We start from the raw sequence: 51,337 nt of genomic DNA on the forward strand, positions 1-51,337 counted from the left end.
GCTCTAAATTATGGAGCTCTAAAATATATAATTTTTACAGATATTACCAAAAAAATTAAAAATACACAATTGAAATAAATAGTCATTGCATCAAAAAAAAGAAATAAAAAAAGTGTACAATTGCAAGTTCATTATTTTGGCTATACCTTTTTATTTTGGTAAAAACTAATGGAGTTGTAGCCATTTTGTTTTACTGATTTGACTCGAAAATAAAAACACACAATTAAAATAAATAGACATTATATCTAAAGAAACAAATAACAGAAAATACACAAGTAGTACTCCATTCTTTTGGCTAAAAAATTTCTATTTGGCTAAAATAATGGAGTTTCAACCAAACTTTTACAAATGTGGCCTAAAACAAAAAAGAAGAAATATGCAGTTGGAATAAATATACATTATATCTATAGAAGAAATTAAAAAGAATAAAAGTTAGAGTAAAGTCCACATTATATGTTAAGATGAAGCAAGAAGAAAAATATAGTTGTAACAAATAAATCATTATATATGACTATATGACAATTAAAAGTTAAAAAATAACTTACTTGGAAGCTGATTTTTCAATTTTTCTTTACTCTCACGCGCTTAAAAGAGAGTGTACCCATACTCCTCACCACATCAGCGTCCAGGGAGGTAATTTCTCTTAAAAGGCCAAGTTCAAGAGGTAATTAAGATCACAAATAATTTAGGGGTATAACTAATAATCCATATAAGTTTAGGGTGATTTTTATTTATTCCGCCTATAATCATTGCAAGTCAACTCTATTTTATATCACGTACTTTGATGCAATTTCAATCTCACTAATGTGGAACTCAAGACATTATTATCCGTACCCGATATTTTTATACTAAACATACGAGCGCAGTGTTTTGCGTATAAATTTTGATCACTTAACGAATGTTTAAATGATCTAATGTACATTCCTATCAATTTAACCTAGTGACTCAAGATTAAATTGCTTGATTTTTTTATTTATTTTGACAACGGGTATAGTTAAATATTTTTCCTCAAAAGTACGTGTACCTCTAGAACGAAAAAAAAAAAAAAAAAGTACCTCTATCATTAAATTAGAACACAATTCACTACGTGGATGATGATTAGGTTTCCTTTAGTTGGTGGTCAATATTTTGGACAATTATTTTACATGATATATTGATTTTATCTGGAGGGCATAATCTGATAATATTATTCACTTTTTGGTTCTTGATTCTTCCACAAATGAATTTGATTCCTCTTTACAAAATAGTATTGGAAAAAGTTTGTGTTCCTTTGCTCGTTGCTAGTCCTTATCCAAGAAAGAATCTCTGTAACTGCTGATGGTAAATCTTTTCCACATATATTGTTGTTATTACTTTTTTTTCCGAAAGAGATAGATTTAAAAGGAATTCCCCATTAAAGCTGTCTTTATCCTAGCTTTTAACTTTTTCCAACAGTTAATTAGTTTAGGCACCATTTATCAACCTTCTTTTAGGCTAGACATTATCTTCTAGTTTTGTAAACTAGTTATGGCCATCTTCTTTGAAAAGATTAGACCACTTTTTTTTGGCATAGTATAATTCAATGAGGCAGATGATTATGCTCATTCCTAGTGAGCAAATATGGCCATAACATCTCATTTGAATAGAAGCTACTGAAATCTTTATTTGAAGACACTGATTTATTATTAATGATTTAAAGGATAAAATTCAAGTAAATCCACCTTTTAGCTCCTATAATTAAAAAATAGCTATTATAATGAGTTTCAAATTTAGCCAATGAAATTTCAGAATATTGTCATGTAATTGAGACTACGGCCCTGTTTGTCCATAAAAAAATTTCTTTTTTCAAAAAAAAAATTAAAAATATGTTTATCCATGAAATTTTATATATTTTTTGAAATTTTTTGAAAATGAGTTTTTCAAAAATCAAATTCAAAATTTTCTAAAAAACTTTTTTCCCCACTCACAAAACTGTAATATTTTTTTAAGTAAAATATATGTCCAAACTTAATTTCAAACTCCAAATATTATTTTTCAACGTAACTCCAAATACTATTTTTTTCATAAACTACAATGTTTACGTCCAAACGCCTACTACGTGTAAGTACCTCTCTCACATAAGTGTCTAAGCTACGTGTCCTTTCTTTAGCAAACTTCTTTAAGTTGTTGGATAGCACAAGCAAAAGAGGGTAGAGTTGAATAAGCAACTCCCATACACCAATAAGACTTGCTGTAGAATGGTAAGTATTTCATCTTTAATTAAAAAATTTGGGTTCGAATCTTCAATATAAATTTGTTACTTTTATTAGGAAGTATTTTATCTTTAATGTAAAAAATTTCGATGCAAATCTGAATTCAATCGGATCTCAATACAAATTTCTAATATCGGATGAGAAACTAAAAAATAAAACTACTATGTGAGTCTTTGAGGCCGTAAGAGAAAAATGATACTCTCCTCAATCCATTTTAATTAATTTTTTGATATTTTATTTGGTCCATAATATTTGATTTTTTTCCATATATCAAGAAGGAATTAACTTCATTTTTTCAAAGTTGACCTTAGATTAAAGAGCCTATGAGTATTTATTATATTTTTAATGAACAAATTAATGTTAATATGGTTAATTTTATCGTTAATTAATGCTAAAAGATGAATTTTTTAATATATGTAAAACAACCAAAAAATCAATTAAAATAGACGAGAGGGAGTATTGCTAAGAGCCAATTGACCCCTTTATTTGTTTATCGGGAAGAGATTTTTCAGCAAGGGATTATTCATCAATCTCCGGTACTAGATAAAAAATTAAATTAGCAACATAGAGCATCATTATTAGCATAATCTCTCGTATTAGACCTCATTTATTTACACTTAATAAATATCTGAATCTTAATCATTTAGTCACGAGGTCTGTTTGTTTTTATGAGTCAAAATTTTAGTCATTTAAATATTAATCATTAACTGTACTTTTTTTTTTTTACAACTACTTAATATATAAGTCTGAATAAATTTGAACGAATAAAATCGATAACAAAATCTTAATATCATTACATTGTTATCTATTCAAGAATATATGGGTAAGTTGTGGCCAAAGGGTCAAAGCATTTATTTCCGCTTAATTGTGAAATGTATTTTGATCTTTAAACTTCAATTGTGTAATTATTTTGGATAATTATCATTAGATAGTTCGCTCGATGTGAGTTGAAGCTTCGTAGTTAAAGTGTCATACATTGTGCACAGTAAGTATGGGACTTTTTTGATTAGATAACAGTAGGGGTATTCATAAAACCCCGAAAAATCAAACCAAATCGAAAATCGAACCAAATCGACCAAAAAAATCGATATTTTTAGGTTTGGTTTGATTTTGGTTTTAAATTTTAAAAACCTATCAAATTTGGTTTGGTTTTGGTTTTAATCAAAATATAACCGAAAAAACTGAATCAAACCGACTATAAAAGTAGCTATATATATATATATATATATATATAAAGTTTCTAAAATTTTATGGTACATATTAGTCATTTGTATTTTTAGTCTAGGTCTTTGCTATTATAATAATCTAATTCTTTGCCTTCTAGTTTGATTGATAGTTTTCTTTTACTAAGTACAAGAATTTATTTCATGTTAAAAATAATCAATTTTTAATTGAGTAATTAAGTTATTCATCACTATTTGAGTCAATTATCATCAATATATCTTGGTAAATGATAGATTTCTCAAAGAGCAATTAGTTTGATAGCGTTACGTTAAAAATGTAGTCGCCGAAATATGCGTTTGGTAGTGTATGTCTTATATTTAAAAAAAATACAAATAACTGAAAAATCGACAAATACCGAATCAATAAACAACCGACTTAATTGATTTGTTTTAGTCCAATATTTGAAAAATCCCTGAGAATACTTTTCGGTTTTGGACTACATGGGGACTCAATTGATTTCGCACACCAACACGTCAGAGACGTTCCAATGAATTAGACTAGTGTCCATACAGTCACTACCACGTGTTGCTAATATGGTTATTATTTGCAGCGGCTAATATATGATGTATTCATTTATATATTTAAGTTTGATTAGGTATATAGTTTAACAAAAGCTAACCTAAGTGATTTGCTAACAGACCACAACAAAGTTTTTCCTCATCTTAATTTTTATGTTGATTTATTCAAGTGATGAATAACGTGTACAGATTTATGTGGCATTTACAAAATAATCCTTTCATAAGAAATAACTATAACTAGAAATAATGACATGTTTATTTACCTTAACGAATGTATTATACTACTGAACTGACTTAATTAAAGTTTGGATTGAATTGGGTTTTTATTTGTTTATTAAGTAAATATCATCTATGTAAGGAAGACTTTTGAAATTTGTAGGTCTAAAATGAGCCAAAGATATTAGTGTGGCTATAAATTCTCACTAAGAATAACATAAGAATATTAAAATTAAATTGTTAGTAAATATGGACCTAAAAGAGAGGGTGTAACAGAAATTGGAGTAGATGAAGTATACACAAAATTTCAACAAAACAAACATGTAATATTTTACTTTTCATGAAATAAAAGTATTTGTGTTCATCAATATTATATTCATGTAACGATCCGGCCGATCGTTTTGAGTATTACAATCCTGTTTCCCCATTTACTGCTCAATTTATGCTTTACAGTCGTTTTAAGACTTACCGGGTTAGTTGGTTCGGGTCCGGAGGGAATTCGGAGTGAAATGAGATACTTAGTCTCATAACTAAAATTTTAAGTTAGAAAACTTGACCGGATGTTAACTTATGTGTAAACAACCTCAGAATAGAGTTTTAATGATTCCAATAGCTCTATATGATGATTTTGGACTTAGGAGCGTGTTCGAAAATTTTTTTGGAAGCCCGTAGCTAAATTAGGCTTGAAATGGCTAAAATAGAAATTTAAGTTTGGAAGTTTGACAGAGGAGTTGACTTTTTGATATCAGGGTCAGAATCCGATTATGGAAATTGGAATAGCTTCGTTATGTCAATTATGACTTGTGTGCAAAATTTAAGGTCAATCGGACGTGATTTGATAGATTCAGGCATCGTTTGTAGAAATTGGAAGTTTCAAAGTTCATTACGCTTGAATCTATGTGTGATTCATATTTTTAGTGTTGTTTGATGTGATTTGACGCCTCGAGCATGTTCGTGTTATGTATTGGGACTGGTTAGTACGATTGGACGGGGTCCCGGAAGCCTCAGGTTTGATTCGAGGTGGTTTCGAACCAAGTTTGGGTGTTTTGATGCTACTGGTTGCTGGTTCTGGTATTGTTCTTTGCGTTCGCGAGGAGCCTCTCGCGTTCGCGCAGAAGGATTTTGCTGTTGGGACTTTGTTCTTCGCGTTCGTGAAGAGGTTCTCGCGTTCGCGAATAAGGAACATTTGATGTTCGTTGTCTGTCTTTGGATGCTCATATCTCGCAATATATAAGGAATGTCAAGATGATCCAAAAATAAAAATTGTATCCCTTTGTGTCTAGTTTTCAGAAAGGTATACCATTTGTTATTTGGAGTTTTGTACAAAATATTATGGTGGATACACTGCAGGCTATCCGGGAAGAGTTTGAAAATCTCTATTACACAGGGCTGACTTTGGAAGCGTATATCTCGCAATCTATAAGGAACTGGGATATGAGCAACAAATGAAAGTTATAGCCCTTGGTGTCCAGTTTTCATAAAGTTAAACCATTCAGCATTTAGAGGTTTGTACAAAACGTTATTGGACTAGAGGATATCTATGAGGGGTTTGAAAATGGTTGTTGGAAAATTTGTTCATCGCGAATGCGAGGGGAGGGTCGCGAACGCGAAGAACAAACCCCTGGGCAGCAGAATAAAGTCCAAATTCATCTCATTTTTCCACTTTTGGACCAAGGAAGTGATAAGTAGGGATTTGGCCTATTATTTGCTCTCTTTTACTTGTGTCTAGGGCCAAAAATGTGTGAAGGTATTCCCGGAAACTAATGTAATATGCTTGCTTGCAGGGATTGTTCAAAATGAGCCAAAGTACCCATAATCAACTCATAAAGGAGTCAAAACTTGAATAAAAACTAAGGGTGGGCCAAAAGATGAGAAATGCGGACCGCACAAATATTGTGTGGCCGCGAAAGCTACAACGCGGTCGTGAGCACTATTTCGAGGTCCGCGAAAGGAAGATTCAGAGAGATGGATTTTTGGGCTAAAACATGAACGCGGACCGCGTCAAAAAAGGTGCGGCCGCGAAAGCCCTGCGCGGTCGCGATTGGAATTATGCGGACTGCGGTTGCTGAAGTTCAGAAAACTTACATTTTAAGCAAAAACAAGAAGTGCGGTCTGCGTCAAGATTTTGCGGCCGCGGAAGTCTCCTATGCGGCCGCGATGGAAATTGTGCAGTCCGCGTCAAGATTATGCGACCGCGGAAGTCTCCTACGCAGCCGCGATGGAAATTATGCGGTCCGCGAAACCCAGATCTAGAAGTGAAGAACGCAGACCGCGATCAGAATTATGCGCCGCTAAAGCAGGAGTGCGGCCGCGGTCAGAATTACGCGGCCGCATAACCTCCGCAGGGGTATTTTTGTCCAAAAATTTCAGCTTAGTAAAAATAGAACTTTTTATCATTTTTAGGTTATGTTGTGTATTTGCTGAGCAAGTGAGACGGCTGGAACTTCCCTTTTGGGAAATTTTGTATTAGATTCATCTTATAACATTAGGTTTTCATCTTTTAATCTAGTATTATGAATTTTATCTTCTTTTCATCTTTGATTTCTGCTATTGCTATGAGTAGCTAGACCCATAGCTATGGTTGTGACCCAACCCTAGTGTGGGTATTTAATGGGTACTGGATTTTAGGGCTTGAATGTTTATGGGTTAGTGATATTTAGCCTAGTTCTTGCTAGAATTGTAGAATTAGTTGTTGTAAACACTGATTCATGCCTTTATGACTTGATCTCTTTTTGAGAAAGAGGGATTAAGTCTAGGAAAACAAGGCTAACAAGGAATTGGGGTGAACTCAAAAAATTGGCATCCCTAATTAAATGGTTAAACCTAGAGATAGTAATACCCGACTTGAGCTAATATCACATGACTTGCATGAATACCCATTTAGACTTGAGAAAGCCAAATTAGGCAAAATCACTCAAACTATCGAGAGATATAGAGTGAGTACTTGGGTGTGATAACTATCTTACGACCCCAAATTAATCAAGTTTGCCCTAGATTCTTGCTACCCGTTAGATGTCCATCCATGCGGAAGTCACTACCTTAGTCATTTTAAACACTTGAAAATCAACATAAAAAATATTACTTAGCTTTAATAATTGCATACAATAGGATAGAATTAGAAGTAGAATCAAAACCAAAATGTGTGGAGGCGTAATTAGGAACAAAACACACATCTAGACTTAGATATAAACCTAATTCCAAATCTATTAACTCCCTGTAGATTCAATCCCGACCTTGTTAGGTAAAACTGCATCGACCATCCTCGCTACTCAATAGTAGTGCAGGCTTAGACCCGATCAGGAAGCTCGGGTGAGGCGATCTTTCGAGAGTTTTTTAAGAAAAATATTGGAGTAAGAATTCCTAACCTGATTTTGGTTAAATTATATGAATCTATTGTTGTTTTTATCACTAAATTAGTGAATTGAGTTACAATTTTAGAAAAACCCCTTGGTTTAATTTGAAGATTTGGAGGTCGAGTTGATGTCGGATTATGATAAAATTGGTATGGTTAGACTCGTGGTTGAATGAGCTTCCTGATTTTGTAACTTTTATCGGGTTCCGAGACGTGGGCCTCACATGCGATTTTTGAGCTAAATTTCGGATTTCGATGGAAACTTAATATTTTATTATGAAATTAATTTCAATAAATTTTATTGACTGAATCAAATTATTTGTGGCTAGATTCGAGGCGTTTGGAGGCCAATTCACGAGAAAAATATATTACAGAATAAAGAATTACACGGCTTGAAGTAAGTAACAGTTATAAATCTTGTCGTGAGGGTATGAAACCCCGAACTTTGTATCATGTGATTATTTTGGATGTAACGCACATGCTTGGTGACGGGCGTGTGGGCGTGCAACGAGGGGATTGTGACTTGGTCCGTCCTGTGAAAACTGTAAAGTTGAATAATTTGTTGTTAGCTATGTGCTCTCTATGTGTTGTGGAAATTTGATTGTAAGTCATGTTAGAAACTATGTTTAGGCTATATGTTAGTACTGTTAGGACCCACATAGGTCGTGTACATGTTGAACTATCTGCTTAATTGTTGTTTTGTACTCAATCACAGTTTACTTGATTATTTTATCCCAGTCTCTTTTGTTCATTATTGATGCATCATATCATTGTAGTTTGGGCTGATTTTATAATTGTTGAGAGCCCAAGAGACTGGAGAAATTTATGACTGAGCGAGGCCGAGGGCTTGATTGTGAGATATCAGACTATAGCACGTGAGTTGTCCATGCAGCACGTGAGTTGTGCGTGTGGATCCAGCTATTATACTATAGTACGTGAGATGTTCGTGCAGCACGTGAGATGTCCGTGTGGATCCAGATATTATACTATAGTACGTGAGTTGTCTATGCGGATCCAGATATTATACTATAGCACATGAGTTGTTCGTGCAGCACGTGAGTTATCCGTGCAGCACGTGAGTTGTCCATGCGGATCCAGATATTATACTATAGAATGTGAGTTGTCCGTGCAGCACGTAAGTTGTCTGTGCGGATTATAGAGCTTGGGCTATAGGAGCCCCTCCGGAGTCTGTACACTCTAGTGAGCGTGGGTACCCATTGAGTGTGAGTGCTGAGGGCTAAGAGTCGAGTAGTTGAGTTGTTGTGACGAGTTGAGTGACTGTTGCCCTGAGAGGTTGTACTTGTTTTTCATTTGTTATTGCACTTAGTTGATATCTGTCATTGTTTTTATATCCGAATTACATGAACTTGAACTGTATAAAACTGATTTGACTTAAACTGATGGATTTGAAAACATGTCTATTCTTTGCTGGAATTACTAAAAGTGAACTATAACTGTGTAGCTCATCACTATCTTCAGTTCCTTATTTATTATTATTATTTGATGAGTTGGTTGTACTCATACTACACCCTGCACTTCGTGTGCAGATCCATGTATTCCCGGACATAGCGGGTGTTGATTCTATCACACAATTGATTTTCCGGAGATTCAGAGGTAGTTGTCGTGTTTCGCAGACATTGCCTCTCCTTCCATATCTCTTTATTTACAGTATTTGGTCTCAAACTGTTATGGACAGTATTTTCCAGACTTCTATTCATATTAGATGCTCATGTACTCAGTGACACCAGGTTTTGGGAGTGCTTGTATCGGTATTTACGATATTTGTAAGTTGTGTTTAAATATCATATTTTCAAACTTAAAAGAAATTGTGGGTTATTGAGATTGTCGGCTTGCCTAGTATCGAGATAGGCGTCATCACGACAGGTTTGAATTTTGGGTCATGACAAGTTGATATCAGAGCTTTAGGTGACATAGGTCTCACAAGTCATGAGTGGGTTTAGTAGAGTCTTGCGGATCGGTACGGAGACGGCTGTACTTATCTTCGAGAGGCTGCCGAACCCTTAGGAAAATTTCACTTTCTTGTATTCTATCGTGCAGAATTGATTCTACTTGAAACATAACTCTTTGAATTCCTTCCACGCATTCGTATGCACACATGAGCGCTCAGTATCAGTTGTGAATGATGTTTGAGATGTGTATTATGTGTTCTGGTGATGGTCCAGTGTGGAGGACTTGAGGTCAGGTTTAGACGCAGCTTAGGCTCGGTGGCTTCAGTTGTAACCTGTACATTTGGACTCATATGTACGGTAACATCTTTATGAGTGGAATTTGTGGCTCGATGAATGGTGGAATGACTTTGTGATGAGTATGATGTAACTGCGGGATGTTTTAAGACGATATGAATGTGACGAGAAGTGTTTCCTTGAAATGTAAAAGAAGGACATTGGGTGCTTAATTTTCATTTTGATGTGACGTACAATCTCGAGTGTGAGTGTTTTGAAAGATCTTTCACGTTGTTAAATTTTGGTGCAAATTAAATTCTCGTGTCTAGTTAATGAGTTTAGACTCAGAAAGATTAAGTGATTTTATAGTAATTGTGGTTGCGAAAGGGTATAACAAGATGCCAATTTGAGACTTAGCAGGTGGGTTATCGCCTGCGGAGTAATTTATGTAGGTGTGTTCCTTATGATGTGAATAGAGAGTTTCTTTTCTGCCAGCGGGGTGTATGCGTTGAGACTTGAATTTGAATCTGGTTGAGAAAGTTGACATGAGTGTTAAGAGAATGAATGCGAGATTAGCGGATGATTGAGGTATTTTATGGTTGGTGTGTCTTGAGCTTGAGAATAATTTTCGTTGAACTGACTGTGGTATTAAGGCAGTAATAAAGTATGGGTATTGTGAGTTATCAAGTATTTTAATCTATGGCTTTGAGCCAAGTTGGGGAGCCTGTTATTAATAATTCAATTCATGGTTATGTGTCAAATATATTTTGTTTGGTTTAAAGTATACTTGGGAATCAGTGATGACTTGTAGAGGTGGTGTTCGAGAATGACTCGAGTAAGGAAATTTCTGGATACGGGTTATATTGCGCTTTATGAGTATATGAAAATTGCGGGATGAGTGAGTTGTTATTTATGAATGATGTAGTGCACACAGAGTATGAATTTGATAGGTGGTATTAAAGTAGAGTTACTTCTTTGAGTGTTGTTGTGCTAATGGGGCATGCGTCTTTTGGCCCATTTGGGCAGTGTAATGTGAATTTGAATAAAGGAGGTGACTCTCGAGAAAGTTCTAATGGATTCGAGATTAATATGTAACAATTTAGAATTTTTGGCGGATTTGTTTATGGTAAAAATCTGAGATTTAAGTTGGATGGTATCGAGACTTGTGGCATTTTTGTATATCATTATGGATTTTATATTTTGGTATCAGAAAGGTGAATGAAACGGCCTTAGACTAAAATAAGGAATTTTCAGAGTGGGAATTTCGGTTGTGGTATTTATAGGGGTAATTATGATATGGTGAGACTCTACAGATGTTTTGGTAGCAATATTCTTGGGTTTTGGTGACCTACGTGGTTTGGTCGAGTTTGAGGAATTTACTACTAATAGCTTGGTTATGTGCATATGGATTTCAAAGTGTTCTTGATAGTTTCTACCATGGTTTGAACCGGATATTTTCTACTGGTGTGAAAAATGTGTTGTGTATTGTGATTTTCTCCTGGAAGGAAGCAAGAGGAAAGTTTCTAACTAACCGAGTATGTAATTTGTTGGTGACTCAGAGTTGATAATGGGATTCGTGTGCTTGTCACATGATGGCATAATAGATGTGGTGTGGTGTACGGGATTAGGATTTACATGTACAAGGTGACCGTTCAGTCTTGAAGAAAAGGTAACGAATGTTGGACAGCATGGTCAGTTTCAAATATTTCGAGAATGGTACGCATTTCAGAAGGCGCGTTGTTTTTTGACTTACGGATGTTCATCAGTATTGCAGTACTCACCTGGTTGATTGACTGTTGAGATTCAAATTAATGTTATGTGGCACGGAAGAATTATGAAAGTATTCCTCGTGGGATGATCGTGCAAGAAAAATGTGTTAGTCATTCGAGTGTTGGAGTTTGGATCAGTTACTGTAGATTCATGTGTTCGATGAATTTGGAGACTGGGAGTTCTCAGAAGTAAAATGTTTCGGGGTTCCGACCTATTTAAGGTGACTATTTTATTTAAAATTCGGTGGATACACTAGTTGCGCTAATTATATGTGATAGCTATGCGCATATATGTGAGATTTGAGCCCATGTGCGGGCATTAGAGCAAGTATTCATACTCGGAAGAATGCTTAGGCTATTATATGCCTAGAGTTGACGGTTAAGTGTAAAGTTATAACGTTTCCTATATTCGTATCTTTGTTGAGAAAATCTGGGCTATACTTGAGGTTACAAAGAAGATGATTCCCTAAATAAATGGGGTAATTACTAATTATGCGTTAAAACAAATTGCCGATTTGAAATGTGATAGCAGACTTTGCACATGCTTACACTATGGCGTACTATTTATACCAGTCGAGGAGCATGAGAATCTTATTTCATTATCATATACAAGTGTACTTGTTTAATTGCTCATGTATGATATGCTGGCACTGGAGGCCTGTGACCATGCCGGGCGATTCATATTATTGGCACATGAGTTGTACGTGCCGTGTGTGAGAATTGTATTTCTATGATAATTTATCTGATTCATTAATTTCCCTCATCTACAATTGTGCACATGCGCATACGGTTATCCTCTTCACGAAATTTGAGGAGTTGGTTGTAACATTGTGGTTGTGGTGGTGTTTGTTGAACTTGCAATATGGTTCTCTTCCTTGAGACATCTCCCATATTTGGGTACACGGATTGTGCAGTGGTGGCTGGAGTTATATTAATGTGGCGTGTCTGTGGGATAGTTGTGTTTAATAATATAAGGTCATTGGACCTAGAATGGGTACTATAAAGCTTGATTATGGTATATTCGAGAGGATTATGGTTCCGGTTGGGGCGAGAGAGCTCCATGGTTAGTTGATCTGATGAGTGGTTATTAGGTTTTGAATGTTTCTTTCATCATTCGTAGTGTACGAAGGTTTTGGAATGAAGTTCTGTTGAATGCGAGGTTTTATACTAGTACTTGGTTGGTTTTGAGTAGTTATTGTGATCAGGAATGGTGTTACAAGTATGTGAGTTGTGTAGTATGTTATGCAACTGTATCTGGGATTATGGTTATTGCTGGGTACAACTTGTTCAGGCTTATACAGTGGGTAGATGTGAGATTCGGGTCTTGAAAAGAATTCTAGATGCTAGAAATTTGGCTCCAAGGTTTTTGGGCTAAGGTTAAATTAAAATTTTTTAGTTATGTTGTACGGTCATGCCTATATAGAATAGGGTGACGTGAGATCACCCCGGATATGTGCGTGGTAAGGTGGAATAGAGATTTGAAGGTTAAGAACAACTCTTGGCACATTCGAGGCCGAAAGTATGTTAAAGTGGGGGAGAATGTAACGACCCGACCGGTCGTTTTGAGTATTACAGCCCCGTTCCCCCATTTGCTTCTCAATTTATGCTTTACAGTCGTTTTAAGACTTACCAGGTTAGTTGGTTCGGGTCCATAGGGAATTCAGAGTGAAATGAGACAGTCTCATAATTGAAAATTTTAAGTTAGAAAAGTTGACCGGATATGGACTTATGTGTAAACGACCTCGGAATAGAGTTTTAATGATTCCAATAACTCCGTATGGTAATTTTGGACTTAGGAGCGTGTTCAAAATTATTTTTGGAAGCCCGTAGCTAAATTAGGCTTGAAATGGCTAAAATAGAAATTTAAGTTTGACCGGGGAGTTGACTTTTTGATATGAGGGTCAGAATCCGATCCTGAAAATTGGAATAGCTTCGTTATGTCAATTATGACTTGTGTGCAAACTTTGAGGTCAATCAGATGTGCTTTGATAGGTTCCGACGTTGTTTGTAGAAATTGGAAGTTTCAAAGTTCATTAGGCTTGAATCTATGTGTGATTCGTATTTTTTGTGTTGTTTGATGTGATTTGAAGCCTCGAGCAGGTTCGTGTTATATATTGGGACTGGTTAGTATGATTGGACGAGGTCCCGGGGGCCTCGGGTTTGATTCGGGGTAGTTCCGGACCAAGTTTGGGTTTTTTGATGTTGTTGGTTGTTGGTTCTAGTATTGTTTTTCACGTTCGCAAGGAGCCTCTCGCATTCGCGCGGAAGGATTTTGACGATGGGACTCTGTTCTTCGCGTTTGCGAAGAAGGAATTTTTGTTGTCTGTCATCTAACTTTGGAGGCTCATATCTCGCTATCTATAATGAATTTGGAGATGATCCAAAAATAAAAGTTGTAACCATTTGTGTATAGTTTTCATAAAGGTAAACGATTTATTATTTGTAGTTGTGTGCAAAGAGTTATGGTAGATACACTACAGGCTGTCTAAGAAGAGTTTGAAAGTCTTTGTTGCAGAGGGCTAACTTTAGAGGCGTATATTTCGCAATCTATAAGGAATTGGGAGATGAGGAACAAATAAAAGTTATAGCCCTTGATGGCTAGTTTTCAGAAAGTTAAACCATTCATCGTTTGGAGGTTTGTACAAAGAGTTATGACCATTATACTATAGGCTATCTGAGAAGGGTTTGAAAATGGCTGTTGGAGAATTTGTTCATCGTGAACGCGAAGAACAAACCCCTGGGCAGCAGAATAAAGTCCAAATTTGTCTCATTCTTCCATTTTTGGACCAAGAAAGCTCGGATGAGGCGATGTTTCGAGAGTTTTTTAAGGAAAACATTGGGGTAAGAATTCCTAATTTGATTTTGGTTAAATTACATGAATCTATTATTGTTTTTATCATTAAATTAGTGAATTGAGTTGAAAATTTTAGAAAATCCTCTTGGTGTAATTTGAAGATTTGGAGGTCGAGTTGATGTCGGATTTTGGTAAAATTGGTATAGTTAGACTCGTGGTTGAATGGGCTTCCGTATTTTATAACTTTTGACAGGTTTCGAGATGTGGGCCTTACAGGCGAGTTTTGAGATAAATTTTATTGACTGAATCGAATTATTTGTGGCTAGATTCGAGTCATTTGGAGTTCAATTCACGAGAAAAAGATATTGCAGAATAAAGAATTACACGGCTTGAAGTAAGTAACAGTTATAAATCTGGTCCTCAGGGTATGAAATCCCGGACTTTGTATAATGTGATTATTTTGGAGGTGACGCACATGCTTGGTGACGGGCGTGTGGGCATGCACCGAGGGGATTGTGACTTGGTCCGTCCCGTGGAAACTGTAATGTTGAATAACTTGTTGTTAGCTATGTGCTCTCTATGTGTTGTGGAAATTGCATTGTAAGTCATGTTAGAAACCATGTTTAGGCTATATGTTGGTACTGTTGGAACCCACATAGGTCGTGTACATGTTGAACTATCTTCTTAATTGTTGTTTTGTACTCAGTCACAGTTTACTTGATTATGTTATCCCAGTCTCTATTATTCATTATTGATGCATCATATGATTGTTGTTTGGGATGATTTCATGATTGTTGAGAGTCCGAGAGACTGGAGAGATTTATGACTGAGCGAGGCCGAGAGCCTGATTGTGAGATAATATACTATAGCACGTGAGTTGTCCGTGGAGCACGCAAGTTGTCCATGCGGATCCAGATATTATACTATAGTACATGAGTTGTCCATGTAGCACGTGATTTATCCATGCGGATCCAGATATTATACTATAGAACGTGAGTTGTCCATGCAGCACGTGAGTTGTCCGTGCAGCACGTGAGTTGTACGTGCGGATCCAGATATTGATACTATAACACGTGAATTGTCTGTGCAACATGTGAGTTGTCCGTGCAGATTATAGCGCTTGGACTATAGGAGCCCCTCCGGAGTCTGTACACCCTCAGTAGCGTGGGTACCCATTGAGTGTGAGTGCTGAGGGCTGAGAGCCGAGTAGTTGAGCTGTTGTGATGAGTTGAGTGATTATTGCCCTGAGAGGCTGTACTTGCTTTTCATTTGTTGTTGCTCTTAGTTACTATCTGTCATTTTTGTGAAACACTCTGAAAAATTTTATATCCGGATTACATGAACTTGAACTGTATAAAATTGATTTGACTTAAACTGGTGGATTTGAAAGCATGTCTATTCTTTGTTGGAATTACTAAAAGTGAACTATAACTGTGTAGCTCGTCACTATCTTCAGTTCCTTATTTATTATTGTTACTTGCTGAGTTGGTTGTACTTATAATACACTTTGTAGTTCTTGTACAGATCCAAGTGTTCCCGGACATAGCGTGTGTTGATTCTTTCGCATAGTTGATTTTCCGAAGATTCAGAGGTAGTTGTCGTGTTTCGCAGACCTTACCTCTCCTTCCTTATCTCCTTATTTATAGTATTTGGTCTCACACTATTATGGACCGTATTTTCCAGACTTGTATTCATATTAGATGCTTATGTACTTAGTGACACTAGGTTTTGGGATTGCTTGAATCGGTATTTGCGAGATTTGTGAGTTGTGTTTAAATATCATATTTTCAAACTTAAAAAAATTGTGAGTTATTGAGATTGTCGGCTTGCCTAGTATCGAGATAGGCTCTATCACGACAGGTTAGAATTTTGGATCGTGACAATTCAGTTAGCCAAAAACAATTCAGTTGATCACTAACCTCTATCTAAGGCTTATAATTTATCATAATATACATTCTTAATCTAAGAAAAAAGGATGTTACATATCTAAAGAAGATAAAAATTTTAAGTGAGATAAACAACTTATCCACTATATTTATGTTAAGTTGCTAAATGGGAGGGTACATGAAAAAGGAAATGGACAGGTTAATAAGAAAAAGAGAAAAGGTACACGGTATTACTATTCAAACCGTAATATCATTACCATTTGAATCTTTATGATTATTTTGAATGTAAAATAAATATTTCAAAGTGCAACTGCTCAACAACTGCCTTTAATTCTATCACTTAACGAAGAAGGTCTATAAAAAGAAAGAATAGAATTGGTACTCCTTTAGAAATATTTGTTTCTACATTTCCAGATCCATTTCTAATAACATATATTTTTCTTTGTGTTAAAGGAAGACATCACATCTTATTTAATACTATTAAGTAATGAATTGTCAATGAAGAAAAATGCAAACTCTTTGGTTATGCACAAGTTGATGAGGTTTAATAAATTAGGGACTGTTTTCTCTTAAATTTAATACGCAAAGAAATTACTAAAATGTGTTGTCTATAAATTTTGTGCTACAAATAATCCTACTTATTATTATGCTAAAAAGATTTATTGTAAATTTTAAATTAGAATGTGAGAAACAAATAACACACAAACACAAAGAAAAAGCAAATTGATGAAATATTGGTAATCTTTTTACTCCTTTTTCCTTGATGTTTAATTCCAACCAATTAAGTTTAAAATTATATGGTTAATTTAGAAATGCGATAATTTTTATTGAATAAAGATGCATATGAAGTTTTTATTTTTAAATATATTATTTAGATTGACATGAATGGTCTTGCAAAATAGTGAAGTAATACAATTAAGGAAATACTTTTGTAATTAAGAGTTGGGCTCATGCTCATTCGCCTTTTTTACCCTCTGAAAATAAAGTTCACACTAGACAAAACTGTCATTTAATATCATGCCCCATAGAATGTAGTATATTATTAATGTGATTCAAGACAGCAAGATGGATATCTTTTGCCGCTATATTCGCTAAGCTCTTAAAGTCTTCAAACATTGAATTTTCAAATTGTTTCCACAGTTCTCTTGGATTGCTAGGGCTGCAATATACTAATATTGTAGCAAATAAACGTCTTAAATTATAAGGTATTTGATAGCAGGCAGCCTCATACATACATTCAACTAAGTTGTTGTCATAATGCAACAATCCTCTTTTTTCTGCAGATTCTTTAAATGTGTCACAACATATTCCATTTACTGTCAAAAGATCTTTATATGATTTTGGTCCTCTTACATTCATTAGTAATAATCTAAGGTAATATATTTCTCCTTCTGTTGGATGACACGTTACAACACGCCCGATAACATTACCTTGTTGTCGTCGAGTCCACATTTTGTAAGTAGATGACCATACAAAATATTGTGAAAAATCTTTATACAACAACTTAAGCTTTTTAGCATCTTTGTTTGTTTCATTCATCAAGAAGAATTTTGTCAACATCGTTTTCTTAATCATAGGGTTTTTCACGATACTATTTATTGTGTCAGTTTTTCTAAAAGAGACAAATTGTAGCTCATCAAGATATAACAGGAGATGATAAACACTTTGAGTCATTTCACTGATAGGAAAGGCAAATAACCGCCACATAGCTTTTGGAGGTGATACCCATCTAGCAGATTAAAACTCTTTCATATAATCTATTTCTATATTTGTATTATTTTCATGTAAGCCAAATAAAATCTTATCATGTCCTTTACAAATATATTTGTATATATATTTGGCAACTTTAATATCAGAGCAAACCTCAACGTTTATATGACAATTATATTTGCCCAAAAGATAAGGATTGTAAGAAAAAACCCATGAGTTATCAAGAAATTATTTTCTAACTTTCACATATTTACCAGTGCTTCGTATTCTATAAATTGGATATGAGTCCTTACCTTTCGTTGTCTCAGTGGCGAAGCTCTTTGGACACTTAAATTTTTACTATTTCTTCTTCATACATAAATTCGTAGGTTTCAAATGACCACAAGGCCCATGTATCATGTGTTTAATAACAAGCTTATGTAAGTAAGTTTTTATCTGGATCAGGCATCTCAGCAGAAATAAATTTATCGAAAGCTTCGGGTGTTAATAATTTATAGTCATCTGCAAGTATAACAAGAAAATGAGCATGTGGAAGACCACGTTTCTGAAATTTTATAGTGTATATAAAAGCTATAAGTTTTTCAAATATATTTCTTTTTAATATATTTATTTTCATCTCTTCTACCTTTGCTCTGAATACTCGACTAATTAAATCAGACCTATTTTGAGTTTCATCCGTTGGGAGCAAATATTCTTTTATTGCTGGCCAACATGGGTTGCATGTCATAGTTAAAACTATATCAGGCTTTCCAAAATATTGCACTAATGCAATAGCATCCATATAACGCTGCCGCATATCTCTCGGAGCACCCGTAAAACTTGTCGGAAGAAAAATCTTTCCTCCTATCTTGGAAGCTTCTCTTTCGTCAAGTCTTAGGATATCCAAAAGACCTTGCAGTACATCAATTTGAAATAAATCTTGATTAAATGAGGCAAAATCTAACCTTTGAGCTTTTACTTTTATGAATTCATCAACTGAATATTGTTGAAATAATCTACCAGAATGTAAAACTCTGTTTTTTTCGTTATCTCTCATCTGAAGTTTGTAACAATAGTATTCACAATAAGAAACAGTATCCTTTTTTCGTTTACCCTTTTGTAGAACTTCAGCTTCCATCCCAAGTAGTCCATCAATTGAACACATATTCGATACACTTGGAAGTTGTTCATTTTCATAGTAAGTTCTATTTTTATCAGTTTATGTCCAGGTTGTGTAATCTTTTGAATACCACAGTACCATCCATTTTGACCATACGGAAATAAAAGTGGGTATTGCAAAGGATCATAGCAACCATAATAATAATTTACTAACTGGCTCTTGTTACTATGACTGTGAATTCAAATATGCTGTGCAGAACTATTATTGTTTGTGTCACGATCCAAAATCTCACCACAGGCGTCGTGATGGCACTTAGCCTCTAAGACTAGGTAAGCCGATTACAATTACATTTCGAGCCTTTTTCTTTCTTTTTTTAAACATATAATTTAATACAAGTGTCGAAACCAAAAGTGAAAACAAATATAACATCTTCCCAAGACTGGTAATACTGAGTCATGATGTAAGATATTCAATAAATGTCAATCTGGTGGCAGTCACGTAATTAAGGGGAATAATTTAAGCAACAAAAAGTGGAACAAAGGAAACTTCCACCTGACAATGATTGGATGACAGATCCTCAAACAGTCGATGATTCCTTGGATCTGGCAAGAATCTTAATGAAAAGTAAAATCTTGTATTGAGTGAAGAATAGATCTTTTTCAAAGTGTTGTTCTTACAAGAATGGATTTCACGTAACTTTCCTCTCTCTCTCTTCCTTCTTTTTATATGGGATCCTTTCTCGAAAAACCCTAATAGTGCAAATATAAGGAATATTCACTAGAATATTCTCTTCCTGATTCCATTTTGAAAACTAGACGTTACATGCTAGTACAACTCTATCGTCAATATTCGACCACGACCCTCCTCGACTCTTCGACCATGATCATAGTTGATGACTTGACCGTGACTCTCCTCGACTTCTCGACCTTGGTCCTCATCGGTATTTTCACCACGACTTTCTTAGACTCCTTGACCTCGACGAATGTGACTTCATGACCGTCTTTAAATGATGATTTGCGGATCTTTCTCGCAGTGTTATTTTGACATGAATATCCTAAAGGCAGATTTTGACCAATATAGAACCGAAGTGGGACTCTAATACCACATTGCACGCTCAGGACCGGACATCTGAAGCGTCCACAGTATAATAGGGTCCCGACATCCAGTAAACCAAGGCTTGAAATGTGTCTGACTTGAAACCACGATAAGAAAATGAACCTTGGGCGTAACTCAACCGAAAAATAACTTAAGAGGTAAGGATTAACCAAACATAAAATACTTACCATGAAGGAATCCGTCGATAAAACAACGCAGGAATTTGGTGAAACATTAAGATCAATCCACTCTCCAATTTTTAGAACTTGCAATCCAGCTTGATTTCCTTTTATTATAGTCAAGAAATCAACATCTGTGTGTTCAGGCAATCCTATTTCTCTCCCATCTTCACCTGGAGCTGTTTTGTAATATGCAAATCGCAGAAAGAAGACGTTGGAAAAATCCAAGAATTCATCAATGTAATTTTTCAGTCCCAAACTCTCTAAAACCATCCTTTTCACCATTTCATCCAATTTCACTAGCGGCTCATAGTAGGACTTTATCACATTGCTGCCAAGTTAGTTTGTGTATATTTTAAATCAATCATATAACTTGTAGAAATAGTAATACTATGTGATATTCAAATGCATACAAGTTTAACTTATATACATTATTAGTGTAAAGACAAAAATATTTCAAACTATCAGGTCACTCAAAAAGAAATCTACGAATAACTTTACATAAAAAGTGAGATTTGTAATTATGTAAATGACACAAGTTATTAATTTTTCGATCACAATAGTCGGTAAAGTGGTCAAAATATAATTGGAACAGTACTATAAGAACCTGTACTAAACATCTTGCTTGTAATTGTACCTGCTCCTATAGCAATAATATAAGGGAAAAGACATAAATACCCCCTCAACCTATGACCGAAGTTTTAACTACACACTTTTTTTTTACGGGGATTCTATTACCCCCTTAAACTGTTCTAAAGTGGAATAAATATCTCCTTGAAATGTCATAACCAGATTTTTTTTGGGAGGTAAAACACACTCGCCTACAATGTGTATATGTCTTTACTCTTTTTCTCTCTCTCAGTATGTTTCTTATTTTGATCTATTATTCTATTCTTTCATGACTAATAGCAACAACAAGAACAATGAAGTCCAAAATTTTAATTCTCCGATTTCGATTTCGGTTCAAAAAGTAATATTCACGTATGATAATTTTTTGTCATTGTTGCTGACGAATTTTTAAGAAAAGGACTGTATATCTTCGAAAAGAAAGGGAAAAAAATTATCGTTAAGTTAATGTTATAATTAATTAAGTGTAATATCCAATAAAAAGATGACACATTTATATATAATCAAATTTAAATTTACTTTCTTGCTAATGCAAAGATAAGAATAAACCCAAAAAAGATTGAGGAAAAAGTACCAATATAAAGTTAAAAAATAAATTTTCAAAGAAATGGTGCTGTAAATGGAGCACAATGCCTCTCAATGGTGGCTTTGTCATATGGGAAAGGAGAAGAAAAAAAGTAAAAGACAAAACACTAAGAAAAAGAAAAGAAAAAGAAAAAGATTAGTTAGTAAATTTTTGGGCTTTTCACTCTCTCAAAAAGAGTGAAATACATACACTTTGCCACATCATCATTTAGGGTGGCAATAATTTTACTTTATAATAGTCCAAGGGGGTAATAAGATCCCCGAAAAAAAAGGTGTATAGTTGGAACTTTGGTCAAATCAAGTCCAATTGTGTCACGACCCAAAACCTAACCCGTCGTGATGACGCCTATCGTGATACTAGACAAGCCGACCTTTCAAAAATATTTCAAGATTTAACACAAATGAACTAAGACATTTAAATAATCGGAGTTTTTCATAAAAACGGGGGTAAATCCAAAATAAAACATAAGTGCGGAAAACAAATAGCCCGACATCGAAGTGTCACTGAGTCATGAGCATCTAGATATCCAGTCTAATACCAACATTGTCTAAGTATCAGTACAGAAAATAAAAAAAAAATAGAAGGAGAGACAAGGTTTGCGGACGCCGGCAGCTACCTCGTTGTCACGACCCCAAATTCCCTCCGTAGGATGTCGTGATGGCACCTAGTCTCTAAGACTAGGTAAGCTTATCAATGCGGAATAATAATAAATATCTGAAATAAATAAACTACAATTCAAACAATTTCAACTCCCAAAACCCGGTAGAAATAAGTCACAAGCTTCTAAGAATTTATTCTCAATGTCTCTATATGTCAAGGTCTAAATAAAATATAAAGAAGCAACATAAAATGATAGAAGGGGACTCCGGAGTCTGCGGACGCTGGCAGATATACCTCGAAGTCTCCGTGCGCAAGTAACTCACTGACGTCTAGGCTGGTAAAATGTACCTGGATCTGCACAAAAAGATGTGCAGAAGCGTAGTATGAGTACACCACAGTAGTACCCAGTAAGTGCCAAGCCTAACCTCGGTAGAGTAGTGACGAGGTCAGGTGAGGCCCTACTGGAATATAATAATGGCATGGTAAAATGTTTATCAATGTAGTAAAATAAAATGACATTGAAAATGAATCAAATAGTATGTCACATTTAATAACAACAAATAATTGCAAATAATATCTCGTGGAAATCAAAACAGAATTTCCTTCAACTTTATGAAAATCACAATAATAATCAAAGGCAACTACGGCTATAAATCAATATCAACAAGGGCACTCCCGAGGTACCGCCTCGTAGTCCCAAATCATAAATACATTCACAATATCTCATTTCCTTATATCACTGCGGGAGCCTTCACAATTTATTTAAAGAAAATATTTTTCCCGAAATAGCATCCCGCGTTTTAGCCACCCTTATCACACCGCATGACTTCTAGTAGTTCCCCTACTAACCACGCATATCAAGCCACCCTTATCTCACCGCATGCGTATCAATATCACAATAAATCACAATTTGCACCTCAAGTGCTCAAATAATTTAACTTGCCAAAATAATTCAACAACAATATTTTTCCACAATAAAGAGTTCACGGCTCATGCCAAAATAAATCATCAATAATAGTTTGCCACAATAAAGAGCTCACGGCTCATGCCAAAATAAATTATCAATAATAGTTTTTCACAATAAAGAGTTCACAGCTCATGTCAAAATAATTTATCAATAATATTCTTCCACAATAAAGAGCTCACGGCTCCATCACAATGAGTATAAAAATATTCAGGAGTAAATAATTTAGGAAAATAATATTTTAAAATCTTTACTATGTTGCTTCAATATCAAGTTTAGAAATGTCAAATACTTCATATTAATAATATTTAATTTAAAGAAAATCAACCTTCAAATAATGCACAGAATAAAAGAAACCAAGTTTCAACTAAACAGGTAAAACAATTAGTAAGAAAAGATCAAACAAATTTGAAGTATATATCTCACATCAATGATGAAGAATATAACAAGATAAAATAATTTAATAAATGCGTAACAGTGATCTACACAATTTAAAAATATAATCTTTCACAATTTAACCCGTGTACACACCCGTCACCTCATGCACACGACTTTCAACACATTTCAATAATCACATCAATACCAATCCTAGGGAAAATTTCCCCCACACAAGGTTAGACAAGTCACTTACCTCGACTTGTTCCAATTTAACCAAGTATTATGCTTTTTTCTCGATTTTTCGACTCCGATCGACTCGTATCTAGTCATAATTAATTCAATACAGTCAACAAAAATTATAGTAATTAATTTCATAAAAAAATATTACATTTTCATTAAAATTCGAAAGTAGCTCAAAATTTGCCCGTGGGGCCCACATCTCGGAATCCGGCGAAACTTATAAAATCTGACAACCCATTCAATTACGAGTCCACCCATACCAATTTTATCAAAATCCGATAACAACTCGACCTCCAAATCTTAAATTTTCGTTTTTGGAAGATTTTACAAAAATCTTGATTTTTCTTCCATAAATTCAGGGATTCATGATGTAAATGAGTATGGAATCATGAAATATAATCAATATAGGATAAGGAACACTTACCCCAATATTTTCCCGTAAAAATCACCCAAAAATCGCCCAAGAATCGTGCTCCAAAAATCCAAAACGAAATGAATGAAATAACCATTTTTTGGTCCTTAAGTTTCTGTCAATCCGTCACTAAAAGTCCATTTTTCGTCACTAAAAGTCCACCAGAAACAGCTCTGCCAGTCTTACTTCAATTGATCATAACTTTATGTACAAATGTCCAAATGATAAATGGTTTAACTTTCTGGAAACGAGAATCCATCAACTACAACTGTCATGTTTTGCAATTATTCCGATTCCTTATGTATTGGGAGATATAAGCTCCCAAAGTCGGCTGTATGCATCAGAATTTCTGGCGAAATTTCTGGCGAAACTGCTCTACCAGCTTTCATTCAATCCATCATAACTTTCTGTACGAATGTCCAAATAATGCATAGTTTAACTTTCTGGAACCTATAATCCAACGAATAGAACTTTCATGTTTTGCGCATTTTATGATTCCTTATGCATTGCGAGATATAAGCTTCCAAACTTGGCTCCACGTACGGAATTTCTGCAACAGATTTCCAGTACTTTGTCGGAAATCTATTCCGTTTACCTTCCGAAATCCACCCGAGACCCTCGGGACCTTAACCAATTATTCCAACATGTCCCAAAATACCATACGAACTTAGTCGAGCCTTCAAACTATATCAAACAACATCAAAACAATGAATCACACCTCAAATCAAAATCAATGAACTTTGAACTTTTAAATTCTATATCTTGTGTCGAAACACATCAAATCAATTCGGAATGACTTTACATTTTGCACACAAGTCATAAATGATATAACTGAGCTATGAAAATTTTCAGAATCGGATTTCGACCCCGATATCAAAAAGTCAACCCCTCGGTCAAACTTCCCAAAAATTCAACTTTCGGCATTTCAAGCCTAATTCTACTACGGACATCTAAATAAAATTCCGATCACGCTCCTGAGTCTAAAATCACCATACGGAGCTGTTGAAATCATTAAAATTCTATTCTGAGGTCGTTTGCACATAATTTGACATCCGGTCACTATTTGAACTTAAACTTTTAATTTTTCATCAAAATTCCATATCTCTGGCTAGGAACCTCGGAATTTGATTCCGGGCATACGCCTAAGTCTCAAATCACGATACAGACCTACTAAAATTGTCAAAATACTGATCCGAGTCTGTTTGCTCAAACTGTTGACCAAAGTCAACTCAATTGAGTTTTAAAGCTCTAATTCACATTTAAATTCATTTTTCACCTGAAAACTTTCCGAAATTTTTTTACGGACTGCACACGCAAGTCGAGTAATGGTAAATAGTTCTTAGATCACATAATTAATCATTAAATTTAAAGATGACATTTTGGGTCATCACACTCGTAGTCTCCGGCACTCGATCGCGCACGAACTCAACGACCTTCGTGATCAAACACACCTGGATCTTCACATGGAGTGCAGGGTATAGCATGAGTACAACTAACTCAGCAAGTAACATAAATAAATAAGGAACTGAGAAGGTAGTGACGAGCTATACTATACAGTTCATTTTCAATAATTTCTGCAAGGAATAGACATGCTTTCAAATCCGGCAGTTTAAATCAAATCAATTTTATTCAGTCAAAGTGCAGGTAAATCCGGATATAGAATCTTTCAAAAATTTCACGACAATGATAGATAGCAACTAAGTGCATAAACAAATGAATAAGAAAGTACATCCTCTTAGGGCAACACTCAGTCAACTCATTACAACAACTCAATCGCTCGGCTCTCAGCCCTCGGTACTCACACTCAATAGGTATATGTGCTCACTGGGGGTGTGCAAACTCCGGAGGGGCTCCTTCAGCCCAATCGCTATATCGCTGCGGCGTGCAACCCGATCCCATATAAATAGCCATAAGGCTCATTGCAGTGTGCAACCCGATTCATATATATATACATACAGCTCGGAGGCTCGTTGCGGCGTACAACCCGATCCATATATACAGCCCTAAGACTCGTTATGGTGTGCAACCTGACTCATATACATATATATAGCTCACAGCTTGGCACTCAGGCCCTAACTCAGTCACCAACCTCTCTAGTCTCTCTGGCTCTCAGAAATCATAAATATAGACACAAACAAAATAATATAGTGTATCAATAAGAATCAAGAAAAGACTGAGATATGATATGCAAATAAAACCATGACTGAGTACAAGACAATAATTAGAAAATACTTCAACAGGTACACGACCTTTGCGGGCCCCAACAGTACCATCACATAGCCAAAACATGATTTCTAACATGATTTGCAGTCAAATTTCTATAACACAGAGAGAACATGTAATTAACAAGAGGCTATTCGACTTTACAGTCTCACGGGACAGACCATCACAATCCCTCACGGTGCACGCCCACACGCCCGTCACCTAGCATGTGCGTCACCTCCAAAATAGTCACATCATACCAAAAGCCTAGAGTTTCATACCCTCAGGACCAAATTTAAAACTGTTACTTACCTCAAACTATACAAAATCCTACTCTGCGATGCCCTTGCCCCTCGAATCAATCACCAAACGCCCTGAATCTAGCAACAAGCAGTACGAGATAATTAATATAGGCTAAAGGAATAAATTCCACAAGAAAAATATGAAATTACAAGCCAAAATCCGAAATTGGTCAAAAGCCGGCCCCGGGCCTACGTCTCGAAATCCGACAAACATCACAAAACCCGAAATCCCATTCACTCACGAGTTCTCTCGTACCAAAATTACTCAAATCAGATAACAAAATCTTATTCAAAACCTCAAAATTCTAACTCAAGAGTTCATTCTCTTTTTTCCCAATTTCTCAACCCAAATCACAAATTAGATGATAAAATTAAAGATGAAATCATGGGATTTAACCAAAACCAAGTAGGAATCGCTTACCCCAATCAACTCCACAAAAATCCCTTCAAGAATCTCCCAATTCCGTGTTCTCTAGTTCAAAATATGTAAAATGGGTTCAAACCCTCGTTTTTTAAATTAATATTGTCTGCCCAGATTTCCTTCTTCGCGAACGCGACCGTCCTCTCGTGTTAGCGTAGGCCAACTCAGACTGCCTCCCAATTTACTCGTCACGAACGCGATCAATGCTTCACGAACGCGATCAACGCTTCACGAACGCGAAGCTTTACAAGCTCAACTTATCGCGAACGCGGCCCATACCTCGCGAACGTGTAAACCAAAGACCTGGGGTCCCCAGCTGCCTCACTTCTCTTCACGAACGCGACACTACTCAAGCATTCGCGATGCACACGCAAACCATACCTTCGTGTTCGCGTCCTCTTCTTCGCAAACGCGAAGAACAAAATGTTCCCAACTCACATTAACCCTTCGCGAACACGTAAGAGGAAACCAGAAAATATACATCAGTAGATATCAGCCATCAACCAAAGTCGAAAAATGATCTGTTAACCACCCGAAACTCACCCGAGGCCCCGGGACCTCAACCAAACATACCATCAAGTCCGAAAACACTATACAAACTTAGTCGAATCCTCAAACCGCATCAAATAACATCAAAAATACGAATCACTCTCCAATCCAAATTTAATGAACTTCGAAATTTCCAAATTCTACAAACAATGTCGAATCATACCAAACTACGTCCGATTGACCTCAAATTTTACACACAAGTCATATTAAACATTACAGACCTACTCCAACTTGCGGAATCGGAATCCGACCCCGACATCAAATTGTCAACCCTTGGCCAAACTCCGTAAAAGTTCGGCTTTCGTCATTTCATGCCTAAATTAGCTACAGACCTCAAATTCACAGTTCGGATACGCTTCTAAGTCCAAAATCACCCAACGGAGCTAACGAAACTGACAGAACTCCATTCCGGAGTCGTCTTCACATAATATTGACTACGGTCAAAATTTTAAGACTTAAGCTTATGTTTTAGAGACTAAGTATCCCAAATCACTCTGAAACCAAAAACAAGACCTTCCGGCAAGTCACATAAGCAGAAACAAATACGGAGAAAATAGTAAATAGGGGATCGGGGCTAATACACTCAAAACGACCAACCTGATCGTTACATTATGCCTTTGGTTCAAGAATTTGCTCATATAATCTCACTAAAGAGGGAGCCATTTTCATTGATAACTGTTTTGGCAATTAAAATTAGATCCACTTATCTAGGACTCGATCTTGGTACTAGTCCAAAAAGATCAAAGTCGAAGCTTCAGAATTATAGTCGGAAAAACGACAAATCTTTGCTCCGTTGAATTAAAAACAGTGATTTTCTAAGAGTGTGACCTAAATAGTGTAAAAATTATTTATAATGTCGGTAGATATTAGTTAAACTCGAAACAAATACTGTAAAAAAAAAAAAAGAGGTAGTATGGTACACTAAGCTCTAGCAATGCACGGGGTTCGAGAAGGGCCGGACCATAAGGGTCTATTATACGCAGTCTTACTTTTTATTTCTGAAAGAGGTTGTTTTCACTGCTCGAAATAAAAATACCGTAATTCCCTAAAAGGAAAGAGAATTAATAATGAAGCATAGATACCGGGTGCGTGTAAATTTTTGCCTACCAATAATCAGGATTTCCATCAGGCCAAAAAGTATTGGCAAAAGTGTCAAAACTTTCAGGGATAAGCAAATCAGCATTGTGGACACTATCATAAAATGGAAAGCGTGGAATCTCATTTTGGAAACGTTTAAAAGTTTTCTTTGAATAATCTCTCAATTCGGCTTTCAATGGAAGGATTTCTTTTAAAGTATCAAACCTTGCTTCTCGAATTTCATTTTGAACCTTATCATATATTGCTTCAAAGCAACCATATTCTTGAAAAGCTTGAGTTTTTGTGGATTCCCATTGTGCAGTACCTGGTTTTAGTTCTGAATTGCAGAAATCTATGGTGGGAATTTTCACTTTGTTGGATGCCATTATTGATCAATTATTTAACGTTTTTTAATACCAAACTCTTCCCTTCAACTGATTTATATATATATACTTGTATCCTGAGCCCGGGGCGGACCCACGTTCAAGCAACCATGTTGGCTGCGGTGGAACGGTCGAGCGCAGGGGCGGAAAGGGTTCTTTTGGATCCCCTTCACCAAAAAATTACAATGTATATGTAAGATTCTAAATTATATATCGAATTGCTTATTCAAAGTAGGTGCAATTGTTATAGAAGAAAATTTGAATTCTCAATTAGTCAAGATATGCGTAAGCTTACGCAAATGGTTTAAGTGCCTCATTATTATTTTCAAGATTTGAATAATGTCAAAAAGGTTGTCTAAGTTTTCCAGAGTTGCCTGTTCCAAAATATGAATATTATAATAACTATACCTCAATTCCAAACAAATTAAATCGGTTCTATGAAACAAACGTTAAAATCTTGACATCATTACGCGTTTTACATAGACTAATTGCATAGCTAAATAATTCTTATATTCTACAGTCATTTTTGTTAACCCCAAAATGAGATTTTAATGATTGTTGAAAGAATTTCTTGTATTAATTAATGTATATATTGTATAGGCCAAAAATTTGTCCTTGGAGTATTTAGCATAAAATGGCATTAATGAATTTCATCGGCCGAGCTCGCCTAAGACATAGCGTGATTAAAGGCCGAGGTGTCGAAATAAGCCGTGGTCGAGATATCAATAGAGATCGCAGTCAAAATGTCAACAAGGATCGGGGTCGAGATCGATTATTAGTGATAAGACTTGTAACGGCTAATTTGTCAAAATAGAGTATTGAAAAAGGGAATATTCTAGTGAATATTCCTGGTGTTTATACTATTAGGTTTTTTCTAAGAAAATGAGTCCATATATATAGAAAGAAGAGACAATGACAAGGGCATGTAATATTTTTCTAATAAGAATACTTTTGAGAAGAAGACTCCCTTTCGGATAAAAACACAAAGGCTGGCTTTTTATAAAGATTCTCGTTCATATTATTTTCCACTTTTCCACCAGATCCAAGAATTGTTCATGCAAATCTTGGATCTATCTGCCATTCACCATTGTCAGGCAGAATATTCACCTTGCCAATTCATTGTCAGGTGAATCATTCTTTTTATTTACATAAATACCATTTATTGATATTTATTGCTGGATATATCTCATTTAATATTCTTGTTGCAAGAGTATTTCATATTTATTGTCATCAATCATATGCGAACTCAGTCCCATATATCGTGCATCCTTACACTTAATATCTAGAGTCATTATCCTTAACTAGATTTGACCCTTCATTATATAAATTTAATAGTTTAACCGGAGATTATATTTCTCGGTCTAACAATTTGGCGCCGTCTGTGGAGATTTTCAAGCTAAGTTTTTTTAGTTTCTTCTAGATCTACAACCGGCACTGATTGATGACGTAAATAAAAAAAAATTCTCTCCGCTTGCATAGATCTAACATGGCAGGTAACAGAGAAAAAAGAGCAAGAATTATGAGTGACCTCCCAACCAACTTCATAGACATCATCCATGATAGCTCAGAAGCAGTGGGCGAGGACACAACGCCCAATGCTTCTCCCAGGCGAGGTGGATCACCCCTCCCCACTGCAGCATCACGAAATCCCTTGGCAAGACAACCTCCACATCCGTGGGAGAGGAGGCACCGCTAGCGATAAAGAAGCTCCTTGAGTGCTGGTTAACTGATACACTAACCAGCGTCCTCCATAAGCCCATTAGGGCGCGGCCGCAGAAACTGCGAGAACCTGTGCTACGTATCCATAGAACGAGCAACATGATCAACTTTCCTCCTTGCCCGCAACGACAGATATCACTAACAATGTTGTTAATAATGCAGGTAATGACGCCCTCACAACCATTCTGAAAAGGATGGAAGAAATGGAAAATGAGAACAAGGCACTGCGGGACCATATGAGAGAGAACCAGAAAAGGGTCGATAAAATACTGGGCGCTCCTAAGTTATTGTCGAAGAGAGATGTCGGTCGGTTCGTCGAGTAGCCGTACAGCGACAGCGCTGCCCTGCATGCCATACCGAAGAGTTTCAAAATGCCGCCCTACTTGAAAATATACGATGGCACGACCGACCCTGAGGATCATGTGACCCACTACGTCACCGCTGTAAAAGGCAACGACCTCACAAAGGAACAAGTATCCTCCGTTCTGCTAAAGAAATTCAGCGAAACCCTTGCGGGAGGAGCACTGACCTGGTACTCGCAACTACCAGGCCGTTCCATCGAAACCTTCGAAGAAATGGCCGATAAATATGTGAAGGCCCACGCCGGAGACAAAAAGGCAGAGGCGGGAGTGAATGATATCTTTGCTATCAAACAGTCACCGAGAGAAGGACTTAGGGATTTCCTCGCCCGTTTCAACCGAGTGAGAATGGCTTTGCCCAATGTATCAGAAGGAATGGCGGTGGACGCTTTTCAAAACGGACTGAACAGAAATGGTTCGAGAGCGACAAGAAAATTATTGAGATGGCTTATGAAATGCCCCTCAACAACTTGGGACTAAATACATAATGCATATTGTGCCGAAGTTCGAGCAGACGAAGACGACCCCAATGGGCCAACTCATCGACTGACCTCAGTACAAGCAGAATCCAGAAAAGATCGGAGAAGTGATACCAGAAGAGATCCGGCAACCTTACGACCAAACCGTGACCGACATCTCCCATATATCAGAACTACCGCTATACCCTCACCCTACCATAAATAAGGCCCACCCCGGTCAAGAACAGGGACTCACCGGAATGAAAGAGGTATGCCCCCTTTATTATCCGCTCACACATTTTGCGTGTTACCTACAGAGATTGTCTACGCCCTGGAAAAGCTCGGGTCAAAGATGAAGTGGCCGCAAAAGATAAGGTCAGAGCCGAATACCAGAAAATTAAACTCCCTCTGCGAGTTCCATAAAGAGCGAGGACACAAAACCGAACACTGTAGCGCCCTAAGACAAGAGGCCATAAATATGCTGCGACAGGGGCACCTCAAAGAACTGCTGAGCAATCGGGGAAGAACCAACTTTGCCAGGGGGTGCGAATAACATCAAGGACCACCGAAGCCGCCCTCACCAGCCCACACCATCCACATGATCATCAAAAGCGTAAAGTTCACCACGACCCACAAGCTCAAACGGTCGATCACCCACGAACGGTATGACAAACTCGATGAAAGTATCATCTTCGATAAGTCGGATACCAACGGTTTGAAATTCCCTGACTATGACGCTCTTGTTATTACTTTACGAATTTTAGATATCGACGTAAGACGGATTATGGTAGATGACGGAAGTGGCGCGTGTATTATCTATCCCCGAGTACTCACACAAATGAAACTCGAGGTAAAGATAGTACCACGCTGCATCACACTAACGGGTTTTAACAACGAAGTTGAACAAACATCTGGCGAGATCACACTCCCCGTCTTGGCGGGTGGCATCACTCTGGAGACCACATTCCACATCATGGATCAGGACACGACATACAACGCCATAATAGGGCGACCGTAGATACATACCATGAGAGTTATACCCTTCAGCTTGTACCAAGTCATCAAATTTCCAACTCTGTGGGGGATATTCAGCATACGCGGGGAACAACCTATATCTCAAGAATCCTATTGCATCACCCTAGACTGCACGACCAGTCAACAAATGAAAGTCAAAGAGAAGGAAGCATAGAAATCAACAGGGTCGAGGTCGGTAAATGACGACATCAAAGACATCATCAGAGACCTCGATGTGTCCGAGGCCGCAGGATCGACTATAGAGGACCTCGACCCCATTCAACTAGATGTCAACGAATTCAGCAAGAAAGCTTACATCAGTCGCAAACTCCAAGATCTAGGTAAGTTTCACAAATTCTTAATTGCTAACCCAAACCTATTTGCTTTTAGCCATGCAGATATGCTAGGTATCCCAAAAGAGATCGCCACACACAAATTGAATGTCGATCCACTCTATCCCCTGTAAGGCAGGTTTGACGCAAGTTCAATTCCGCAATCAATGACACGGTGCGCGAAGAAGTAGAAACATTATTGGCAAATGGTTCTATCAGAGAGTCGAAGTACCCCCAATGGGTCGCCAACGTGGTCATGGTAAAAAAGAAAAACGGCAAGTGGCGGATGTGCGTGGATTTCACTGACCTGAACAAAGCTTGCCCCAAGGATTCATTTCCACTACCTCATATCGACCAACTCATCGATGCGACAACCGTACATGAGTAGTTGAGTTTCCTGGACGCCTACTCGGGCTACAACCAGATCCTTATGGAGGAAGAGAACAAGGAAAATACCACATTTATCACCCACCAGGGGACGTACTGCTACGGGGTCATGCCTTTCGGACTTAAAAATGCGGGGGCAACTTACTAGAGACTGGTGACGAAAATATTCAAAGAAAAACTCGAAAAGATGATGAAGGTATACATCGACGACATACTGGTCAAATCCAAAAATAAAGAAGATCACATCGATCATTTAAGAGAAGCCTTCGGCATACTCAGGCAATACGGCATGAAGTTAAACCCCGAAAAGTGCGCATTCGGCATGGCCTCAGGAAAATTCTTGGGTTTCTTAGTGTTACAGCAGGGAATCGAGGTCAATCCCAACCAAATCAAGGCCATTGAGGGTATACCAGAGCACTTGACCACTAAAAAACAAGTCCAAAAGCTAATCGGCCGTATCGCCGCCTTGTCAAAGTTCATCTCGCGATCCTCCGATAGGTGCCATAAATTCTTCGGTGTATTTAAAAAGGAGAACGTACTCCAATGGACCCCTGAATGCGTCCAAGCATTGAAGGAGTTGAAGGTATACCTATCTTCGCCACCGTTGCTCTCAAAACCGAAACCAGGACTGCCTCTCCTCGTCTATCTCGCCGTGTCCGAAGTAGCTGTGAGCGCAGTCCTAGTCCAAGAAAATAAAGGTACACAATCTCTCATCTATTACATTAGCAAGACACTAGTCAACGCCGAGACGAGGTACCCCCACCTCGAAAAACTGGCTCTGGCCTTAGTCGTAGCTTTACGGAAGCTTAGACCGTATTTCTAATGCCATCCCATCTCGATTGTCACAACTTTCCACTTAAGAAGCATCTTATACAAATCCGAACTTTCGGGTAGATTGGAAAAATGGGTCATCAAACTAAGAGAGCACGATATCACATATTGACCGTGAACGACGATAAAGTCTCAGGTCCTCACCAACTTTGTCTCTGACTTCAGTGTGCACATACTACCCGAAGTCGAGAAGGAAGCCATCCACACTTCTCAAACACACGTTCTCTGTGTCCTATACACCGACGTCGCATCTAACGCGTCAAGGTCCGGGCTGGGACTCATACTCGAAGTCCCAACATGCGAAGTCATTCGTCAGTCCATAAGGTGCCCGGACATGACTAACAATGAGGCTGAGTATGAGGCCATAATTTCATGACTAAGGCTAGCACACAAATACGAGGCAAAGCAGCTAAGCCTGCGCTACGATTCTCAGCTCGTGGTCATCCAAGTCACAGGGACTTTCCAAATCAAGGAGTAGAGGTTACAAAAATACCATACCGAAATCTGCAAATTACTACCCGAGTTCGACAAATGTTAGCTCGACCAGATTCCCCGAGCACAGAATATCAAGGAGGACGACCTCGCCAAATTGGGAGCAGCCACCAAAAACATCACAACCGGAGATCAAATTGTAGTCCACCTCCTCAATTAGTTGATGGACCAAATCGAGGTAAGAATCACAAACCTAACTTGGGATTGACGCAACCGTATTGCTACATATTTGTAGGACGACACACTCCCCAATGATAAAACAGAGGCCAAGAAACTATGGATGCAAGCAGCAAGGTATAGCATCGTTCAAAACGACCTGTACAAAAGGCCATATGGTGGCCCAAATCAGACGCGGCACGTCCTTGAAGAAGTGCACGAAGGCCACTACGGAGCTCACTCCGGCAATCGAGCGTTGGTCAGGTGCCTCACACTAGCAGGATACTACTGGCCCACCATGAAAAAAGAAGCCGCAGATTTCATGAAATAATGCAAGCAATGCCAGAAGTATGCCCCAATGATCCACCAAGCGGGCGAACAACTACACTCAGTGACTTCCCCTTGGCCGTTCATCAAATGGGGAATGGATATCGTGGCCCCCTCCCGGCCGGACGAAGTAATGTACGATTTCTCTTAGTTTTAACTGATTATTTCTCTAAATAGGTGGAAGTAGGAGCATTCGACCAGATACGCGAACAGGAAGTAATTGCCTTCATATGGAAAAACATCATATGCCACTTCGGTCTCCCCAAAGAAACCATCTGCGACAACGGACCTCAATTTGCAGGAAAGGAGGTCGTCGAAGTTTTTGAAAAATAGCACATCAAAAGAATATTGTCAATGCCTTACCACCCCGCGGGTAACGGGTAAGCAGAATCCTCTAACAAGTCAATACTGAATATCATGAAAAAGAAACTCGAAGACTCCAAGGGACTGTGGCCGGAGGTATTACCAGAAGTACCCTGGCCTACCGAACAATGTCAAAAGTGAGCATCGTAGAAACGCCATACTCGTTAGTCTATGGGACTGATGCAGTAATACCATTTGAGGTCGAAGAGCCCAGTCTAAGGTACTTCCATGAAAGCGGATCCCAGAACGATGACAGTAGAAGGCAATAACTCGTCGAGCTCGAGGAACGAAGATATATGGCTTACGTAAGAATGGTCGCCCAAAAAGCAACAAGTAGAACGCTACTATAACAAGAGGCCAAAGATCAGGCCACTTAAAGTCAGGTACATATAATGGTAAACACCCATTAACATTACACTCATCAAGGGTCCATAACCTTAGTAGTTAAAACTAGCTACTCATACTAGAATCTAAGAACAAAGCGATAAATAAAGTCATAAAATTTACAAAGATACAAGATTCTTTCTTTAAAAGTCTCCAAAACAATGGTGCATTCAATGCTCTAAAAGTAGCCTCTTTTTCTGACTCAATACCCCACAAAATCCTTAGTAAATCTATTTATAATGGACTAAAAGCCGGGGCCATCAATTGACAAAAATGCATTAATAGAGCCCTTCTGCGAACACATAATGGTCGCAGACCATGTATGCGGTCCGCATAGTTAAAAATTGCATCTCAAAATTTCAGATATTCAAGCTCAGATTTCCACCGTATTTCCATTATGCGGACTGCATATCAGTCATGCGACCGCATTTTCCATTGCAGAAGTGCTATGCAGATTCTTCAGTTGCAATTATGCGTTCGTAGAAGTGTTATGTGACCTCATAATGGACCGCATATTCTTCTCTTCAGTTGAACAACAAACTGCTTTAGTTTGCGGTGAGTATGCGATCGCATATTACTTCTGCGATCGCATACTTGCAGCATTCCTGCCTTTTTGTGGCTTTTTTACTTCTTTTTCATGTTTTTGGGTCTTTAAGTCTCATGCACTACAAAACACCAAAACTTCATAAGAATTAACTAAAAAGCATTGTAAGACGAGCTAAAGTCTATGTAATTAGAATCAAAAGGTGCATAAATTCTACGGCACATCAACTACGTGCTTAAAGCCAAAAAACAAGCAAGCAAAGACCCGCGAGAAGGCAAACTGGGAACAAACTGGGACGGCTCCTACAAAATCACGACAGCAACAAGCAAAGGGTCATTCACACTAGAAACAATGGAAGGAAAGCGACTACCAAACAACTGGAACATTACGCACCTCAAGTACTTCAACTTTTAAAAGGATGAGGTCCCCGAAGTCGCACTTGTTTTCCCTCACTCGGGTTTTATCCCAATTGGGTTTTTTTGTGGAGGTTTTTAACGAGGCGATGACGGGGATACTTCAGAATTGAAGTGCGCAGATGGAATGCATTGGACGATCAGTTAATTGCTCAATCTCTCACTATCTTTCCAGCTCGACCAATGAATGGACTAGATAGACCTGGACTAGGACTGAACTACCAGCCAGCGCCCAGAAAATATGTAAATCTCTCCAAAAGTATGAATAAAGCACGAGTACATGAAAGTCTATCTATACTCTCCAAGTAAAGGTTACATTCGACCTTGTTCGAATTAACACATATTCGGCCCACGGTCTCAATTAATTAAAGGTTACATTTGACCTCATTCGAATTAACACATATTCGGCCCACAACCTCAATTAATTAAATGTTACATTCGACTTTGTTTGAATTAGCACCTATTCGGTCCACGACCTCAATTAATTAAAGGTTACATTCGACCTTGTTCGAATTAACACCTATTAGGCCCACGACACCAATTAATTAAAGGTTACATTCGACCTCGTCCGAATAAACACCTATTCGGCCCACGGCCTTAATTAATTAAAGGTTACATTCGATGTCGTTCGAGTTAACACCTATTCGGCCCACAACCTCAATTAATTAAAGGTTACATTCGACCTCATTCGAGTTAACACCTTTTTCGGCCCACGTCCTCAATTAATTAAAGGTTACATTCGACCTCGTTCGAATTAACACCTATTCGGCCCACTGACTCGATTAATTAAAGTGCATTTGACCTATTTTCGAATTACTACCTACTCGTCCCACGGCCTTAACCAAATGAAGGATACTTTCAACACTGTTCAACCCACTCAAGTCTGTTACGACAAAGGCAATCAAGAAATAAAATCATAAAAGCGCATAAATCCGAACAAAGAAAAAAAGGTCAAGTACGAACAACAAAACTAACACTTCATTAAGAATATATTTTACAAAGGTTGCACGCCTACAAAAAGTTCACATACCCGCGGCTAAGATAAAAAAGAGCTAATCATCACCTGGCTCAGAAGCGTCACCAGCTTGATCATTAAGAGCATCTTCACCCACCTCATCACCATCGCCCAACGGGATATTCATCCTCGTACCAGGCATTCTGGTCAATCCGGTCCACGCCCGCACCGTCCTCGTCATCACCAGCTTTCGGTGTAGTGGGGTCATAGCCACAAGCAAACCGATCTTTACATGCCTTCGCACGTGCATTCTCAAAGTCGGCTTCTGAAACAGCCCTGCCCCCATCAAATCCCTAAATATATCCAGTTGGGCCTCGACATGAATCCATTCCTCATACAGATCCCGAGGAATATGAAGAAAAGCATAAGTGCGGGATGAGGACAGCTGAGCTAATAACTGTGCCTTTTCGGCCTCAAGGGCAACAACTCGATCACTAAGGCACGCAACCTCTTTTTATAACTCCCCTATCCGCTAATCAAGACGCTCCTCTATGAGCCTAGCCATCTCCAAAGTGAAATCCCACTCAGAATGGAGAACGCGGATCATGTCCTCTAAAGCTTCCATTTTTGTCACGACTGATAACTTGGCCGACTCCGCCTTCTCCAAACCCGCCACCTTCTCAGCGACCTTGCCAGTCAAAGCAACCACTTGGAGTTGACACTCCCCCAGCTCGGCGCGCAATAAGACCACTTGAGCCTGAAGGTCGCCGCATTGGGCCTGGACTCCCCTGCTCACCTCGAGCTCCTCTTATTTGTCCTTCAACGCCCCCTCGAGCTCACTACATTTTCTGATTACCTTCACCAATTCATCATCCTTCTCCTTTAGCTCATTTCGAAGAGCCCAGAAGTTTCTACTCCCACCAAACCGCCTGCAATGCTCGCGGTGTTTATCACGATACTCACGATATTTACGCTCCATCTTTTGGAAAATAGCCTTACGCCTCTCCTCTCGGTGGGAACTTTCGATCTCCAAGATCACTATCTGAAAAGAAAGCCAGATCGAGTAAGAATAAAATCATATTCGATATGAAAAACGAACATAAAACTGAAATACCAAACTTACCTTAAGAGCAAGGTCGGCTATGCTCTTCGACAAAGTGCAGTCCTTCAGTTTCTCGAGGGTCTTACCTCCACATCGGAACAGAGGGGACCAACAGAAGGTACCACGTCCTCGGTATTAACTAGCAGATCCTGATCCAGAGGGATCACAATAGTCCGCATGGTCCCCTCCAACATCACCTCGAGCCGGGTTAGTCCTTCTCCCATCATCCTAACCTCATCGACGTCCATATCAGAGCCCGTCTCATAACCCTCTTCGGCTACACCTTTTCCCTTTGTGTCAACCAGAGAGGAAGTATCCTCGGCTAGTAACGAGGTCAATGGCTCACCCCCTTATAGGGCATCAGGGACTCTTGCCAATGGCCATTCAAAATATGTTTCGGCCTCAGGGAGCAACGTACATCCCTCGGCCCCCGACGATGGCGGAATTGTGGGCAGTAGCTCAGCATTATCTTCGAGGTCTATGGTCGTCATTTCTCTAACGATGAAATCCTCTATCGCCGAACTCATCACACGGACAGCTCCCTCATCGATATCTACAAATCGCCTCTTGCGGGGAAGCAAATTATCATCATTCAGCGATGATCCTTCCTCGCCGTCCTCATCAATAAGATGACAAAGAAGGGAAGTCGAAAGCCCCACTGAGGAAGTAGTCGACAACCGAGCAGGCCTCACCGCAGCAGAAAGAATAGAAATGGCTTTCCTCTTGCAGAATATCGGAGTAGGAGCCTTCTGCCTCCCCGAATACCTTCGGGCGGCAAAAGAGATTATAACATCAACTCTTACTTAAAGTCGTAATGAACAAGCGACCACAAGGTCAGAACGGCATGTGTGAAAGATCACTGTATAGATGATTACAGCCGGATGAACTCACCAGTCACTGAAAGCTTGGGCCCAAACTTCTTGATAAAGACCGGCCATTCACGAATCTCAATTGTGTGAGGCAAGACTTGTCTAACCCAGTCGTGAATATACGCAACCAAAGGAGGGGGCAAAGTCTCAGCTGAACGAGGAAGAGATAGAATGTTAGGCTACAATCAAAGCGGGAAAAATAAGCGCTTAGCAAAAGATACTTACGAGCATAATTCCATACCTCAGGAAACCCATTAGCGTTGGCCACCACGTCCTCGGTCTTGACGAAGAAGTAGCTGAGCCAAAATTGACGATTTGCTTTATCGTCTATCTTCACTACCAAACTCTTACTTCCTCGGTGGCGAAGATGCAACATCATCCCTATGTAGAAATTAGGTGCGAAGAGGTGCATCAAGTGACGAAGAGAGATCCCACGGCCAGCCAATTCCACGTATTTCGTCAACATGCAGATAAGTTTGTAAATATAAGGTGATAGTTGGGCCGTATAGATGCCATAGTAGCGGCAAAATTCCTCCGCCAATGGGAGAAGGGAAAATGAGCAGCCTACATAGAACGAATATGCGTAGAATGCGCAGTATCCGGGGTGGTGAATCTGCACCACGTCGCGCCCCGCCAGGATCAGATCGATGTGGGCCAGAATTTTGAACTTCGCCCTAAATCAGTAAGAGCAACCGATTCATCACCAATTTCATGGCCTTAGGGTCGTCCTCGGGTAACTTCGAGAAATCAGATCTAGGATTTTCTCTATGAGGAATTATTTCCTCCACCATAGGGAACCCATTATCCTCAAGGGCAACAGAAGCGATGTCACCGTGAGGAGGCACACACACTGCCAGGGGAGTGGGATTAGACGTCACACCAGAGCCGAAAGTTGGGTTAACCATGGTCTAGAAGGAGGATGTCTAAAGCACAAAAGTTGGAAGCAACGGTCACTAGAACCAGAGGAATGGGTACGCAACGACGAAGTAGAATAGAGACTAGGGTTCAATATGGAAAGCGAAAGAGAGAAACACAAAGGATTCGATATCAAATGAAAGAAAAACAAACACAAATGGTCTCAGATCCCTATTTATAAAAGTTCGAGCACCAAAACCAAGAAATCAAGCCATCATTTTCCAGTGCAGATATCGAAACGGCAGAGGCGCAAGAAACGACATAGAGCGTCGGGAAAATGCGTCATAATGATGCATGATGTCATGACGTCATTCTGAAAAGAAGCATCCCAAAAGCTTGCAACTTATGAAAAGTCATGTTGCCACCTCGCCTTAAGCATCGCTATCCAACTTGCTCGTCCGACTTCATCAACAACGACAAACAGATTCCGCTCACCAAGGCCGCCCGACCTCGACCTTAATAAGCGGAGAGACTAACTGTATAGGCCAAAACTCTGCCCTTGGAGTATTTAACATAAAATGGCATTAATGAATGTCATCGGCTAAGCTCGCCTAAGACATAGCGTGATTAATGACCGAGGTGTCGATATAATCCGTGGTCGAGATATCAATAGAGATCGCAGTCAAAATGTCAACAAGTGTCGAGGTCGAGATCGATTATTAGTGATAAGACTTGTAACGGCTAATTTGTCAGAATAGGGTATTGAAAAGGGAAATATTCTAGTGAATATTCCTGTATTTGTACTATTAGGGTTTTCTAAGAAAATGGGCTCATATATATAGAAAGAAGAGACAATAATAAGGGCATGTAATATTTTTCTGATAAGAACACTTTTTGAGAAGAAGACTCCCTTTCGGATAAAAACACAAAGTCTACCTTTTAATAAAGATTCCCGTTCATATTATTCCCCACTTTTTCACCAGATCCAAGGATTGTTCATACAAATCTTGGATCTATTTGTCATTCACCGTTGTCAAGCAGAATATTCACATTGTCCATTCATTATTGGGTGAATCATTCTTTTTATTTACATAAATGTCATTTATTGACATTTATTGCAAGATATATCTCATTTAATGTTCTTGTTGTAAGAGTATTTCATATTTATTGTCATCAATCATATGCGAACTCAGCCCCATCTATCGTGCATCCTTACGCTTAATATCTAGAGTCATTATTCTTAACTAGATTTGACCCTTCATTATATAAATTTAATAGTTTAACCGGAGATTATATTTCTTGGTTTAACATCATGATTGGTTTCTTGCCCCTATCATTATGCTGACAAACAACTCCTACCACAATTGCGTTTGCTCCAACTAAATGCTCCAACAACCAGAAATAAATTCTTATAACTACCAAAATTTACAATCAGCCCCACAAAATAAACACCAACACCATCACAATTTTTCAACATAAAATTTTGGGTCACGTTGAGCGAGTTTAGACGGGTGAAATTTAAAAATAATCAGATTTACAAGTGGTAATTGAAAACTAGTCATAATTTCAAACATAATCGAAACTTAACTACTTTTCATGTAAAAATAAATTGGAACGAAAACACTTTTCAAAATTCAGAAAATATTTCAGCATAATATACTTGAGTTCGAGTATAATATACTGAAGTTCCAACATAATATACTAGAGTTCCAGCATAATATACGGGACTTCCAGCATAATATACTGGAGTTCCAGCATAATATATTAGAGTTCCAGCATAATATAGTAGTCCACATAATATGCTGGAAGTTCATACACAGGTGCTCCAATCTCTAGTATATTATGCTGGAACATTCTGTGTGTTGGAGTTCCAGTATAATATATTGGAAGTTCATACACAGGTGTACTAATCTCCAGTATTTTATGCTGGAACTTTCCGTGGTGCAGCAAAATAGTGGTTATTTATCAATGACTTTGCAAACGCTAGTTATTTTTTAATTATCAGTCCGAAAATTGGCTAACTCGTGCTATTTTCACGGTTAAGATATGACACATTATTTGAACATTCTCGATCGAACCCATTGAATGATGACAAATTTATTGATTTAACCATTTTAACCTGCCTAAACTCGACGTACTCAATCCGACATTTACCACCTTTTGGGAAGTTCTACAAGTTTAATGGAAGCCTTGAAGCAATGATAAAATTATTCTCGTGTGAACTATAAGTTACGGATTCGAACCGTGGAATCACGGGATACTTTGTGTACCGAGTTGTACTTAGGTAAGTCCTACAAAGAGTGATGCAAAAAAATAAAGCTAATAAGTTACCTTTAAGCCAAAAAATGTTACTTACTCAATCATTAGAGCTGTCAATATGGGGCTGGGCCCAGCCCCGCCCACGTGGGCTTTAACAATTGACAGGTTAGGCTGGGTTAGCCCATCATTTTGATGGGACTTATAATGGTAAGCCCACCCCAGCCCTATGTGGGTTGCGGGCCCCCACGGGCCGGCCAATCATTTTTTTAAATGTAATTTTATATTTTTTCTTTAAGCTCTAACCTAAAAAAAGATAAATATTTAAAGTTACAAATATCTTATTGGAAAAAATTTACAAAACTTAATAACTTTTTATACAGTTTCAATATATCACAATAAACACTAAAAAGGTAAAAGACAAGACTATATTTCATTCACTAAAAGTCAAAACTCAAAAATAAATTATTCAAGAGAACGTCCATGACGCTTATGGGATATCCAACACATCATCTTAATCAAACACATTTGAATCCGCTTGTGAGAAGGTTGTCTTAACATCTTCACTTTCATCTTCATATGCAATATTAATTAGTTAAATATTAAGAATAATTAAATTTTAAAAACTAATTAACGTTTTAAGACTTTGATCTTTTAATATGATGAGCTTAATAAACTTTAAGCTTGGAATACTTTTCTTGTTATTTTTAGTGTGATATACTTTTTATATTTTATATATTTTAAACACATTTGTTTATTAGGCCCACGGGCCGGGCCGGCCTCAGTCAAGCCTCACGAGCCATGGGCTTACTCGGGCCGGGCTTAAAAGTCTCGTTTTTAAATGGGCTCCAAAAATTCTAGCCCAACTCTACTAAATCACGGGCTGGATTAGGCTGGCCCAACGGACCAAGCCCATATTGACGGCTCTATCAATCATTAAACTTATTTCTTTTTTATTGAAATTTTCATAAATCTATCATATTATTTAACTAGCTAACCTGCCGCGCCCTCCTTTTGATTTTTGTCTAATTTCATTCTCATCGTTAGGAAAAAGTTCTGGTTTTACCACTTTGATTCGTAAAGGCAGCATGGTGCACTAAGTTTTTGTTATGTGCGGGATTCGAGAAAGAGCCGGATCTTAAAGGTTTATTGTACGCAGTCTTACTCTGAATTTCTGCAAGTGGTTTTTCCATGACTTGAACTCGTAATCACATGGCAACAACTTTACCAATTACGTCAAAATTCACTTTTTGCTAATAGAGCGCTAATATGACTTTGTACTATACTCATTCTACGTCTATTATTAAATTGTTACCAAATTCCGCTGTAGTGCCATAACTTTGATCGCGGTCATCATATCCTCGTTTTTATTTAGGCAAAATACATCGGCATACCATTAAACGTGTCCTTCCTTTTACTATGACACTTAATCTTGAATCTGTTCCATTTGAACACTTTAATCAGTTTTTTAGTGTGTCATTTAGACACAGAAAGGTGATATGGTAAGGCAAGTGTTACTCACATTTGTCAAATGCGTGAAATGATCTTGAAAACGAACTCCTCGGGCTTATTGCTGGAAAATGTAACTTTTGTTGTCTAATATCAACTCCTAGTTTTTTCATCGATTAAAATGTTGGAACTGATTTAGTTTCCAATTTCTCGAAGTGTTCCCGGTGGTTTCAGAGTTTGTTGACTTTTTTTTCTTAGAGTTCGTTGACTGGTTGTATTAAAATTCCGATTTTATCACCAATGGATTGAAGCATCTTCAAAAAATCGTTCTTGGTGATATTGACTGACTCATAAACTATAAGTAATCATTTTACTGTTGGAAATGTCAGCTCCGACATTATGTTGAACACCGACGGAGCTGACGGAGCTTCAGTAGGCCGGAAATGAAGCTCCGGCAGTCCAAATCAGAAAAAAAAACCAGTGCGAAAAGCTTTCTGCTGTCATGGAGAATATGTCTAAGCTTTCTCCCACTGACTTCACTAGCCAAACTCCACAACAATGCAAAAAGAAATTTCAGTTGTTCTGAGCATACAAGGTATTCGACAAAATAACACAATGAATTCCCCACCAGTTATGTAGCAACAGATTGGTGTTAAAGGACCTCTGAACTCATCTAAAGTCCCCATTGATGCTGGATTGCAAGCAGATTCTCAAACAAGTGCTGATCATAATCCTTCTTCTTCTTTAGAGCTTCAACTGGTCTGTAATGGCGGTGAGACGACACAGCAGGCCATACCTCAACTCAGAAAATTAGTGAAAACACTATCTCGATCGATTTTGCGGTCGTAAAACCTGCTACCTGAGTTTGCTTCTGTCCTAGATATTTTCAGTTCAACATTTTTATCACATCGGCAAATAGAAGCAAATATTTGAGAGCCCGTGCTCTTTTCGACATTGCACTGACAGCCTTTTTCAATCGAGCATACTGAGGAGAAATTTGAAAGAAAAAAAAAAGAAAAAAAAAAAGAGACCTTGTAGCAAATCTGGATCTGTAAAGCCAGCTGAGATGGAGAAAGATTGACGAGAATGGAAGAAGAACTTGGCTAGAACCTTTTTCTGATGGCTCTTGATTTTCTTTTAGTTCTTTCCGTTTTGTAATTTCTTTTTTGTTTTACTTAAATCCACGTGTCTATGTTTTGTTTTATTTGATATGGGCCGAGGCGTAAGCCCCTAGATCTTTAAAATTTTTAATTTATAAATTAATAAAATAACATAAAAAACAAAAAAATATAAAATATAAATTAAAAGTTAAAAATTAAAGGAACTCATAGAAAAATAATATCTAGCATGATTCTTAAGCATAACTAATGCATACAAATCACGTAAAACGTCTTTAACTTTCAAATAATTAAAAACTTACAACTTCTTTAAAACAATTATCAAACTCCATGTTTTACCTTCCTAAAAGTAAATAATTAATAAAATTTTATTAGTACGATAATTAAAATATTACTCCTTCATGAATAAATACAAATTAGTTTAAGATATCAAATTAATAAAAGTGTATAACAAGGAGGGACAAATGAACTAAGACACGACCAATAACAAGTGAATATATAAATTCGCAATATTATGTTTCATTATTAGAGTTATGCTCAATTTTCATATTTCTATCGATAAATAGAACTTTTATCATTAATTTGTTAAAGAATTTTGAAGGTTAACGATATTAATTAGGAAATCCGACACGTGATTTGCGTTAGAACTGTTAGGCGAACCCCGAGCGTTGGGCGTTAGGCGTGTTTAGGGCGCACGGTCGGGTGCTTGAGGCGTAAGCCTCACAGAACTAAGCCCCATACATGAGTCCCATGGCGCTTTGCAAGTGCCCCGCCAGGGGCGAGCCCCGGGCGAGTCCTAAAAATGTCTTTTAAAACACTTATTGGAACAATATCTGAAGATTGTTAAATTTAATTCAGTATTGGGTGAAATGAGTAAAATTCGGAAGAAAAAAAAATAAACACAGATCAAGAACTCAATTAGTCAATTTAGCTGTAAAGAGAGATGCAAATATCTTAGGAAGCAATAATTGAGAATATTGCAGAGCTAACATATGCATCCTAAATGTTATTTTCAATCTGACTCATTCTCATGTGCATAATATATTCATTTTCTCTTTCTTGTTCCCTATTGGTTTTTATTTTTTTTAATGACCATTTGGTTTCCATACACGCGCCAATTAATCTAGATTTGCACTAATTAAGGGCAAATAAAATGAAGAAACACTATTTACGAGGAGGTTTTTTAATTTTTACTCCCTCCGTTCACTTTTACTTGGCACGTTTTTGGCTTTTCACGTCCTTAAGAAATAATAAATATAGTACATAATTTATCATGATACACATATTAATTGATGCATATTTTATTGAATTTGAGAAAATGATTTGAAATGAGTAATAAATATTGTGGGTATAACAGAAAAATAATTATAAAAAAAAATTATCTTCTATTGATATGTTTAAAGTGACAAGTAAAAATAAAAAATTATTTTAAGTATACCTGTCAAATAAAAGTGAAGGTGGGAATAATATTCTTAACTCAAAACTTCTAATTAAAGAAGAGGAATCACGTCAATCTCATCACACACAACGGTAATTCTATTGGTTTTCCTCACTTCTTGATTTGTCTGTGATTATTTATGCACACAAATACTCACCCAACATTAGCACATGGAATCACATTTTAATACCCTCTTTTTCTTCTCCCCTCTTTTTTTTTATTTTTTTATTTTCTTATTTTTTGGTGAGACGGTGCAATAAAATTTAGACTTAATCTTTTTTGTCACTAGCTAGTTTGGATACCGTCACTCATACTCCTGTCTAAAAATACAAAAATAAATAATACGGAATATGAAATATTCATTTTATAGCTAACAAACTTACGATTACAACGATATATAAATGATCCTAAATAAGACTTTAACTTTCATACACAGATTTATCACCTAAAAAAAACACAGATAATTTTAACATAATAAGTTAAATTAGTTCCTAGAGACAAGATAGACAAATTATTAGAACATGTTAAATTACACTTATAATGTAAAAATGTTACACCATCACAATATATAAGCTAAGCTAAATTCAAAAAATAAATATATAAACACTACCACTCAATGTTATACTTCCTAGCTAGTAAAAGAAGAAGAAAAACTACAAAAATTTCAGAAAGAGAAAAACTGTTAAATGCTCTTTCTTCTTTGTATCCTAAAATGTTAAAACAAATAAAAACAAGAAGAAAAAACAAGAAGAAAAAAAAAGAGGAATGTCATTGATGTACTTTATTTCCAATAGGATTTGAAGAACTTCGAGGCCTTTTCCTTAAACCATTTTCCACAGCTTTCTCATGCTCGACAATTGCTCCATTGACTTTTCCAATATTAGTAGAAATTGAAGTGAAAGAAACCATTAATTTTCTTGAATATTGAAGTGAAAATGGCTTAGCAGAAACCATGAATAAATGAGAGAAAAATAAGGTTAAAGTAAGAAGAAATAATGTTTTATGACTGTTTTCCATAGGGGGGAACTTTAGTTTCAAAGAAGGAAAGCAATGAAAATTCAGATGAAAAATGGAGATAAGTATATTTAGTGTACAAGAAAAAACTGGTTTATAAGAATGGAATTGGAAATCCATGGCTTGATAGTCAAGCTATGCCTTGTGATTAAGTCTGACAAAACATGTGTCAATGGATAAAATATAAGAAAATGAATGTAATAGTTAAAGGGTGGTCCTTATTTTTAAGGCAAAAGTTGCCTCGACAAATCAATAATCCCGAATTCAGTATTTAAATTTAATGAGTTCAACATATAAGTTCTTACTGATGAACTCATTATAATTCTTAGTTATAGGTTCGATTTTAATGTTTTAAAAAATGTTAAAGATTTTTTCACATATATATCTATATTTCATATCAAAAATATTGAGTTCGGTTGAACCCGTTGATTATTTGCTGCATCCGCCACTACTTGTGAAGAAAGCTCTAGATTATAATTAGCAACCTTCTTGGTAATATTCAGAAACTTGACTTAGAAGAGAGGGGAATTCTTATTTTTTTTCTCTTTACTTTGTTGTTTAATAGGATAGGACTTAGAAGCAGCAAAACATGTGAGAGCTGATTTGACTAATATTTAGTAGATCTGATCTTTGATTCAAAGCAATCTTCTAAAGTTTTAAGACTATAAAGAACATGCTCATGTGACTTTTCACAAGACAACAACACATTAGTCACTTTCATTTTTGTCCTTTGCTTGTATTAATTTAAGCATTTGATCAGAGGTTTTCAAGTGTCAAACAAACACAGCTAAGGTTAGTTGGTGAAGATGTAAGCATGTATGCTCTTAAACAGTAGTAACAATTACCAGAATCAGATATGTCTTTTATTAGCAGGGTATCTTGGAAAAGCGGTAAAGTTATCTCTTTGTGACCTATAAATCACGAGTTCGAGTTGTGAAAGCAGCCACCAATACTTGAGTTAGGATACGTTGTCTACATCGCACCCTTGGGGTGCAGCCCTTCCCAAGACCATGGTCGAAGCTACAGTCTTGTAAGGTCAATCGACCACCCTTCATTATACTGTATATATAAGTAAAATATTAGATTTTAGATATATATAACATATATTGAACACCCTTTGTCAGCAAACTTTTTTGATTTCTTTCAAGTTTAAATACCCTTGAAAAACTTTCTGGCTTCGCCACTGCCCAAGACCCAATGCGATTGTGAATACCTAATTTTTGCATTGTTTTAACACCTCCTAAAGTCATTAATATTTTGTTGCTTTAATTATTTTTTCCAATTTTTTTGTCTCTGATTGCATATTTCCTATCATAAAAATACCAAAAAATAGTTCTTTCTTTATTTGTGCATTTTAAGAATTAACTAACTATTCAATTGATGAATTAATCTAGTTAATTGATCATTTGAATAAGTTACTTAATTAATTTATTTATTTTTATAAATTTAGTTTAATAGGTAGGATTAAGAAAGAAATTGGGCTAAATTTGAAAAAGAAAGTGGCCAAAAGTGCAAGATAAGGGGCTGCCCTTGAAAGGGACTGAAACGACGTAGTTTTACCTCAAAACTACGTCGTTTCATTAATTGACCCAAGATCAAATCTCACTCATTGATCACCCCTTGATCTAATGGTCCATATTTGATCTCTCAAGAGGTATTTAAAGCCTCAAAAATCTGAAAAAATCCATCATTTCCCCCATAACTCTTTCTCTCTTCTCTCTCTCTCTTCTCTCTCTTCTCTCCGCCGCCGCCGCCGTCGAAAATCACCCATCGGCGGCGTACCACCTCCAAATTAACACCATGTAATCTCCACAACCTCCTCTTCCCATATCTCCAAACCAATTCCTTCAAAAACCCCTCAAACTCCTTAAATTTTAGATCTTGAAAACTTTAGCCGCCACTTTTTGGTCCAAATTCTTGAAGCTCCGGCCAACACCACCCTACAACACATACATGAATGGATAGAGCTCCACGAGACCTATCTTTTCCTACCCATTTAACCCCCAAAATCCCCGTCGCCGCCGGCCCGCTCCTCACTGCCGTCGCGGCTCCACTGCCTCACCACCGCCAAAATGCCCTGAACCCCCATCTTAGCTATTTTTCGACTCAAAGACACTCGTTTCTTTTGGCGAGATGCTGAAACTCATTTCGTTCTAGCATTTACCTGAAAGAAACGTGCGTTTTGGAGTCGGACAGTCGCCTTTTAGCATCTCATGCATCTTCTCGTGGCTCGAACAGCTTCAAGCATACTTGTTAGGTATAATCGTCATCTCTTTAATTAATTTTTGATTTTTTTATATTAGTAGATTAGTTTCTGATTTTTGATTTTTCTATTTTGGTTGTTTCTTGTTAATTAGAGTTTCAAGTTAGGTTTATTTAATTAGTTATCTCTATTTAGTTTAGTGGTTTGTTAGATTTGTTATTGATTTAAACATGATCTTTAGTGTATTAGTTAAATCGTTCACTTAGTTAGTCGATTATTTAGTTGTTGTTAGTCGTTGTCCGATTGTTAATGATGCTCGTTCTGTTTGAGCATTAGTTTGTGAATTTAGTTGTTTGTTTAGTAATTAGTTTGCATAAATCGAATTCATTCCCATCAAGTTGGTTTGAATACTTAGTTAAATTACGTTTTTAGTCTCGTCTATGCTTTGTCAGTTCATAGTTGTTCAAGTTTGATTTGTGTTGAGTAAGTAGTTTGTTGTTGATGGTTAAAATTTGAAATTTAGTTTATTTTATCACAAAATAGAGTAATAGTAGCTTACTTTTACTAGTAGGGTGGCTGAAATGATATTTTTTCTTCTTACTTCTGACATAGCAGATTTTCAGGCTGTCCTTTCATCTTTGAGACAGATCTTGAACAGTGTTTAGCACACAAAGTCAGTCTTTTGGATAGATTTTTGGTGAACCAAAATCTGTCCCAAAAAAGGGACTTTATTTGCCTATTTAAGGGGCTTTTATTTCCTCACTTGAGGACGAGGATCACACATTTGTTGGGCAGTCTTTATACCCTAAAAATACAACTTGGAGAGTAAAAAATTAACAACTAAAGCACCCTTTAGTAAGCTGAAATGGTGAGCTTTGTGAGTAAATTTTAGAGTGCAAACCTTTAGAAAAGTATAAATCTTCTTTAGAGCTGGTTCTGGGTTTCTTCTAAGGTTTTCGGGCTGTTTAAAAACGAAACTGCTATTGTTTTCTGCTTGTGTTTGCTGCTATTTTTTTTCGTGCTGAGCTCTATTTCTTCACTGCTGTGTATTTTCTTAAACTTTGCAATGCAGATTTTTATATTCAATGGATGAGGATATGGCTCTTTTTCAGCTCTATGGATACGCTTGATGTGTTTTACTAGAATAAATGAATGTTTAGCATGTTATTCATATAGTCATATTTCAGCATGTACATCTGTAATATTTGGTTGATCTTCCATTTTTTTTTACATGTATAGCTCAAATAACATTATGTTAAGTGTATCTAGTTAAGGAAAAGAAACATCTTTTAGAATTATTAT

The 51,337-nt window shown here is 37.1% G+C and overlaps 2 protein-coding genes across 2 annotated transcripts; both read right to left on the minus strand.

Moving 5' to 3' along the window:
• Positions 1 to 17,178: 17,178 nt before the first annotated feature.
• On the minus strand, positions 17,179 to 17,847 carry LOC142164132 (uncharacterized). Its single transcript, XM_075221315.1, has one exon. It carries the CDS (start codon positions 17,845 to 17,847, stop codon positions 17,179 to 17,181), a length of 669 nt encoding a protein of 222 aa, XP_075077416.1.
• A 451-nt stretch (positions 17,848 to 18,298) lies between these two features.
• Positions 18,299 to 29,230, minus strand: LOC107811516 (deoxypodophyllotoxin synthase-like). Its single transcript, XM_075221316.1, has 4 exons — positions 28,645 to 29,230; positions 20,266 to 20,587; positions 18,509 to 18,919; positions 18,299 to 18,427 (listed from the first exon to the last, which is right to left on the minus strand). The coding sequence occupies exons 1-4, from the start codon at positions 28,998 to 29,000 to the stop codon at positions 18,299 to 18,301; spliced, it is 1,218 nt and encodes a 405-aa protein (XP_075077417.1). The 5' UTR covers positions 29,001 to 29,230.
• Positions 29,231 to 51,337: the final 22,107 nt, after the last annotated feature.

This window comes from Nicotiana tabacum, chromosome 9 (assembly GCF_000715075.1).
Source record: "Nicotiana tabacum cultivar K326 chromosome 9, ASM71507v2, whole genome shotgun sequence".
NCBI lineage: Eukaryota > Viridiplantae > Streptophyta > Magnoliopsida > Solanales > Solanaceae > Nicotiana > Nicotiana tabacum.

Coding starts and splice junctions, on each gene's coding strand:
- LOC107811516 (XM_075221316.1), bottom strand. CDS start 29,000: ATGGCATCCAACAAAGTGAAAATTCCCACCATAGATTTCTGCAATTCA. Junction 20,588..28,644: donor GATGGAAATCCTGATTATTG/GTAGGCAAAAAT, acceptor CTAACTTGGCAG/CAATGTGATAAAGTCCTACT. Junction 18,428..18,508: donor GTCGAGTATTCAGAGCAAAG/GTAGAAGAGATG, acceptor ATAAAATTTCAG/AAACGTGGTCTTCCACATGC.
- LOC142164132 (XM_075221315.1), bottom strand. CDS start 17,847: ATGACTCAAAGTGTTTATCATCTCCTGTTATATCTTGATGAGCTACAA.